General features: G+C 49.2%; 2 protein-coding genes, 1 long non-coding RNA gene and 3 other non-coding genes across 7 annotated transcripts; 1 reads left to right on the top strand and 5 right to left on the bottom strand.

Moving 5' to 3' along the window:
- Nucleotides 1-6680: 6680 nt before the first annotated feature.
- TRNAC-GCA (transfer RNA cysteine (anticodon GCA)) lies at nt 6681-6752 on the bottom strand. The gene has a single exon. It is a non-coding gene; the product is annotated as a tRNA-Cys (tRNA).
- A 1243-nt stretch (nt 6753-7995) lies between these two features.
- On the bottom strand, nt 7996-8067 carry TRNAC-GCA (transfer RNA cysteine (anticodon GCA)). The gene has a single exon. It is a non-coding gene; the product is annotated as a tRNA-Cys (tRNA).
- An 11535-nt stretch (nt 8068-19602) lies between these two features.
- On the bottom strand, nt 19603-19674 carry TRNAC-GCA (transfer RNA cysteine (anticodon GCA)). The gene has a single exon. It is a non-coding gene; the product is annotated as a tRNA-Cys (tRNA).
- Nucleotides 19675-28835: 9161 nt separating this feature from the next.
- On the bottom strand, nt 28836-44705 carry ZNF783 (zinc finger protein 783). The gene is made up of 7 exons (XM_027968919.2): nt 44562-44705; nt 40764-41165; nt 40553-40679; nt 40262-40390; nt 34868-34996; nt 33696-33806; nt 28836-31936 (listed from the first exon to the last, which is right to left on the bottom strand). The coding sequence occupies exons 1-7, from the start codon at nt 44583-44585 to the stop codon at nt 31113-31115; spliced, it is 1746 nt and encodes a 581-aa protein (XP_027824720.1). The 5' UTR covers nt 44586-44705; the 3' UTR covers nt 28836-31112.
- Nucleotides 44706-44973: 268 nt separating this feature from the next.
- On the top strand, nt 44974-51415 carry LOC121819468 (uncharacterized). Its single transcript, XR_006059730.2, has 4 exons — nt 44974-45059; nt 48364-48504; nt 49527-49700; nt 51346-51415. It is a non-coding gene; the product is annotated as an uncharacterized LOC121819468 (long non-coding RNA).
- Nucleotides 51416-52610: 1195 nt separating this feature from the next.
- Nucleotides 52611-68967, bottom strand: ZNF212 (zinc finger protein 212). Of its 2 annotated transcripts, none has more exons than XM_027968918.3 (5): nt 68828-68967; nt 56954-57343; nt 56747-56873; nt 55682-55771; nt 52611-54910 (listed from the first exon to the last, which is right to left on the bottom strand). In XM_027968918.3, the coding sequence occupies exons 1-5, from the start codon at nt 68849-68851 to the stop codon at nt 54099-54101; spliced, it is 1443 nt and encodes a 480-aa protein (XP_027824719.1). In that variant the 5' UTR covers nt 68852-68967; the 3' UTR covers nt 52611-54098. The 2 variants fall into 2 exon arrangements, with proteins under 2 accessions (XP_027824719.1, XP_042104916.1); XM_042248982.2 differs by having other exon boundaries at nt 56747-56828.
- Between the last annotated feature and the right edge of the window lie 1157 nt (nt 68968-70124).

The following is a 70124-nucleotide window of genomic DNA, read 5'->3' as shown; positions in this document are numbered from 1 at the left end:
ATCACTGACTCGATAGACATGAGTTTGAGTGAACTCCAGGAGTTGGTGATGGACAGGGAGGCCTGGCGTGCTGTGATTCATGGGGTCGCAAAGAGTCAGACACAACTGAGTGACTGAACTGAACTGAACTGAATGTCTTCTTTGGAGAAATGTCTATTTGGGTCTTCTGCCCATTTTTTGATTGGGTTTTGTTGTTGTTGTTGTTATTCATGTGTATAAGCTGTGTATTTTGAAAATTAAGCCCTTGTTGCTTGTGTCATTTACAAATATTTTCTCTGGTGGGGCTGATGCTTTTATTATCCCTATTTTACATGCAAGGCCAGAAAAATAAAATAACTTTCCCAAGTTCAAAAAAAAAAAATTGCTAATCTGTGTGTCAGTTTCCTTGGGCCCTTGTAACAAAGTGCCACAAAATAGATGGCTTAAAACAACAAGCATTTACTGTCTCCCAGTTCTGGAGGCTACAAGACTGAAATCCAGCACTGGGCTCCCTCTGCAGACTCTCAGGGAGGCGCCTAACTGGCTTCCTCCTGGCATCTGGTGGTGGCTGGCAATCCTCAGCATTCCTTGGCTTGTAGACACATTACGCCAATCTCGGCCTCCGTGTTCACGTGGCTGCATTCTCCCGTGTATCTCTCCTCTTCTTATAAGGACTCCATCCGACTGGATTAAGGGCCCACTGGAATCCACCATGATCTCGTCTTAACTAACCACATCTTTGACGCCCTTCTGTGAGTAAGGACACATTCTGAGGTTTGGGAGGCTAGGATTCAACACATCTTTTTGGGGAGGGGAACAAAATTGAATCAGAAATCAGAGAACTGAAAGGGTGAAGGGGAAGCCTAAGTATCAGGGAGGGAGGACCCGCAAGAGGCCTCTCCCACTTCCGGTCTATGGACACAGTCAGAGGAGGATGAAGTCTGGTCTCACAAGTCCAGGGAGGATCTCTGTAGATCCAGGACCCCTACCCCTAGGGAAGTGCCAGTGTCCCTGGGGAGACCCGGCAAAGCTGGCCTGTGAGCACCAATCTGCAGGCGGCAGTCCTCTGGGACGGACTGTCACTGCCAGGTGAGACGGACAGAAACCCAGTGGGCAGGAAGGACAACTACTCTTGCCCAGCAGCGGCCCCCAGAGCCCTGGGGGCAGGACCACCCAGGAAGCCAGCTGGCAAAGGACAAGAGAGGTTTACAGAGACCAGATCCCAGAGCAGGACACAGGAAGGCAGACTGGGAGCTTAGAGACTGTCACTGCTTCCGACAGTTCATCTCACCCAACAATGAAAGTGTTGACTCTGTAGAGATCTGGGGCAACGAGAGAGAAGCCAGCCTGCGTCCTAGGGTGTGGTATTGTGCAGAGACCTCTGACCCATATCCGGTCCACGTGTGTCCTGTCTCCAAGTTGTTGTATGCTTGGCCAGGCCACTGGGGACTTTGGGTTTCAGGCGCTCAGCACGAAAACCTCTATTGGTCCTTCCAGCCTTAGGGCAATGCTCCCCAGGTTACGCCCTCTTCCAGGACTGACAGTGCAGAGGTTATGAGCTATGGGAGAAAGGAACCTGTTGCTTCTACTGGGGCAGGGAGGTGAGTTAGCAGTAGAGTAGGTCAGGCCACTCAGCAAACCCATCCTGAAGGGGCACCTAGGGCAGCTCGGGGTGTGGCAGCACAGGCAAAGGTACTAATTGGACCTGGCTACCATGGCAGGGGTTATAGCTCGGGGGTAGAGCATTTGACTGCAGATCAAGAGGTCCCCAGTTCAAATCTGGGTGCCCCCTACTCTTTTAGTCACTTGAAGTGGGAGACTTCCAATTTTCTCTCCTCTTGCTGATTCTTGCTTCTGTAGCAGGTGAAGAGTTAGAGGAGACCCCTCTGACCCTAGCAAGGCAGCTCTGCTCAAATGATGCATTTGTCCCCCTCCTCTGATCCTCCCCAGGTCTGCCATGAGACCCAGTGTGTACGTCTTTCTCCTGGCTGAAGATGAGGACTTTGTCCTCTGAAGGTAGCAAGAGAGAAATCAGAGATCACCGACAGAGGAAGAATGGCTGAACTGCTGGCTGACTTCTCAACAATTGCCAAAGAAGCCAGAAGCTAGGGCAGTAACACAAGCAATATGTTGAGAGGAGACAACAGCCAGCTTAGAATTCTACTCCCAGCCAAACCATTCTTCGCGAACAGACGCAAGCTGTTGGAGAGCGTACGGCCAACAGACGCTCACTAAAGAAAATGCTAAAATACATGCTTTGGAGAAAAGTAAAATGATTCCATATGGGAGCTCTGAGATGCAGAAGGGATGTTGAACAATGAACCTGGTAGATATGTTAGTAGATCTAAAAGTCATTGTCCAGAGAATGTTAATGTTTAATTTATACACTTTTTTTAAAGATGAAATGAAAATACTGGCTAACAATAATATTTCAGGAAAGCACTGATAAGAATTAAGATGGCTTTATGTCATCTGGGAAGAAGATGAAGATACTATCTTTAGAGTTTTAAAGTTTACATGCAGAAATGTCTAGTATATAATTCTAAAAGTTGTAATTTTGCCAAGGAAAAGGAGGTATGGAAATGGAGGGTATATATTGGCAGTCTTGCTAAGCACTCATTAATTCTAATATTTTGGTGATTCTTTTAGATTTCCTATGCAGATGATCATGTCATCTAAGAAATTTGAAATTTCTATTTCTTCTTTCCAATCTTTATTTCACCTCCTTTTCTTTCCTTATTAAAATGACTAGGACCACAGATATCATGTTGAATTAATGTGTTGATGGTGGATATCTTCTTTTATTCTGATTTCAAATGAAAAGTTTTCAATATTTCACCATTAAGTATATGTTGTGGACTATATTTTTTGTAAATGGTCTTTATCACATTAAGGAATTTTACTTCTATTTCTAGTATGCAAAAAATTATTTTATCATGGATCAATGTAGAATTTTTTCAAAACCACCCTTTTTTTGTATCTACTGAGATATTCATATAATTTTTCTCCTTTAGTAACATGGTGAATTACACTTATTGTATTTTATAAAATTACACACAAATTTTCATTCCAGATATTAACCTACCTTGGTCATTTTGATATATTTGTGGATTCAGTTAGACAATAATTAAATTTTTTTGCACAGCACCTATGTTTATGTGTGATATTGACATACATTTTTAAACTGTTCTTGTTGGGTTTTGGTATCAAGTTTGTGCTAGTTTCACAAAACTTTTAGAATATATACATTTTTTCTATGCTTAGAAAGATTTTTATGTAAAAATAAAGTTATTTCTCATTAGTATATGATAAAACTCACCAGTAAAACCCTTATCTGAATTTTGGGGAGGCGGAGTTTCAAATATTTTTAATAAAATAACTATTTAAGACTTAGAGGACTAGTCATCTTTTCTGTTTCTTCCTGTGTCAACTTTGGTAAGTTGTAGTGTTTTTAAAGTACTTGCTAAATTTCCACATAACGTAATCATAAAGTCCTTGTACTCTTAAAACATTGATGGGTGGGTTCAGATTCTAGATCGTAACTGAGTGACCTTGGCAAACAGGTTTAACTCTCTCAGTCTTAGTTTTGTCATATATAAAATGGACATGATAATAGAAATGAGCAAAATAATAGAGCCTAGTTTGTGGAGTTTTGTGAGAATAAATACATTTAGTATTTTTTAAGTGTATAGAATTGTGCCTTTCACATGGTAAGTTCTCTGTACAGGTTTGTTAGATTTAAAATTTTGTACATTAGCTTTCATAATGTTTTATGGTTATTATTTTGAAGTCTAAAGATTGTGCAGCTTTTCTTTCTAATTCCTGCTTTTGGTTAATTTTGTCTGCTGTCTTCTTTTTCTTTTCAGTTTCATCAAAAGTTAATTTTGCTCTTCAAAGGCAAACTTTTGGTTTTGGCAGTCATCTCTGCTGTGTGTTTGTTTTCCATTTCATTGATTTCTTTTCCTGTATTTCCTTTGTTTCTCATAGTATTCTTTCATCCAGTTTTTCCCCTAACTTTTTAGATGGATTCTTTATTTATATTTATTCTTCTTTTCTAGTATATTCCTCAAAGCTGTATTTCTCTAAATGCTGATTTAGTGTCTGTCAGTGGATAAACAGATAAAGAAAATGTGGGGTGTATATATACGCAGTGGATTATTATTCAGCCATTAGAAAGAAGGAAATCCTGCCGTCCGCAATAACATAGATGGAACTGGAGGGCATTGTGCTAAGTGAAATAAGCCAGGCAGGCAAAGGCAAATACTGTATGGTATCATATGTGGAATCTAAAATAAAAACTTGAGGACTCTTTTTCTTGAAGAAAGAAAACAATTCAACTTCATTTTTGAAAAACTTTTGGTGGTGTCACACAGCATAAGGGATCGTGTTTCCCGGACCAGGGATCAAACCTGTGCCCCCTGCATTGGAGCCAGAATCTTAACCACTAGACCACCAGGGAAGTTCCCAGCCATGAGTTCGTGCAGTGACTGTTTTCTTTCAGTTCTCCTGACTCAGGATCCCAGCCCAAAGACAGAGACACTTCTCCCAGTGTCTCTACTCCAGGTGGGGCCAGAATCCTGACGTTCACCTCTCTGGTCCTGAGAGGCTTCCGCAAGTTCCACGAGCATCCCAGTTGCCTCTTTTGGACTTAAAAACACACTCAGGGCCAAAGCAGCCTGTAGTTTGGAGCTTTAACTTCCTGTTTTCCCATCATTTTCAAATCTCCACCTCCCATTGTCTGTCTAAAGTTAGCTCTTTGATTCTTTTAATGAGCTGCTTTTAATAGTTTTCCAGCCTTTTAATTTGTCTTCATAGGAAAGAGTGCTTCAAATTACCTTGTGCGTTAAGGAAAGCTGTGCTGTGCTTAGTCGCTCAGTCATGTCTGCTCTTTGCCATTCCATGGACTGTAGCCCACCAGGCTCCTCTCTCCATGGGATTTCCCAGGCAAGACTACTGGAGTGGGTTGCCATTCCCTCTCCAGGGGATCTTCCTGACCCAGGAACTGAACCCAGGTCTCCTGCTTTGCAGGCTGATTCTTTACTGACTGAGCTATGAGGGAATCTTTTATACTATTTATTCTTTTGTTTTGTTTTACTAAGATTTTTTTTTTCCATTGCTAACATTTTTCTCATTTATTCATTGCCTCAACATATAAGTATTCATTGAACAGCTACTTTGTCTAGATACAATGAAAAACATAAAATGGAAAACAAAGAACACACCATCCCTGCCTTCTTGGAGCTTACAGTCAATCTATTAGAGGCGAAATGACATCACATAGTCATAGCAAGTGACGGGAAGAGACAGTGCTGAGAAACATAATGCACTTAACAATGAGCATAGCTCGGCTTCCGAAACTGAGTTAAGGGGGTTGTAGGAGAGGCACAGCATAAGAGAACTAGAGTTCCTCGTCAGTTCCATAAAGGAGCAAAAAGTTAAACTGGAAATTTCTTAACACTGTCATTATTTGCCAAAGACATGATTGTGAATATAGAAACAGAATCTGATATGCTATTAGAACTAATCAATTAATACCGAGTTTGCCAGGAGCATGGTGAGTAAACAAAAATCCATTCTATTTCTCTATGCTAGTAGTAAAAAAAGAAAACACAATTTTAACGTGGGTCCCTATACCATTTATATGTCTTAAATATTTCATCTGGACTTTTAGGTATATTGTTTTGGCCACCTGATGCAAAGAGCCAACTCTTTGGAAAAGACTCTGATGCTGGAAAAGATTGATGATGAGGGCAAGAGGAGAAAGGAGCAACAGAGGATGAGATGGTTGGATGGCATCCCTGACTCAGTGACATGAGTTTAAGCAAACTCCAGGAGATAGTGAAGGACAGGAAAGCCTGGCATGCTGCAGTCCTTGGGGTTGCAAAGAGTTGGACACCACTTGGCAACTGAACAGCTACTTCTAGGCATTCTCACTAAGGAAATACTGATTGAGAGTTAAAAAATAGAAAGTGTGGGGTCCTCTGGCAGTCCAGTGGTTAAGACTTTGCCTTCCAATGCAGGGGCGTGGGTTCCATCCTGATGGGAGAACTAAGATCCCACATGCCTCATGGTCAAAAAACAAAACATGAAACAAAAACAGTATTGCGACAAATTCAATAAAGACTTTAAAATTGGTCCTCATCAAAGGGAAAAGAAAGAAAGAAAGAAATGTGATAGGAGAAAAAGGAGGGTGAAGTGGTCAAATCTGTTGTGGGAGCAACACCTCAAGAAATTTCCAGGGAGAGGAAAGAGGTTTTGGTTTTACCATGGTTTTCCAATCACCATGGTTTTACAGTCGCCTCTGGAAACTAGGAAGACGTCTAAGCACCCTCCATACTTCTCAAGGGGTAGCAGCAAGAGCAAAGAGCTAGCCTTCTGCCTGGAGGCTACAGCGAGGTGGAGGAGATGAGAACGTGCGGTCTGCACACTTGCCATGAAGGGCAAGAGTCCCCTGGGGGAGGTGGGGGGGGGGGGTCAGCCCCCTGAAGAAGACCTCTTCTTCAGCCTCTTCAGAGAAATATGACCCCCTAATCTACCGTCTGTATGATGGTCAGGGGAGAATACTTGGAGCTGGTCCTAGTGTGAACCCTGAATTTTTGTAACAAGACATAGCACGTCAATTTAATGTTCAAATGTGGGAGGGAAGGGAAGGGGCTGAAATTACAGCCTCTGCTCCAGTAACTGAAAAATGTAATCAAGGCAGGGGGCACCTGGATTTGAACCAGGGACCTCTTGATCTGCAGTCAAATGCTCTACCCCTGAGCTATACCCCCTCTTACGACTAAGCTTGCATTGGCACCTTTCCACCCTTGGCACTGCAGCCAGGCTCTGTGCCTAGCCTTCACTTTGCTGTTTCCACATGTCCCAGGAGGTGGCAAGTCTTCTCCGCTGTAGTCTAGTTCCCCATCTTCCCCCTCCAGCCCTCCTCTTCCTCAAGCCATGATCATGGCGCCACCGTTTACACCTGGAAAGGTCATTTGAGTCTATACCAATGTTTCTACCTCAGCCAGCACATGCACATCAAGACAAGACTGGTTGGTTCCGGGTCTTTAGTGAACCTCAGACTCAGTGCCTCCGCTATACTCTGAGGACTCAAGAAGGGTGCTCATGGTTTCACTCATTCATTCATTCATTCATTCACTCAACAGACACTCATGAAGCGTGTTAGGTACCAGGCTCTATCATCCATGTTGAGGACACAGAGACGAATACATTGTTCCCGTTCTTCAGAGTCTTAATCCAAATAAAAGACGAGCGTATGAACTGAAGTATTTGCAAAGAGTGGCGGAAGCCCAAGCAGAGAGCTGTAGGAGCCGGAAGTGAGAGCTGAGAAGTTAGGAGGGACTTCCGGAGGCAATGGGTGAGGAATTTGCTGGAAGAAGCAGCAGGAGAGGCTTTCCAGACAAAGGAGGAGTGAAAACACAGACACATAACTGGGTCAGGTGTGTCTGGAGCTCAGACAGGCTCGAGGCTGACATCACATGGAGACTATGCTCTTCAGCCCAGGAGACGCTTCGGAGGTCAAGGAGAGTGACTGCTAATGAGAGGGACTCAGCCATCACGACTGTCAGTGGAGGAAGGCTTGTGACACACACACAACCAGTCATAACCCCAGTTAATTAAAACCCTAGATGTCTAATTCTAGAGCCGAGTAGGTACACAGGTTTACCCAGGTAATGTGAAGAACCCCTCTCGTATGTACTAGAACACCATTAAGGTGTACCCCAGGAAACCAGGTGGCATAGTGATAAAGAATCCACCTGCCAGTTCAGGAGACATAAGAGACGTGGGTTCAATCCCTGGGTCGGGAAGATCCCCTGGAAAAGGAAATGGCAACTCACTCCAGTATCCTTGCATGAGAGATTCCATGGACAGAAGAGCCTGGTGGGCTAACAGTCCGTGGAGTGACAACGAGTTGACACAACTGAACATGTGCGTTATGGAGTGCCCCAGGGCTCCCTAATTGACTTTGTATTTATTTATATTTACTACTCATCACAGCAAAAAGTGTTAGCAAGGGGGCACCTGGATTTGAACCAGGGACCTCTTGATCTGCAGTCAAATGCTCTACCACTGAGCTATACCCCCAGACCTGTGTCCAGTGTTAATTACACCTCTTGATCTGGGCACCTGACTTTCTTATAGCCCTGCTCCCAGGAGCAGACAGCTTGCCCCATGACAGCCTGGCTCTCCCTGCCGTCGCTCACTCACTCATCCACCCCTAAACACCTACTCGCCAGCTTCTGTGTGCCAGACACAGCCCTCTCCTCCCATTTCTCTGAATCTGTCTACCACCCCAGTGCCATCTGCCCTGCGATGGGCAGTCAGTGCTTTCTCCACCTAACAGAACTGTGGTCCCCTTATCCTCTCCTGCACTAGCATGCTGAGGAGCAGAGGGGGCCCCGCCCAGGCAGGGGAGCAGGGACAAGAACCTGGCCAGGACTCCACCCCAGAGGACAGCTGACCCCCTCCTTCTCCCTTTACCATGCACTTCATTCTCTCAGCCCCCTTCATCTGCTCAACCTGCAAATATGGTGGAGAAATAAGGTGAGCCAGCTCTGGATTCCCTCTCCAGGAGGAAATTGATTTGTGCAGGGGGTGGAACACTATGAGAACTTGCTGGTAAATTCCCAGCTCATGGAAGATGGTGGGCAACAAGCTTCATAGAGGAGGGCAGGCGGCTCTGCATGAGCAGTGGGAACGGGGAAGCAGCTGGGGAGGAGAGTCCTATCATCCAAAAGGCTGGGTGTTGGTGTGGCAGCGAGCTGGACTCCCTGTCCCTGCCACTGACGGAGAAGCCCAAGCAGGCTTTGAGTCCCCCATCAACTCTTCCCAGGGCCCGGTCCTCTCCCCATGGAAGCATCTCCAGGAGAGTCTGTGAGGTTCATGGGCTTTGGTGGTGGTAGTGGTTTAGTCTCTAAGTCATGTCCGACTCTTGTGACCCCATAGACTGTAGCCCACCAGGCTCCTCCGTCCATGGGATTCTCCAGGCAAGAACACTGGAGTGGGTTGCCATGCCCTCCTCCAGGGGGATCTTCCCGACCCAGGGATCAAACCTGGGTCTCCTGCATTTCAGGCAGTTGGGGAAGTAGCTATTTTGTCCAGAAATACTGAAGAGGGACCTAGTCCCCATGGACTGTTTTGTGGCAAGTTTTCCTGGCACCTGAAGTAACTGCACACCTATTGTGCGCTCTGCATCTCTCAAGGCCACTGGGACCCACCTCCCTCCATTGATATTTCAGATTAAGCTTCCATGTGGGAAGGGGGAGGGGGTGGGAAGAGTGGGGCAAGTGAGGGGAGGGGTGGGAGGTGGCACCAGCTCCAGCACAGCTGACGGAGCTGGAACTGGTCCCTGCCCAGGTGTCTTGGGACCCAACACCTTATATGAGCCCTCTCCCTGGCCAGGTGAGCCCAGGTCAGCCCAGCCTTGGGGGGTGGGCACTTTCCCTGGCAGCACAGCGTGGCAGAGACCTGGCAGGAGGTCACTGGCCGGCTCCTGCTCCACGTCAAACCCCCAGCCTATAGTCTCCACCCCATGATGCTGCCTGCCACTCCAGGCTCCCCCAGGAAGGGGACTTCTTTGACGAGCTCTGCTAGGAAATGGGCCTGAGGGGCTGAAGTAGCAAAGGGCATGCATCCCGGGCTTGGAGGGACAGGCCCAGGGGAGACAGCGCTCCGTAGGCCACCAAGAGGAGATACCCTGAGGGCAGTCTGTGGGAGAGACAAAGCCACAGAGACACTGGGATACGAAGGGGCAGCTCTCCCAAATTGTTCTAGTTAATAAAGCAGAGTCGAAATGTTCAGTACGTTCAGTTACTCAGGAAAGCAGAACATGGGTTCTAAGCTCTGTACGAGTGAAGAGAGTTCTTAGGACTTCCCTGGTCGTCCAGTGGCCAAGATTCCGCACTCCAGTGTAGGGGGCCCAGGTTCGATCCGCAGTCAGGGAATTAGATCCCACATGCTGTAACTAAGACCCAGTGCAGCCAAATAAATAAATAAATGTTTAAAAAGAGAGAGAGTGTTCTCGCTGAGCCACAGTCACAAGAACCGCTCCTCTGACGGGAGAGAGGACAGAGAGGACCAGCTGGAGGGCCCTCCACCCGTTTGTTGCACAAAATGTTCAAAGGATGCTTTATGTTGGGGAAAAACCTGGCGGTTTTTACATCGTTATACCATAAAACAAATATTTTGACTTTTATTTAACAAACTTCATGCAGTATTTCATTATTATATCATATTTTCAACCATTAAAGAAAATTGTCTTCTTTAGGTTGGTGATGTGGCTTTTAGTTAAACAAGAATTTCTCAGATATGATGCTGGAAGCTCAATTGGTTTGTCTTCAAAGTTAAGAACATCTGCTCTTTGAAGGGGTCATCCCTGCTAGCTCAGACAGTAAAGCGTCTGCCTACAATGCGGGAGATCTGGGTTTGATCCCTGGGTTGGGAAGATCCGCTGGAGAAGGAAATGGCACCCTACTCCAGTACTCTTGCCTGGAAAATCCATGGAAGAGGAGCCTAGTAGGCTGCACCCCATGGGGTCACTAAGAGTTGGGCTCGACTGAGCGACTTCACTTTCACTTTTCACTTTCATGCTTTGGAGAAGGAAATGGCAACCCACTTCAGTGTTCTTGCCTGGAGAATCCCAGGGATAGGGGAGCCTGGTGGGCTGCCGTCTATGGGGTCGCACAGAGTTAGACACGACTGAAGTGACTTAGCAGCATCAGCATTTCTTTGTAAGACACCGTTAGGAGAATGAAAAGACAAGTCACAGTCCAGGAGAAAGTATTTGCAAGCCATAGCTGATACAAGCCCAGCACCATAGTATGTTCACAACTCATCATAAGAAAACAAACCACCCAAATGAAAAAATGGATGAAAGATGTGAGCAGATACTTGACTACAGAAGATATATGATGGCAATAAGCACCCAAATGCCATCAGCATCATTAATAGTTAGAGAAATGCACATTAAAACCACATGAGTTACTACTGAGTTGGGCTGAAAAGTTCATTCAGGTTTTTCCGTAATATTGCATGGAAATACCCAAACGAACTTTTTGGCGAACCCAGTACTACATTACATTGGAATGTAAATGAGAAAGATTGACCATAACAAATGTTGGTGAGGATGTGGGGCAACCGGAAGATTCATACACTGCTGTGCAAACACAAAATGGTATAACCACTTTGGAAAACAGTTTGGCAGTTTCTTAAAAAATGAAACATAATCCTAGCATAGGATCTAGCTGTCCCACTCCTAAGTACTTAGCTAAGAGAACTGAAAGCATTTATCCATGTGCTTGTGCACAAATGTCACAGTAATGTTTTCAGTAAAGCCAGAAATTGAAACAACTCAAACATTTATCCATAGGTGAAGGAATAAACAAATTGTGGTGTATGCATGAAATGGAACATTTCTCCTCAGTAACAATGAATGAACTATCAATACATACTACAATAGGCTTGCATCTCAAATAATTACCTTGAGTAAAAGAAACCAGACCAGAAGAGAGAAAGAAAACACAGAGAAAGAGAGAGAGTACAGGTGGCTTGATTCCACTTATATGAAGTTCTAGAAAATTAATTTTCAAAAATCAAATGAATCTGTGGCAAGATCAGTGGTTGCCTGGGGTGTTGACAGTAGTCTAAGGGACTATTAATAGTATTTTAATTCAAAAGCAGAGACATTACTTTGCCGACTAAGGTCCGTCTAGTCAAGGCTATGGTTTTTCCAGTGGTCATGTATGGATGTGAGAGTTGGACTGTGAAGAAGGCTGAGCACCAAAGAATTGATGCTTTTGAACTGTGGTGTTGGGGAAGACTCTTGAGAGTCCCTTGGACTGCAAGGAGATCCAGCAAGTCCATTCTAAAGGAGATCAGCCCTGATTATTCACTGGAAGGACTGATGTTGAAGCTGAAATTCCAATACTTTGGCCACCTGATGTGAAGAATTGGACTCATTGGGAAAGACCCTGATGCTGGGAAAGATTGAAGGCGGGAGGAGAAGGGGACGACAGAGGATGAGATGGCTGGATGGCATCACCGACTTGATGGACATGAGTTTGAGTAAACTCCAGGAGTTGGTGATGGACAGGGAGGTCTGGCGTGCTGCAGTCCATGGGGTTGCAAAGAGTCAGACATGACTAAGTGACTGAACTGAACTGAATAGTATGGAGAGAAGAAGCAGAGGAGAGGCAGGTTCTGGGCTCCGCTTTGGACACAAGTGCCGATTCATCTCCCTCCCCCACCCCTTTCCCCTAATCTCTGCAGCCTCCCCACCCCTTGACCACCATCAGCACTGTCAGCACCAAGCAGAGCATTTGCTTTCATGCCTGGAAGGGGCACTGGCTGCTCCTGTCCACCCATCTTATGGGGAAAACAGAAGAAAGCAGAAGAGATTTAGGTCAACCCTTGGAATCATCTGCCCTTATGGGGTCCACAGCCTCTGGGTGCCTCCCTGCTTCCCGTCTCCCTGAGCCTGTCATTATGGTTTTAATGTACGTTTCTCTAATTACTAATGATGCCAATGGCATTTTTGGGTGCTTACGAGCCTCTCGTGGAGAAGGAAATGTCAACCCACTCCAGTGTTCTTGCCTGGAGAATCCCAGGGATGGCAGAGCCTGGTGGGCTGCCGTCTATGGGGTCGCACAGAGTCGGACACGACTGAAGCGACTTAGCAGCAGCAGCAGCAGCATGAGCCTCCCGGGGAGGTCATACCAGCTCCCTGAGGCCAGCTGAGCAGTGGATATCAGCCTCCCTCTCTTCTGACCATCTCTCAAGCTATTTGCTGGTCTTTGCTACCCCTCACTCCCGGGACACGGTCCCCACCTGCTCATCTCCTTTTGGCTGCCACTGTCTTTCAAGAACTTCTTTTCAAAAGTTCCCGCTTGCCACCGGCACAGCCCACTTTGGACCCCTTTGCTGGGCAAAGACTGGGCGGCCCCCAGAGGCTCCATCTCCAGCCTGGATGCAGCGACCTCTGCTCCCCGCCTCCTGCCTCTCTGGTAGTGCCGGGTAGCCTCTGCATCCAGGCTGGTGGGCCTCCCCCATCCCTGGTTCCCCAGCGCCTTGACCTCAGCTCCTCATTGGCCAGAGGACACAGCCGGGACTGGTCATTCCTAGAAACTGCCCCCCACGTCGTGGCCTCTGCCGGTCCCCACCCTGCTACAGCCTCGTCTCCTCCCCCCACCATCCCCTCGCTCCGCCCCCTGACTGTCTTCTGTTCTCCCAGCTGCTCACCTCTTCCTGGCTTCCGCCCACCTTCCCACCCAATGCTGACGCCAACGTGGGTCACCCACCTCCACCGACTGTGCCCTCAGTCTAATCACTCATCACATCAGTAAAACCCAGGGCTCCTGTCTTCCCTATGTGTTTCTGAATCTCTGCAATAAGTCCCCTCAGTGCAAAACTGAGCCCTCTCCCTACAGAGCCCAATACATACCTGTTGGGTTACCCCCTCACCCGGGGTGGGACCTCAGCCCACAATTCATCAGGCTCCCTGCCTTCCTTCTAGGGGTGAGGCACTCTGGGGCAGTCATTGATAACCCCCTTCTAGGGCCCAGCTCCCCATGAGCCTGCTCTAGAACCAGGGAGCTCTTCCTGTGCTGAGGTCTGCACCCCAGTGTCCAGATCCCATGAGGTGCCTCTGCTCTTGGGAGGCATCCTGCAGGGACTTCACCCTCTGGCCAACACCCTTCCCCAAACCTCCCTCTGCTGACCTTGGGTCGGCTCTATGTCCTCTCAAGCTACCTTGATCATCCCATTTGGGGAAGGACACCCAGGACAGTAGGGAGGATGGAAGGGATGAAGCTATTGTGAGTCCTGGTCTCTGGGGGACCTCAGTTATTGTGTAAAAACAAAAGGGACTCCTAGCAAGGGACCAGGGGCTTCCCAGGGGGCACCAGTGGTAAAGAATCTGCTGGCCAATGCAGGAGACCCAAGATACGCAGGTTCAATCCCTGGGTTGGGAAGATCCCCTGGTGTAGGAACTGGCAACCCACGTCAGTATTCTTGCTTAGAAAGTCCATGGATAGAAGAGCCTGGTGGGCTATATTCCATGGGGTCACAAAGAGTTGGAGCAAGAGAACCAAGTGAGCATATGAGCATACTGTAATAATAATAATAATAAGAAGAAGAACAACAGAACAGCAGCAGGAATCCTAGGGCCCTGGAATCAGAGAGAACTGGGTTGACTCCAGTCCTGAGTTTCAATCCTGGTTTTAACCACTTACTAGCAGTGGGATCATGTATAAGTCATTTCACCTCTATGAGCTTCTAATTCCCTATCTTTAAAGTGAGCAGCAGAGGATGAGATGGCTGGATGGCATCAGATTCAACTGACATGAACTTGGGCAAACTCCAGGAGAGGGTGAGGGACAGGGAGGTCTGGCATGCTGCAGTCCATGGGGTCGCAAGGAGTCGGACACGACTCAGAGACTGAACTCAACAGCAAAATGGGAAAACCAGTAGTACCTGTTCTGGTGCTTGAGTGGATGCTAAATGAAACAGGTCACTTAGAAGTCCCTGTAACAGAGTAAACATTCAACAAACATTAGCTCTCAGGACTATTGCTAAAATGTTACAAAATGGCCAAGTGAAAGTGAAAGTGTGAGTCGCTCAGTCGTGTCTGACTCTTTGTGACCCCATGGACTATACAGTCCATGGAATTCTCCAGGCCAGAATATTGGAGAGGATAGCCTTTCCCTTCTCCACGGGATCTTCCCAACCCAAGGATCAAACCCAGGTCTCCTGCATTGTAGGCAGATTCTTTACCTGAGCCACCAGGGAAGATTCCTTAACAAACTCCCTGTCCATCACAAGTCTCCCTAAAATGGAAAGGAATTTGAAACGACCTAAATATCCAAGCTTTAGGTAACTGCGCAAGTCAGGTGTATCAGAGGATGACATGGAAAACCCCTCCCTGTCTTTCCAGCCTGGCTCCATGACCAAGCTCTTTTGCTGGTCTGCCAGGAATGTTCCACACTCTCCACCCCCAGAATCCGCCAACCAGATCCTTCTGGTCTCAAACAACTGTTGGTTAAGCCAAGGTCACGTGTCACTGTGTCTGTAGAGACCCCCACTCCCCCACTGCCTCCTGCTCTGACTCCCCCGGGGCCTCATGCACACCTCCATCATCACACACGTCTCTGTATTCCTGATGGCTGGACTCGCACTGGGAAGCAAGACTGGGGCCAGGACCACTAGTGTGAATCATGGCAGACAACATCAGCGCAGCCACACTTGTGCCTTCACCTTGGAGGTCTTGGTGATTCGAGGAGGAGCGTCGGAGCTTGTGGTCCTCTCCGTGCGGTGACTGATGGAGCCCGAGGAGGAGAGAGGCGGGTGGTGAAGTGTCCTGGGCGTTTGCAGCCCTGTTCTAGGAAAAAAGGGATGTTCCCAGGGTATCTGGGTGGGAAGGGGTGGGTGACAATGCAGTTTCATTGAGGTGGGGTGTGCTTGCCTCCACCTGGAGAGCCTTCCAGGAGCCCCCCAGATGGCTGCTCTCCCTGCAGGACGCCAGGGTTGCTATCAAACTCCTGGGTTTCATTCCTATTTCAGTCTGCGTGAGGGGAAGCCATCAGAGGTTTGGAGCGGCAGGGGAACGAGATCTCGCTCTGGCCACTGCAGGGAGAATGGATTTGAGGGGAGGACAGTGCAACCCAGGAGATGAGGCTGGAGACAGTTGGTGGGGTGGGGAGCGTTCTGAAGGAGGAACTGCTGGGAGTCACTGACAGGCTGGGTGTGAACCCGGAGGAGGAGAGTCAGGGGCCACGCTAGGCTCTCGGTGGGGCAGCTGGGCAGGTTTGGGCCCGTGTGTTCTACTGCAGTAGGGTTAGGAAGGAGCAGACTGGGGTGAGGGTGGGATAAATTAAGCTAGAGAATCCCATTAGGTAACCCAGGGGAGGTAGGTATTCAAGTCTGGAGGGTAAGGAGTGGTCCAGGCTGGGGACGTAAATCATCGACATAAGTCACCAACGTGTTACAGGAATTTGAAGCCACAGGACTAAGAGGTGAGAAGTCAGGCCAGGACATCGCCCTGGGTGTCCCAACATTTCCAGGCTGGTGGAAGAGGAGAGCTAGACAGGAAGGCAGAGAAATAGCACCCCGTGGGGCAGGATGGAAGCAAAGTGAGGTGTCTGGAAAGCTTAGCCTTCACAAGTTTTAAGGATGGAGTGGTCATCCTTGTAAAAGTGCAAGAGGCTAAGTAGAGAGCAGAGAGAGAGCTGGTCTCTGCTGTCAGCAAAATATTACTCAAATACAGGGCACTGATGACCTTGATGAAGGCCATTTCAAAGGACCAGGTATTAATACAATGAAAACTGGACTGGAGTGGGATATAAGAAAGTGGAGTCAGCGGGTACAGACAAGTCTTCTGAGCCATTTTCTGGGAAATGGGAGCAGAGAAACTGGGCAGGAACTAGAGGGGTCACGGATCAAGAGCTGCTGCTAAGTCGCTTCAGTCGTGTCCGACTCTGTGCGACCCCACAGACGGCAGCCCACCAGGCTCCCCTGTCCCTGGGATTCTCCAGGCAAGAACATTGGAGTGGGTTGCCATTTTCTTCTCCAATGCATGAAAGTGAAGTCGCTCAGTCGTGTTCGACTCTTAGCGACCCCACGGACTGCAGCCCACCAGGCTCCTCCGTCCATGGGATTTTCCAGGCAAGCGTGCTGGGGTGGGGTGTCTTCACCTTCTCCAACAGATCAAGAGAGGCTTTTTCAAAAGTAAGTGCTAGGGCTTCCCCGGTGGCTCAGTGGTAGACAGTCCATCTGCCAATACAAGAGACACGGGTTCGATCCCTGGCCCGGGAAGAACCCACATGCCACGGAACAACTAGGTATGTGCGCCACAACTACTGTGCCTGAACTCTAGAGCCTGGGGGGCTGAATATGCTGAGCCCACACGCGGCAACTACTGCAGCCCACGCGCCCTAGAGACTGCGCTCTGCAAAAAGAGAAGCCGCCGCAGGGGGAAGCCTGAGCACCACGGCTAGAGAGTAGCCCCTGCTCGACACAACTAGAGAGAGCCCACATGGCAGCAAGGACCCAGCACTGCCAACACTAAATATTAAAGAGAAACACCCAAAGCCCAATCAGGACTTCCCTGGTGGCCCAGTGGTTAAAAAGGTGGGTGATATTAAGGCATGTGGTGCGCCTAAGACAACACAACCCTGTAGAGAGGAATTAAACGCTGATGCAGGAGAGAGAAAACGCAGTGGGGTTCTTGAGGAGGCAAGAAGCGAGTTTAATTCACAAGTGATAGATTGACCTTGACAGATGAGAATGAAAACATTTCTTCTTAACAGAGCCGAAGGCAGCTGCTATGAATGCAGACAGACTGGTTGCTTGGAATTAATGGGAGAAAGGTGGAAATAGTTTTCATCTAATTGCATCCATTGTCTGAATAGTTAAGATATTCAGCTACAGTAGGGGAGAGGGAGGGAGTGTTGAGAATTTGAAAAGAGCATAGAAGAGGTGAAGAAGCTGTCTCAGAAAGTGAGAAAGCAAGCATATACAAGACTCCTGCGTGTGTGTGTGTGTGTTTGTGTGTGTGTGTGCTGTGTGCTCTCTCACATCTGATGCTGTGACCCCATGGACTGTAGCCCACCAGGCTCTGTCTGTGGGATTTCCCAGGCAAGAATGGGTTGCCCTTTCCTCCTCCAGGGGATCTTCCCAACCCAGGGACTGAACCTGCCTCTCTTGTGTCTCCTGCTTTGGCAGGCGGATTCTTTACCACTACTGCCACCCTAGCTACATCCAATACTGACTTGAGATTTTGGTCACAGGTGAAGTTTGTCAAGACGGCTGGGTGATTGTCCCCAGCAATGTCCGGCTGCTTGGATGTGGGCATGGAATAAGAGAATACCTGCACTGTGATTTTGCCAGGTAGATTCCATTCAGGGAGAGAGGGCCGGATACGTAAGAGATTTGAAAGAGAGCTGTTGATTCGCTGGGTCAATGGATCCAAGCTGTGTGGGCAAGAGGAGAGAACACGGGGAGGGGAGGCAGGTGATGAAAAGCCATATGGTGCCTTGAAAGAAGGCATGGCAAGGTCAGCAGACAGCGGTGATGGTCCGATACTGTGTTTGAAATCAAGACCTCGAAGGCAGCAGCCTCACTGATGAGCACAAGATACACATCTCAGGTGTCTGCTTTCTGCACCACAGTGGACCCACGCGCTGGTCCATGAGCCCCTTGAGAACAGGGATCCCACCTCACTTTTCTTAAGGATGCTCAACCCTGAGCCTGAATCTGGTACGTCATGTGTGCGTGCTAAGTCACATCAGTCGTGTCTGACTCTTTGCGGCCCTATGGACTGTAGCCTGCCAGGCTGCTCTGTCCATGGGATTCTCCAGGTGAGAATACTGGAGTGAGTTGCCATGCCCTCCTCCGGGACCTTCCAGACACAGGGATCGAACCTACATCTCTTGTGTCTCCTACATTGGCAGGCAGGTTCTTTACCACCAGCACCATCTGGGAAGCTCCAAATCTAGTACATAGTAAGTATTTTAATTTATATTTGTTAAATGAAAGACAGGGAAATAAATACTACATGAGCAGCTGTGCAAAGTGCCCCTAACTCCTCAAGGTGGGAAATGAGCTCCTCTGAGTTTAGGGCCGAAGGAAGGACAGGACTTGGGCCAGGTGGCCGAACCACACGTGAAAAATTCCTGGTACCTCTGTACAAGTTCAGTGTTTTTCTACCAGCTTGGATTCCCCAGAGCCTGGTGCTGACCTGCAGGACCTTCTCCAGGTGCCCACCCTCTCTCTGAACCTTTTCAGCAAGGACTTTGTTTCCAGATTTGCACCCGGGGAAGGCTGGGGGCAAGGCTGTAGTGAGAAGGGAAAGGATGCTGAAGGGACTCTGGAGGTCAGACATGGAGAAGGGGAGAGTGGGGAAGGCCCTGTAGCCAGGTCATGTCTTCAACAGATTTTTCTTTTTATCTTGGGCTGTGCCATGTGGGATCTTTGCTCCCCCACCAGGAATCAAACCTGTGCCCCCTGCATTGGGAGCATGGAGTCTTAACCACTGGGTCACCAGGGAAGTCCCTCAACAGACATCCTTTGAGCCCCTACCGTGTTCCCATCTGTGCCAGGTACTGAGGACCCCTGGCTGATTAAGGAGGTTCATGGTTCAGAGAACTGTGCCCACTGCAGATACAACCGCCGAGGGACAGCATGATCATCGTGGTTTCAGCCCGTCAGGGTTAGTCTCTGCCCGCAAAGCCAAGAGTCCTTTGTGAACTGAGCCGAGATGTGCAGGCTGATGAGAAATTATTTTCTTGCAAACACCTTGTGCACAGCAAGAGGGAGGGGAAAGAGAAGGCAGCGAGAGCCGGGGCCCAGGAGAGGGAGCAGGGCTTGGGTCAGCTCCTCTTGCCATCAGCAGCAGTCTAGCATCTCTCCTTCCTGTCCTGTCTCCTCCAGCCCAGACGATGCAGGACCAGACGTGGTTTTGTCTCAAGTCTCAATCTGTTCACTCCCTCTAGTGGACATCTGTTGAGTCTGTTTACCCAGCATCCATCTCTCTAGCTCTTCATTAATCTCCCCTTTCTCACCTTTTCACCCCAAATACTCTCTCCTGAAAGATGAGCCCTAAGGTGGGTTCTGTGAGTGAAGAAAACAAGGGGGCACCCGGACTTGAACCAGGGACCTCTTGATCTGCAGTCAAATGCTCTACCACTGAGCTATACCCCCAGTCACAACTGTCTAGCTAATATTTCATGTCCAGAATCATATCATGCTAACACTGACAAATCAGTGGCAGAGTTAAATATCAACTGATTAAACAAACTCAGTGGGTAAAGAGTCAGCCTGCAATGAAGGAGATCACGGGAGACCCGGGTTCAATCCCTGGGTCAGGAAGATCCCCTGGAGGAGGAAATGGCAACCCACCCCAGGACTCTTGCCTGGAGAATCCTATGGACGGAGGGATTGGACAATCCCATGGACTGGTGGGCTACAGTCCATGGAGTTGCAAAGAGTTGGACAGGACTGAGGATGAACACGAAAACAAATCTTTAAGAAATTTAGATCAGAGAAGAAACTGACTTTCGGAAATTCAAAAGTTATCAGGACTCTCCGTTCAGCTTTTTTCTTTGCTTCCTTCTCAAATTAGCTTTAATCTCTCAAACAAACCTCTCCAGGCAGCTGAGACTCCCACATCAAACACCTCTAGGTGTATGTCACCACACTTGGGATGCCAGGGAGAAAAGTGTTTAATTCTGAAAAATCCTAGAGCCGGACCCTTATTGCCCTGGCTGGGGTTCTAGTGCAACCAAGGGGAGTTCAGTGATACCACTATTTCAGGAGTGATGTCATGTAAGAATGTATCCGCTCCCACTCAGAATCCATGTCTACAGTACAGGGAATGGGGGGTGACTCCCCTGAAAGAAGTCAAGGGGAGCCAGGACACAGCCCAGGGGGCCAACTCTGCAGCTCTGGGCTCACAGGTCAAGTCTACCGCGTGAAAGAGGAGAGCAGTCTATTGTTTCTGCTGCTGGAGTCAGCAGACGCCCTACACGGCCCAAATTAGTTGCTCTGTGGGCATGCAGGATCATCCTGGATCAGGGATTGAACCCGTGTCTCCTGCATTGGCAGACAGGTTCTTAACCACTGCACCACCAGGGAAGCCCTGTGCCAACTTCTAAGGCCCACCTTAAGAGCAGGGAATAATGACTGCTCTTTTTTCCTGCCGAAGGTAGGCACATTTTTTGTTGTTGTTGTTAAATAAATGAATGAATGGAGATCATTCCAGACCACCAATATCTAATGGCCCCCCAGATCTTGAAACACTATGCCAGATTGTGCCCCCAGGACTACAGGGTACAGCTCTTCCCTTTCTGTAGCTCATGGAAGAAACTTTGACACAGCCAGCCCAGCCACTTGCTCCTGGCTGCCACACTTTTTAAAAACGTTGTAGTTGACTTACAATGTGGAGTTAGTTTCAGGTGTATAACAATCTGATTCAGTTATACATATATAGACACGCATCTTTTCTTTTACAGATTCTTTCCCTTATGGGCTTCCCAGATGGCCTTAGTGGTAAAGAACCCACCTGCCAATGCAGGAGACATTATGAGACCTGGGTTTAATCCCTGGGTCGGGAAGATCCCCTGGAGGAGGGCATGGCAACCCACTCCAGTATTCTTGCCTGGAGAATCCCTTGGACAGGAACCCGGCACTACAGTCCATAGGATGGCAGAGTCAGACACGACTGACAGTTTATTACAAATTAATGGGTATAGTTCCCTGCACTATACAGTAGGTCCTTGTTGGTTATCTATTTTATATATAGGAGTGTGTATGTGTTAATCCTAAACTCCTTATTTACCCCTCCCCCACCCCTTTCCACTTTGGTAACAGTAAGCTTCTTTCCTGTGTCTGTGGGTCTATGTCTATTTTGTAAATAAGTTCATTTGCATCTTTTTAGATTCCTGTGTAAGCAATATCATATGATATTATAATATTTGTCTTTGTCTGGGTTACTTCAGTTAGTATGATAATTGCTAGGTCCATCCCTGTTGCCACGAATGGCATTGTTTCATTCTTTTCATATATATATATATATATACACACAGCACTCACCTGTCAATGGACATTTAGGTTGCTTCCATGTCTTGCCTATTGTAAACAGTGCTGCAATGAACATTGGTGTGTTTTTTGAATTATAATTTTCTCAGGATAAGTGCTCAGGGTTGAGATTACAGGATCATATGACAATTTCATTTTTAGCTTTTTAAGGAACCTCCATACCATTTTTCCATAGTGACTGAACCAGTTTATACCCCTACCAACAGTATAGGAGGACTCCGTTTTCTCCACGCCCTCTCCAACATTTATTGTTTGTAGACTTTTTTGATGGTCATTCTGGTCTCAGTGTGGTGATACCTCACTGTTGTTTTGCTCTGCATTTCTCTAATAATTATTGATGTTGAGCATTTGGAGAAAGGGCTATTTAGGTCATCTGCCCATGTTTTGATTGAGTTATTTTCTTTCTTTTTTTTTTTGATGCTGAGTTGCATGAGCTGTTTGTATATGTTGGAAATTAATCCTTCATTGGTCACATCATTTGTAACTATTTTTTCCTTTTCTGTAGGTTGTGTTTTCGTTTTGTTTATCGTTTCTTTGCTGTGAAAAAAGCTTTTTAAGTTTAATTAGGTCCCATTTGTTTATTTTTTGTTTTTATTTCTATTACTCTGGAAGACAGATCCAGAAGATATGCTGCAATTTATGTCAAAGAGTGTTCCGCCTATGCTTTCCTCTGGGAGTTTTATAGTGTCTGGTCTTACATTTAGGTGCTTAACCCATTTTGAGTTTATTTAATATGGTGTTAGAGAATGTTCTAGTTTCATTCTTTTAGATATAGCTGTCCAATTTTCCCAGCACCACTTATTAAAGAGACTGTCTTTTCTCCATTGTATTTTCTTTCCTCCTCTGTCAAAAATTAATTGACCATAGGTTCGTGGGTTTATTTCTGGGCTTCCTACCCTGCTCCTTTGACCTAGATGTCTGTTTCTGTGCTAGTAGTATACTGTTTTAATTACTGTAGCTTTATAGGATAGTCTGAAGTCAGGAGGTCTGATTCTTCCAGTTTCTTTTTCTTTCTCAAGATAGCTTTGGCTATTCAGGGTCTTTTGCATTTCCATACAAATTTTAAACTATTTTGTTCTAGCTCTGTGAAAAATGCCATTTGCAATTTGATAAGGATTGCATTGAATCTGTAGATTGCCTTGGATAGTACAGGCATTTTAAGAATTTGATTGTTCCAATCTAAGAACATGCTATGTCTTTCTATCTGTTTGTGTTGTCTTCAATTTCCTTTATCAGTGTCCTAAAGTTTTCAGAATATAGGTCCTCTGTCTTCTTAGGTCGGTATATCCCTAGGTATTTTATTCTTTTTGATGTGAAGGTAAATAGGATTGTTTCCTTAATTTCTCTTTTTGATCTTTGCTAGTGTATAGATATCATCAGATTTCTGTGTGTTAATTTTATATCCTGCAACTTTACTGAATTCATTGAGTTCTAGTCATTTACTGTTACTGGCTGCCACACTTAGATCAGGACTCTAACAACCAAGTTCCTACCACGCAGCCAAATCCAGGAGCTCCAAGGGTGCAGCTGATCAAAAGGTGCCAACAGGAAAAGGTCCCTAAGACATATTCCTCAGTGAAGTCAGCAAGCTGCAGAATGATACACAGAGTATGGTATGTGTGCTTTTTAAACCCTGTGTTTTTCTGCACTACCTGCCTGTATGAATATGCATGAGAAAGAAGCCTGAAAGGCTACACACCAGAAGGAAAATAGTAGGGGCCTGGGGGAGAGGGTGGGGGATGGAGGGTGGCAGGCACAGAGAGCCCTTCAGCTTCATCTGCACACATTTTCTTGGTGAGAATGTACTCTTGTGAAAACACATTTGCAGAATCAAAAAAAAAAAAAACCAACCAAACACTTTCAAAGGTTAGAGGCTGGTTAGTGTCTGCTCAGAGGGTTCTCCAGCCTTGGTTCTCCAATGTGGACCTGCCTCTGAATTCCCCAAGGAACATGCTAGAACTTTGTAACCCAGATCTCCTGAGGGAGAATGCAGTCTGCACCTTGCCTAGAGTCCCAGCAGGAGAAGCCGGCCCCTGGAAACATGAGTAAATAAAGCAATCTGCTCACGTACTGTCAGCCCAAGATTTGAGCCAGAGGGTGTGGAAGCAACTCCCACAAGCAGGGCCTGTTCTGGGGGTCAGGTGGCGGAGGGGCAGGCAGGAAGCAGAGCTATCTCCTGATGAATCTGGAAAAGCTTTCAGAGAGGGTGGAATGCAAGAAAGTAATTGCTGAAACCCCAGGGACCTCCTAGATCCCACGGTGGACCCCAGGTGCCCCTTGGACCTCATGCCTCCACCTCCTAGTGCTCACTTGAGCCCCCACTCAGGAGCAAACCCCCAGGCTCCACAGCTCAGCAGAGCTGAGCCGGGGCTGGGGGGCTTCTGCTCCCAGGGCACCTCAACCAGGCCTTGCCTGCTTGGCATCTCCATGGGAACCACCAAACAGCCCAGTTCTTCCACAACTACTGTAGGAACCCAGCCCTGGTGGCTATGGCTGACCGCAGTGCCGGGCCCAGCTGACTCCACGCCCTGCTGTGGAGGAAGTGACACCCCAGTTCCTGCAGTAACAGCACTCACAGAAAGGTCAGAAACCACAGGGGCCACCCTGCCCCAGCAGGAGCCTGAAAATGCTACTTTTACCACCAGATTTATATGCGACCTACTCAATACCCTGGCTGAGTACACCACCTTCTTTCCAGGTCTGAGCTCATGGTGATTTAATTTACCTATTCAAAGGACCAGCTTAAAGGCAAACTTTTCTCCCCAAAGAAAATGTCAGAGTCTAGAAAGCAATGGACAGGTGTCTTGGCATGATTCTTTATGTCCTGAGAGAACAGGGCTCCAGGAGTCCTGTCCCCTGCTTCAGTCAAGGTGGTCCCACTTTGCCTTGAGTCATTTGAATAAAAGATTCCTCTTTTTTAAAAAAGCCTTGAAAACTGCATTGGGCCTTGGATCCAATGCTATTATTTGAAAGATGGAGAAAACGGAGCTCCTTTTGGTTCGTCCTTCATTTAATAAGCACTCATTGTTTGTTACTTACATATGTCAGGCACTGTGTTAAGTGCTGGGGACATTCCAGGAAGACTCAGCGCCTTCTCACAAGGAGCCTGAAGCCGAGGAGAAGACGGAAGAAAGCAGAAACTGGAGCTCAGAGTGAGGACTTGGGAGCAGGTGTGGAGAGATGTGGGGGCAGACACAGGTCAGAGAAGGTCTCAGAGGCAGGCCACTCTCCAGCCCACGATCGCCTTGCCATCAGGACTCTGCTGCATGACACCCTTCTCGACCTCAGGACAGGGTGTCTGGTCTGCCCTCCTCCACGCTCCCAGGACCATCTCAGGCCACGGTGACATTTGTGTGGTAAGTGGCACGCCGCTCCCTGGATCTGCCTTAACAATCGGCCATGTGACTGCAAGCGGCTTATCCCACCCTCTTCTGTCTCTGTTTTTCCAGAAACGCGGACCCCTGATGCCAGGCTGCCCTCTGCAGGCAAAGGTGAGAGCCAGGCCCGCCCTCATCCTGAGACGCAGGCTCCAGGGCCTCCCCACACCATCTCCGCAAGGGTGGGCAGCAAGAGTTGGTGGTGGCACCCTCTATGAGGGAGGAAAGGGAGGAGGTGGGGTCAGCTCTGCAGGCCCGTTTGGTCGGTCACCACACCCTTGTCCCTTTTCGCGTTCTCCCACAGCACAACTGCTCCATCTTGGAGTCTGGTCTCTGCCCAGTGTAAGGTGTAGCCTGGAGGAGGCAGGTTCCGCCTTCACAGGTTAGGGAACAACAGCTGATCTCACAAGTCTGGCCTCCAGGCATGGATCTAAACCACTTTGAAGTTATGTCTACCAGGAGGTGACTCCTCTACCTTCAGAAACAGAAAAATTGTTACCGAAACACAAGCTGATGTGTCCGACTCAGTGAAGCCAAACAATACCAAGATGTTGGAGTTTGGAACAGAGAAAGGTTTTATTGTCCCACAAGGAGACAAGTGGTTCATGCCTTAAAAAGCCCCCACTCCACGAAAGCCCTCAGCAAAGCCCTTTTCTAGGAAAGGGGAGGGAGTAGCTGGGTGAGTTGTTACAAACATCTTGGGGTCAGATCCTTTGTGCTCCGAGGTCAGGTCACACTCAGGTCAACATATATCTGTAAATCTCTAACAAATGTTATCCTCTATTCTGACAAGAAAGGGCTCGGTCCCCAGACGCAGCTTTCACCCTTTCAGGTCCGAGGGCCTGGTTAACAGGCTGGTCTCAGCTGGCTCCCTCAGGGCCAGGTCCCCAGACCATGCCCAGCCATCATTGCTGAGGGAGACTGTGTCCACGGCTCAGCTGGCCCTCAGGTCGCCCAGATGGCAGGGGCATCCTACAAAGACAGCTGCCGCCTTTAGATCACAGAGGTGGGGAAGGGGGTGAGGTTCAGCGCTGCCTCAAGGCCTGGGTCCTGTCAGTGGCCTTGATGAAGGCTCTGGAGCCCTGCTGGACACAGCCCCCAGCCTGTTCCCGGGGTGCCCCCCGCTCACCTGCTTACCTCACTCTTTGCCTGACCACCACTACTCTACCAACAGTTGGCTGAACGGCCCCGCCCACTAACCGTCAGTGGTTCATTTGCTGTTGGTTGCTTGTGGGAGGGGCCCACTGCAGCAGTGGGTGAGCAGGACTCCCCACCAATCGCTGAGCAGGACCACTAATGGGCCCTTCCCCTATAACCGTTGCTTGGCAACAGGACACAGATTAAGGGAACACATAGTAATGGCTGTGCTCTGTTACAAAAATCTTGATAGCCCTTGTCACACTGGCCAGGGATGGGCTCAGTCAAACTGTAACAGAGCAGGATGAGCACGGCCCTTGGCAGTCAGCCATTGCTGGGCCTCATTACTCTGCACCCTGTTACTAGGCAACAGGTCTTGCTCAGCCATTGCGTGGTGCCTCAGTGGGCCCCGCCCACAAGCATCCACCAGTCAGTGAGCCACACCATTAGTTGTCCTGCTCAGCTATTGGTTACCTGCCCACTGGTAACAGTCGGTGAGGGACCACTGGGGAAGTGATTCAGTCAAGGGTCAGCGGTGTGGTGGTCATCAGGTGGAGAGTGAGCTAAGAGGGAGATTCAGGCCTTCTTCTGGAGGCTTTTCAGCTTACCTATCCTTGTTGGGCCAGCAGGTGAGCAGAAGGGCTCAGGGAACAGACTGGGCACTGTCCTGAAGGGCTCCAGAGCCCTTACTAAGGCCATCAGCCTCGTTCAGGCCTTGAGGCAGCGGGAACCTCTCCCCTGTGTGACCTAATAGCAGTGACCATCTGTCTGGTCATAGTCTGTGAGACCTGGTCTCCCTCTTTGGTCCGCCTGAGGAGACTGGGGGCCAGTTGGGTTGAAAGCCTGGCTCCCTCAGGGATGACAGCTGGGCAGGGTGTGGAACCTGCTCCTTCGACTGAGATCTGCCTTCTCTTAGGCAGGACTGGGACCTGGGAGGGTGAAAATTGTACCTTGGGGCTTTGCCCTTTCTTGTCAGGACAGAGAATAGCATTCATCGGTAGAGATTTATAGGAACATCGTTCCCCGACCATGACCAGACCTCAAGAACAAAAGATCTGACGCTGAGTCTGCAACTAGCCACACCCACCCCTCACCTTTCGCTTTTAGAGAGACTTGCTGAAAGCTTTCAGTAACTTTGGGGTTCTTAGGGCAGGAGCTACCCATCTCCTTGTACAAATCCGTAATAAGCCTTTCTCTGTTCCAAACTCTAATGTTTGGTATTGATGGGCCTCACTGTGTGTCCAGCACACAGGCTTGCAAGTTCGGTAAAAAAAACCAGAGGTTGAGACACTAGCCCCAAATCCTCTATGACACAGACCCCCTCTTGCAGCAATAGGAGGGACACCCTGGTGACTTGCATAAAAGAGTGAGCAGGCACCCAAATGCATCCTGATAGGAATCAGAGTTGAGACCTAGAAGAGCTTTCCGGGACCCTCACACAGCTAGAGGCAAAATTGCTGACAGAAGGAAGCCAAGAACCTGGACTGGAGTGGGAATCACCTCCCCAGACAACATCACTGACCTTAGCTTAGGAAGGGGATGCTAATGGAGTCATGATCTCCCTGAGCTCATCAGTTAAAGGAAAAGTGAAAGTGTCAGTTATGTCGGACTCTTCACAACCCCACGGACTGCAGCCCACTAGGGTCCTCTGTCCGTGGGATTCTCTAGGCTAGAATACTGGAGTGGGTTGCCATTTCCTTCTCCAGGGGATCTCCCAGACCTAGGGGTCAAACCTGGGTTTCCCCGCATGGCAGGCAGATTCTTTACCGCCTGAGCCACAGGTAAGCCCTCAGAGGGGTGACAGCTAAAAGACAGATCCTCAGGAAGGGGCCCCTGGAGCATCTCTGGAGTGAGGACAGTCAGTTCATCCGCCCCACATCCCGATCCCGAGCAGGATCCTAGAATGTCAAAGCTGGCGGAAACCTCGGAAATGTGGTTGTCTGCAGGTGAGCAAACGGGCCGAGAAAGAAGGGATTTTTATCCTGTGAGCTCAGACACCCTTCAGCCTCAAGTGCTGTTTACGTCCCCTTTCCTCTACCCAGGCTATGGCTCAGTTGGTAAACAATCTGCCCGCAATGCAGGGGACCCAGGTTCGATCTCTGTCCCCTGCAGAAGGAAATGGCAACCCACTCCAGTATTCTTGCCTAGAGAATCCCATGGACGGAGGACCCTAGTGGGCTACAGTCCATGGAGGTCCTAAAGAGTCAGACACGACTGAGCGACTGACACTACCCAGGCTGAACCTCTCCAATTCCAGGGCAGGGTGTGGGCAGGGTATCCTCTGTGAGGGCCGCCCTCACGGGAGCTGGGCCACCTAGACCATGGGCCCAACACCGTGAGGCCAGGCCAAGGAGTCGCCGCCTCCACTGCGGACGCCTCACGCAGGCCAGCTCTTGGGCTCCCCGATTGGCAGTCTGCTCGAGGCACGTGGGAACACAAGAACTCCAGGAAGGACAGCAAGTAAACCAACTGAGCGCGGCGAAGGGTGCCCGAGGTCTGCAAGCAGGGTCCCGGCCCCCCGACCCCCCAACCAGGGCCAGAGGCAGCTCCCCATTGGCCGGACCAGGAAACCCCGCCCCCCGTGCAATCCCAGAGCCCACCCCCATTGGCCGGCCCTGAGGCTCCGCCCCTGCGGCGTGAGCCCTAATGTGGCTCCCGGGGTCCCGCTGAGCAGTCCACTCTCGTGGGGGGCGGAGACTTCCCACATCGCCGCCGACTCCCAGAGAGCAGGAGCCAGATGACGTGCACTCATTTGAGTCCAGCATATTTACTGAGCAATAAGGCAGCCAAGGTTCCGCCACCGTCACAGTTCTTAAGGGCCTTTAACACCAGAACCCCAACTTCTCCTTTACGAAAGAGGCACCCGAGACCCAGAGCTGAGTCTGGGGGTCAAACCAGGTTCCATCCTTCCAGGTCACGCAGTCTCCATTGATTCATTTTATTTTAAAGAAAGGTCCTTTGAACACCTATTGAGTGTCATGCCAACTCGCAAGGCCTAGCCTGGAGCCTGGCACACTGAGTGCTTTGGAAGAAGGGGAGCACCAACGCATAGCGATCACTCCTTCGGTCTGAGTCTCTGTATTTACATAGGGCATTAAGCATTAGAAAGGCCTAGAAGCTCTGAGCCCTGAGGCATCCCCAAGGAAACACCTGAGACTAACTCTGTAGCTGAGGGTTAAGCTCCCATCAGCTACACTAGCACCACATCCGGTGCAGTTGCTAACAGCCCAGTCCGGACTGTGGGGCCTCTGGCAAGGGCTGGAGGATGCAAGAGCAGGCAGACAGAATCTATGGCAGGCCTGGCTGAGCTGTCATTGACGTGTATACTCTGTCCCAGAAATGAAAGCAGTGTTTCCATCTGCTCCCAACTCTGCTCAGGACTTTAGGAGAGGTAGGGAAGATCAGAGGGGGGCAACACGAAGTGGCACAGCTAGGGACCCAGGCACCTGGAAATAGGCTTGAACACTGGACACTCCACACAGTGCCAGACAAATAAGACAACAATCAGAACAGCTGAGGACCCACGATTGCAGCTTCAAAATCAGCCTAACCAAGGGCTGGTCTCTAGGTAGCACCCAAAGTGGTGTGATTTAAGAGGCACAAGAAGATAGCTGCCATCAGGACGTCTCCTTGAGGCCCGATGCTATTGTCCAAACCACCCATCTGAACCTCTTTGCTTTGGTAAGTTTGTTTCACTGAGGTACTGAAGGCACCTGCGGGATACAGCCCAAAGGGAAAGTCTCATCTCACTCTGCACCCGAAGGACCTTCCACTCACTCCGGAAAATAAAGGTCCTTCTTGAATGATTCTGAGTGGAAAAAGGGCTGGAGATGAAGGGGGCCCTGAAGGTGAAAGGAAGGTCAAAACTAGGCTGCCTATGGTTCTGTTGACTCCAAATCTATTATGACCGTGACTAATCTAAAGTGGAGGATGCACGTGGGTCACCTTTAACCGATAAGGAACATGAGGCTGGTGGTGGCTAAAAGTTTCACCTAGATCTCTTGGCCTAACTCTGCCATGAGCCCCAAGTTCTAGAAGACATTCCATCCTTTAACATGACAAGTCAGGCCTGGCAAACCCACAGTCCACGCTGGGTCACCAGCCTCACTCTGAGTAGGACCTTTCCCTAGGGGAAGGACTTCCTGGGCCCATGGTGCACCTGACCCCCCCACACACTCCCCCAGGTATCAGGTGGGGTCCATGGAGCGTGCGCACCCATGAACACTGAGACCCTGGGGGAAATGTCATCCACTCCAGGCTTTAGTTCCCCCCAGTCTCAGCTGATTACCAGAGTTAATCACGGATGCGAACACCCACTGAGGAAAGAACGGGAAATACTGGGAATCACTCTGGACCAAGCATACACATCTAGGAAGACACCTGGTTTCCAGGGCAGCAGCCGAGGCACCACCATCAGCAAGGATACCCAGCTGGTCTGCACAGTGCCTCTGCCATCCCCACAGAAGGAGGCGGCAGGCTAATTCCTGTCCCTCAGGAGATCTTGGTCCCCTTTACAACCACACACAATACTTAACAAAAACACTTAGAAAAACTATTAAAAAAGAAGTTTCAAAATAATAGTAACAAATTTCAATTTCCAGCACCTCTTCTTCAGGCTTTCTGTCCACTTTGCTGTTTGTCTTGTTGACGGAGAAACCCCACGCCCTCAATGCCCCTATCACCCTGGCTCTCGTGTCCCTCCATGCTACTAATCAAAGGCCCCCACCAAAGTGTGGACTCCCCTAAGCCTTAATGGAGCCGTTATAAGTCAGGAATGTAGCAAAGGCAGCAAAAAGTGACAAGGAACTGAGGCATCTGGTCACCCCTATACACTCTCAACATAAAGGCCACTGCTTCCTATTTGAATAAAGGGCGGGGCGGGGCGGGGGGGGGGGGGGGGGGGGGGGGGGGGCGGGAATCTCTCCTGAGCCATCCGAGAAGGAACCAGCGTCAGGCACGAGTGGAAAAGCTCCGTAGGGGCGGGGAAGAGAAGGTCCTCCCCGGGATGACATTGCAGGCTCGTGTTGGTCAGCCTTCCTCCGAGCGGCTGGGCCGGGGCCGGGGCAGGCTCCCCAAGAGGGTGGGGGGCCCGGGGCAGGGCGGGCCCACCTGGCCCCGGGCGTGCGTCTGCATGTGCATCGCTAGGTGGTGGTTGCGGTTGAAGGCCCGGCCGCACTGAGGACACCGGTAGGGCCGCTCGCCCGTGTGGATGCGCTGGTGGCGGAAGAGGTCGGAGGGCCGGCGGAAGGCCTTGCCGCAGTAGGGGCAGGTGGGCCAGCCCTGGCTGTTGCCCGTGTGCAGGCGCTGGTGCAGCAGCAGGCTCTTCCGCTGCTGGAAGAAGCGCAGGCACTCGCTGCAGTGGTACACCTTGGCTGTCGCCGGCCTCCGCCCCACGAAGGGCCGGCGGCCCTCGCGCTCCTCGGGGAGCCAGCGGATGACCGGACCGGGCACAACCACCTCCCCCGGCTCCAGTGCCGAGTGCGCGTCCCCCCACCCGGTGGGCGAGCCGCCCCGGGCCTCCCGGTGCTCCTCCTCCACGTGGCTTCGCTGGTGAATGGTCAGGTTGATCTTCAGGCGGAAGCTCTGGCCGCAGTCAGGGCAGGGGAAGGCCCGCTCCCGCCGACGCGGGAGGACACGGGGCGGCTGGGCCCCAGCCCCCGTGGGCCGGGGGTCCCCCGCTCGCGCCCGGGGGATGCCCCCCGCATGAAGCCGGCCAGAACCCCCGGTCCTGCTCCTGGGCCCTTTGGGGATTCCACACGCGGCCCGGCTCGGGGACGCCCCGGGGAAGGGCGGCTCTGGCGTCATCTCGTCCTCGGATGGTGCTTCCGTCTTGATGACCACAGCATCACCCCCTGGCAAATGGAGTCTGCGTTGATCTCAGGGCGCGGCACACCCCGCCCCCCAGCGGGCCCCCCCTCCCCGCACCCAAGCCGGGATCCGGACACACCAGCCCGGCCCACACCGCCTTCCCTGAGCCCCTGCTCCAGAGTTCTCACGCCTGGGGCAGGAAAACCACGCTGCAAAACCAGGAGCCCGGGCCAGGGCTCAGACCAGGGGACACAGATGGATGGAAAATGAAGAGGAGACAAAGACAGGCCCATATCCTCAACCCTGAGACATGCTGGCTTCACGGGACCCTCCAAAGTTCTGAAGACTTTAGCTCTGATCTATGACAATGAGCGCTGCGGGCCTCACAGCCCCTAGACTGTAAGAGGCTTCATGCCTGGAGCTGGCGAGTGACTCTGCCGGGTCAGAGCTACTGGCAAATCCACACCAACTGTCCACCGCCTGCCCCACAGTGTGCTCTCAGGTGACAGAAAGCAGGCACGAGGCCCGGCTTCCAGGCTGGGCTTCAGGGTGGGTCCCCCTGACTCTGAAGGCAGCGACTGGTGGTCTCAGCCCCAGCTCGCAGGGGTCGCCATGGCCGGTGGGGGGAGGGGGGCAGGCCCTTGCCTCAGTCCTGCCTGGAGCCCTGTGTTCTCCCACATCCTCCATCTGCTGCTCCTCTGGCTTCCTCTGGAGCCAGCCCCCAACCACACTCTTCTCTGACCGACCCCCACCCCCAGACCAGCATCCGCCAGCCTTACCTGCCAGACCACAGAGTCGGCTCCCCGGTGACAGCGAACCTGGACCCCTGCCTATGAGAACGAATACCTCCACCCTCAACAGGCAACTTCCAAGGTTCAGGACAGGAGTGATTCCATTGTCGCTGAAGCCTGAGCTTAAACCACAAGCTGGGAGACCACTGAGGATGAGAGCTGTTAACTGGTGAGCCCCCAGGGCAGCACCCGACAGCAAGACTGTGGGTTCTCTGCTCATGGCTCACCTAGGAGTCCTCACAGATAACTCATGGCAGAACCTCATTTCTACGTTAGAAACGACCCACTGTTTTTAACTTAGTCCTCCAGCTACAGAATCATTAAGAGTCTAAGAATTATCTAAACTTTGAGGTAAAAAACCTTGTTGCTCTGAATAGGCTGCCACGGTATCCTCGGGCTTAGGAACCAGTGAGGGTCTCAGGCCCTCTTCTCTGAAGAGGCAAACCTGCCAGGTCTCTTCATCTGAGGCCACCCACAACCCCACGGGGGACCCAGATCACGCACGTGCCTCCCCCAAAGCCGGAACCCGGGTGGAATGGGGGCAGGCTGGATCCCTTTCTATTGGGCCAGAATAGGCAATAATCGCTTTACTTTTTCCTGCTTATCAGGGTGTAAGGCCGGTTCACAGAATATGCACAGACTCTCAGCAGGAAGAACTAATTTCAATCACAGGCCTCCATACTCAAACTGTTAAGACGTGAGAGGTGGTCCAGCTGGGCTGTGTCACAGGGCGGCCGTGAGGCGGCCTCTGCCACCTGACTGCCCCCTGGCAGCTCGCGGCTTGTCTGCAAGCAGCACCTTCCCAGCCAGAGCAGACGTCGACGGGGAAGAACCAGACCACAGGTGACCGGGGTCCTCAGAGCCCCAGGAAGTAATATTTGGGGGTGAGGGAGGCACCCTTCAGAGGAAAGCCCTCCCCAGGTCCATCATGCAAGCCCACACCCACTCCCAGAGGGCCCCCAAGGTCTCCCGAGGCTCCGCTGAGGCCATGGGGCCTCCTCCCTTCACTCACCTGGCCCCAAGCTGGGCAGGATGTCCCTGGGAGGGCAGGTTGGTGACTCCCCATCTGAAGAATCTTCCTCCCGTTTAACTGAAGACAGAATGCTGACGCCGGCTGGGGGCCCTGTGAGAGAGAGTCCCGTGAAGGCCTTTCCCAGCCTCCAGCCCCAGAAGGAGACACAGCCATCCCCCAGCAGGCCCAGGATGTGCTCCAGCTCCAGGGCCAGGAAGAGGAAGCACCACGTTCTGTCCCAAGGGTGGTGGCTCCCCACCTCCAGCCCCCCAACCTCTGCCTCAGAGGTGAGAGAGGTGCGGCAAAGGCCATACCCCCAGCTCCCACGTAGGTGGTGCTAACACCTGGCCCCTAAGCTTCAGGAGGCCTCCCTGATGGGCCTCAAAAGGACAGAGGGTTTGGGGAGGCCCCAGAGCCCAGTGCCAGAGCAGGGACAATAAGAAGGTCTAGTCCTCTGACACACTGGCTGGGAAGGACGGACACAGGGAATGGGGGGTTGTCACCCATATTCAGAGGGGCCCATAGCCAGTGGGGAAGCACAGAAGTAAACGGACAGAAAGTGCCCCAGAGACTGAATGGTCAGGCTGGCAGGGAGGGGGATCACCAAGTTAGCAAAAGAGCAGTCTGGAGACAGAAAACAAGGCTCTGGGTTATCTGCTAGGTGCTCTCTGGATTATAAGCCGTTTTTGTGACAGGACGGGCAAGAATGTTCCTCTAAACAAAAGCACAGAACACTGGGAGGGGTGACTGGAGCCACAGAGCCCCCAGAGACCTTCCGAAGGAGGACACTCACTGAGGGCCGCACAGGCTGGCACCGTGCCAGACACACAAGTCGTACTGCTCCACCGACCTGATGGTCCTCCCTCCCTGCAGAGGCCCCACGCCCCCCTCCTGTGCCCTTCTTCACTCTAGCCAAACTGGTGTATCTGGCCCCCAGCATACCTGAGGAACTCACACCGTTGCTCAGGCTGTGCTCTCCTGCCGAAAATACCCTATGTTCCCAGCAAAATCCACCTCTAAGACCCGGCTCGGGGCCGTTTCCTGGGAAGCCTGTCCAGCGCAGAGCAGCCTGGCCGCCCCCAGCCGTCTCTCCCACCCTCGAGCTGCAGCGCCTCTTCTCAGTTCCGCTTGTTGGGCCCCACTGGCACAGCCGCGCAGCGGCCCTCACTCACCAGCGCCCGGTTCCGGCGGGGTCACCCTTGCTTCCCAGTCTCGCTGGTGCTCCAGGGCCTGACCCTCTTTCGGCTCCTCCTGGGCAGGGCTGACCGGGCTGGGGATCTGCTCTGGGCATGGAGGAAGGCCTGGGGAATACAAATCAGTGCCACTAAGGGCGACGCAGAGGTCTCCCAGGACACTGGGGAGCAGCTGACTGCAGTCACCTGGCCATGGGGTATGACAGTGAAGTGAACCTCACTGATTGTCTAGGAACTAGATTCCAGGCTAAAGAGAAAAGAAATGGTACATATAGTATGTTAAGGTATGCGACAGTACCGCGACACACAGGACCAAAGATCTGGCTTTTTTTAGGGAGTCCTGGCTCGAGACAGTTTAACAGCAGTTCCCGAACCCAAGTCCTCCAGCAGGCTGGTGTATAAAGATCCCCTGTGGAGCACCCCCAAGATTCCCCTCAGTTAGTTCTAGGTGGGCCTAGGAAGTATGCATTTTTTAAAAAAGCTTCTGAGTGGAAGAGACATGAATATTTCACAGAATGAAAAATTAAAATGGCCCATAAACAAAACTATACCAGTACCATAGCCAGACAGACACTACAAGAAAGTTACAGACCAATATTCTTTACGAACATTGATGCCAAAACCCTGAACAAGATGCCAGCAACCTGAATTGGACAGCACGATAAAAAGGTTAAATAGCACAACCAAGTGGAAATTTATTCCTGGAATGCAAGGATGGTTCAACATGTGGAACTAGATCAATGGAATATACCACACTGAGAATGACGGGGAGAAAAAAAAATAAACATATGATTATCTCAGTTAATGCAGAAAAAGTGTCTGACAAAATTCAATACCCTTTTATGAAAAAAAATCACTCAAAAAATTAAGAATAGAAAGAAACTACCTCAATATAATAAAAGTCTCAATAAGGCAGAAATTCAAACAATATGCTATGACATAGATGAACCTTGATGATGTTACGCTAAGTGAAATAAGCCAGTCATACAAACACAAATACTTTATGATTCCACTTACATGAAGTACTTACTTAGAGAACTCAAGTTCAAAGGGACAGAAAGGAGAATTGTGGTTGCCAGGGGCTGACAAAGGGGGAGAGTCACTGTTTGATGGAGCAGAATTCCAGTCTGACGAGATGAAAGGGGTAAGAGATGAATGTTGGTGATGGCTGCACAACATGGGAATGTATTTAGTATCACTGAACTGAACTGTATTTAGTATCACTTACAGTCAATATGGTTAATCTGTTTTACGCATTTGATTAAAGTAAGAAAAAAAATAAAGTGCTGATACACAGTACAACACAGATGAACCTTGACCACATTATAAATGAAAGAAGATAGACGTGGAAGATCATGTATTATATGATTCTACTTATAGGAAATGTCCAGAATCAGCCAATCTATAGAATCAGAAAGCAGATTTGTTGTTGCTAGGACTAGGGGGCTTGGAAGGGGTTCAGGTGATAGCTGAAAGATACGGGGCTTGTTTCTGAGGTGACAAAAAATGTGATAAAATGGACTGTGGCTGCACTTATCTATGAATATTCTAGGAACCACTGAAAGTGCAAGGGAAAGGGGGCTTCCCTCATAGCTCAGTTGGTGAAGAATCCACCTGCAATGCAGGAGACCCCAGTTCGATTCCTGTGTCAGGAAGATCCACTGGAGAAGGGATAGGCTACCCACGCTAGTATTCTTGGGCTTCCCTAGTGGCTCAGATGGTAAAGAATCCGCCTGCAATGCTGGAGACCTGGGTTCAATCCCTGGGTTGGGAAGATCCCTTGGAGAAGGGAAAGGCTACCCACTCTAATATTCTGGCCTGGAGAATTCGAGTCAGACGGGACTTTCTCTTTCCCTTTTACTGAACTGTATGCTTTAAATAGGTGAACTGTATAGTCTGTGAATTATTTCTAAAAAAATCTATTTTTTTAAACTACACTGAAATACGGAGAAGGCAATGGCACCCCACTCCAGTTCTCTTGCCTGGAAAATCCCATGGATGGAGGAGCCTGGTGGGTTGCAGTCCATGGGATTGCAAAGAGTCAGACACGACTGAGCGACTTCACTTTCACTTTTCACTTTCATGCATTGGAGAAGGAAATGGCAACCCACTCCAGTGTTCTTGCCTGGAGAATCCCAGGGACAGGGGAGCCTGGTGGGCTGCCATCTATGGGGTTGCACAGAGTCGGACACGACTGAAGCGACTTAGCAGCAGCAGCAGCGCACTGAAATATTCCTTACCTATCACGCAGACTAAAATCCTACGAGTATGACCACATTCCCTAGTGGCAAGGCTGTGGGGAAAGAGGCCCTCTTTCACAACACTGATGGGAATGTAAGTGATACATCTTGTGTGTCTGAATGCCATTGAAGTTACATCAAAATAACCTATAGGTCAACTTGAAGGGGTTCCCAAGAGCCAAGAATGGGACAATGTAAGCATGAAAATAATGGTTGCAAAGGACTGCATGTATAAAACATTCACCTACAAAGTTATAATAATAAAAAAAGGAAGAAAGAAAAGCCCAAGTATTGGCCACCATTGGAGACTTCTAAGGAAGCAACTCTTCATTCCAAAAATTGATGACAAGAAATATTTAAGCAGCTAACCTGCCTTTTCTGTACAGACTATATTTCAAGGTAATTAAAAGAGCTGGTTAGGGAAATTATTCTTTAGAAAAGAATTTCAGCTACTAGGTGCTGATGCCCGCATGCTCAGTCATGTCTGACTCTTTGTGACCCCCTGGAATGTAGTCTATTCAGCTCCTCTGTCCATGGACTTTTCCAGGCAAGAATGCTGAAGTGGGTTGCCATTTCCTCTTTCAGGGGATCTTCCTGACGCAGGGATTGAACTTGCGTCTCTTGTACCTTCTGCATTGGCAGGTGGATTCTTTACCACTGCACCACCTGGGAAGCCCTCAGTTCAGTTCAGTCACTCAGTCGTCTCAGACTCTCTGCGACCCCATGGACTGCAGCAGGCCAGGGCACCTAATAGGGAAGCCCTATTAGGCGCCAAAGTAATGACCAAATTTCACCATTTTACAACCCCTAATTCAGTAATGAATCCAGAAAGTCTTCAATGGCCATTAAACTCCTTAGGTGAAAAGTTGATGGGGAATTTTATAATAGAAAGATAAAGCTGATAATCACAAAAACAAAGGCAACTGAGTGAGACATGAAACTACAAGACTCCTAGTAGGAAACACAGGCAGTAAGCTCCTTGACATCAGTTTTGGCAAAGATTTTTTTGGGATTCAATATAAAAAAAGGGACATCAGACTAAATATAAACAAGGGGAAATACATCAAACTAAAAAGCTTCTACCTAGAAAAGGGACCAACAACAAAATGAAAAGGCAACCTACTGAATGAAAGAAAATATTTGCAAATCATTCACCTGATAAGGGGTTAAGATCCAAAATACATAAAGAACTCACACAATTCAATAGCAAAACAAAAATTCAATTAACATTTGAAGATCTGAGTATCTGAACAGACATTTCCCAAAGAAGATGTACAGATGGGCAGTAGGCACACGAAAAGATGCAAAACATCGCTAACCATCAGGGAAACGCAAATCAAAACCACAATGAGACATCACCTTACATGTCAGAATAGCTATTTTCAAAGACCAGAAATGACAAGGATATGGAGAAAAGGAAAACTCTGTGCTCTGTTGTTGGGGATGTAAAATGTCTCAGCAACAAGGGAAAACAGTATAGGGATTCTTCAAAAAATTAAAAATAGAACTACCATAAGATCCAGCGATGTAGGTATTTTTCCAAAGAAAACAAAAACTAATTCAAAAAGATATCTGCACACCAATGTTCACTGCACACTGCGGCATTCTTTACAATAGCTAAAATATGAAAATAACTTGAGGGTACCGATAGAAGAAGGCTGAGCACCGAAGAATTGATGCTTTTGAACTGTGGTGTTGGAGAAGACTCTTGCGAGTCCCTTGGACTGCAAGGAGATCCAACCAGTCCATTCTGAAGGAGATCAACCCTGGGATTTCTTTGGAAGGAATGATGCTAAAGCTGAAACTCCAGTACTTTGGCTACCTCATGAGAAGAGTTGACTCATTAGAAAAAACTCTGATGCTGGGAGGAATTGGGGGCAGGAGGAGAAGGGGATGACAGAGGATGAGATGGCTGGATGGCATCACGGATTTGATGGACATGAGTCTGAGTGAACTCCAGGAGATGGTGATGGATAGGGAGGCCTGGCGTGCTGCGATTCATGGGGTCACAAAGAGTCGGACACAACTGAGCGACTGAAGTGAACTGAACTGAACCAATAGATGAACGGATAAAGAAAGTGTGGTGTGTATCTATGTGTGTGTGTATGTATGTATGTATATACATATATAAATATAATGGAATATTATTCAGCCATAAAAAAGAATGAAATCCTGTCATTTGCAACAAACTTTAGGGTATTTTGCTAAGTGAAATAAGTCAGACAGAGAAAGCGATCTCACTCATACATGGAATCTATTAAAAACAAACAAAGATGGAGTAGGAAATGGTAACCCATTCCAATATTCTTGCCTGGAAAATTCCATGGACAGAGGAGCTCGGCAAGCTACAGTCCATGGGATCACAAAGAGTCAGCCAGGACCGAGCACATCAGCACGTACCATGAACTAAAATGGTTGTTTCCTTTTGTATTCTTACCAGAAGAGTTTGGGACTTCCAGTTCTTCCATATCCTTGCCAATATGTTTAGTCTTTTAAAATTTTTGACCTTTTTAATAAATGTATAGCAGTAGGAGAAAAAACAAAAAAAAAACAAACAAAGAGGGGCTTCCCTGGTGGTCCAGTGGTCAAGAATCTGCCTGCCAATGCAGGAGACACAGACATACGGGAAGGATCCCTGGTCCAGAAAGATCCCACAGGCCACAGAGCAACTAAGCCCCTGCATCACAACCACTGAGGCAGCACTCTATAGAGTCTGTGAGCTGCAACTACAGAGCCCAGCTGCCCCAACTACTGCACCCATGCTCCCCAGAGCCCGTGCTCCGCGATAAGAGAAACCACCGCATTGGGAAGCCCATCCACGGAAACGAGAGAGCAGCCCCCCTCCTGCTGCAACTGGAGAAAGCCCGCACGCAGGAGCAAAGACCCAGCGAAGCTAAAACTTAACAAATAAATATTTAAACAACAAACAAAGACAAGATCACAGATACAGAGAATAGGTTGGGGGGTGCCAGAGGTGAGGGGCAGGGGGTAGGTAAAACAGGTGACGGCAGCCAGAGCGTGGCCTACCCTGAGATAAGGAGCCTGCGCTCCTTCCTGGCCTCGCAGTGTGGGAAGTGCAGGAGGGCGGGGACACGCATGCACTGTCCCCAGCCCCGGCCACACCCCCACTCACCTGCACCTGGCCTCCTGGGGCATGCTTCCTCTCTCTCGTTCCCTTCCTCCCGGCCCCACGGGCCTTCAGGACAAGGTTCCTCTCCCCTCTCCATCCGGGTGAGGATGTCCGGTTTGGAGATGGCATAATCTGCGTGCAGAGTAGAGAGACAGCTGGGGTCAAGACTGGACACCCGCCACCCAGGTGCCCAGAGACGCAGTGACACCTGGAGGAACAGAAGCCAAAGCTGAGACATAGCCTGCAGGAGGCCCATCTGTGGGCAGGGGCCCCGAGCATCATCTGGAGCCTTACCCAGGGAGACCAGCGTCTCGTAGTTGCCCCTCATCACATGCTTGTACAGCTCCTTCTGCCACTCGTCCAGCTTGCCCCACTCCGGCTCAGAGAAATACACGGCCACGTCATCAAAGGTCACGGGCACCTGGAACCACAGGGTCCGCAGGCTCACCAGCACGCCGACGGGCAGGGGCCGCGGGCTGTCCCACCCCCGGTGCCCAGGGCTTACCCTGGGGGCCTCGCCCTTGCTGCCCGGCGGCAGCCGCAGGATCCAGAAGTTCCTGTTCCTCAGCAGGTTCTCCACGTTCTCCAGCCGCCTCTGCAGCAGCCCATACTCCTGCAGCAGGGTCCCCAGCACGGCCCACTTGCCCTCCAGCTGGTTCCCGAGCTCCACGGCCGTCTTCTCGCAGTCGGCCAGCTTCTTCTCGGCTGTCCCTGTCCGCCCCTCCAGAGTCAGCAGGCGGGTCAGGCAGGAATCCACCTTCTTTTCCAAGGCCTGGATGGCGGCCACCACCGTCCACAGTGTGATCTCCGTGGAGTAGAGGTAGGAATTCTTCTCAGCGGCCGGCTGGGGTGATGGAGAAGGAGTCGAAGGCCTTTCATCCCCTGTTAGTTTGTCCCTCTCTGGAGCCTGTCCAGCAAGAGCAAGGGGAGATATGATCACAATCATCCAGTGAGATGTCTATCTCAAAGAGAAACCTCAGAATGGCACCTTCCCAGGTGAAGCCCCACCTGGGATCCTGAGGACCCAGCAGGAAGTGGAGGAGAGGGAGGAGCAGGGGGGATATCCATCTTCAAGGAGAGGCTAGACCAGGGTGTTAGCAAGTGGGAATCAGGAGGAAAAGCATCTGTCACCTAGCACAGGTGACTTCCCTTCCTGGTCTTGGTCTCCTCCGCTGACACTCAGAAGCTCGGTGGCAGTGGTACTACTCACAAGCTGGCTGAGCTCTGCAAAGCTTGTTATGCATTTCAACTCCAACCCCACATCTGTAAAATGGGGTAATAATAATACCGACATGATGGGATTGTGGGAATTAACGATACTGGTGTAGTAAACACTTAACATGACGATGTCCAATGTGGCAAACGATAAACGTGAGCCCTGTGTTGTCGACAGCGAGGAGGATGTTGAGCTGACGGTGGGTGCAACTCAGGGGTGCAGTGAGTCGCTCACATGGCCTTTCTGCTCCACCCTGTTCATTACATTGTCCTTCAGTGTCTTGGGGGCTTCCCTGATAGTTCAGTTGGTAAAGAATCTGCCTACAATGCAGGAGACCCCGGTTTGATTCCTGGGTCGGGAAGATCCACTGGAGGAGGGCATGGCAACCCACCCCAGTCTTCTTGGGCTTCCCTTGTGGCTCTGCTGTAAAGAATCTGCCCGCAGTGCGGGAGACCTGAGTTTGATCCCTGGGTTGGGAAGATCCCCTGAAGAAAGGAATGGCTACCCACCAACTCAATGGACATGAGTTTGAGTAAGCTCCGGGAGTTGGTGATGGACAGGGAAGCCTGGTGAGCTGCAGTCCATGGGGTCACAAAGAGTCGGACACGATTGAGCAACTGAAGTGAACTCAATGTCTTGGAAAAGGGCTTCTGAAGTACCTCAGCTGACCTCAGGGCCTGATGACCAGGCCTCAGCCCAGTTCATCTCGCTAAAAGCCTTGCTGGATAGAGGGACCACTTCAGCCCTTCACTGTACTCATCCCCATGGTCAGATCACCATCAAGGCCTAACTGTGCATCTTCTAAAAGTATCTCAAGTCCACCCTTTTCTCTCCTACTCTGCCACGACTAGTCCAAGCCCCAGTCACCTTTGCCCGGAACCGCTGCTACTCTGCCCGGTTGGTTTCCCCAGTTCACCCTTCTTCCCTCGCAATCAATTTTCCACAAGCTGAGCAGTAATCTTTTAAATACAGACTAGAGCATTTTAGTCCCCTGACTGATAGCTTCCTGGTGTACCCAGAATAAAATTGAAACGTCTTATCCCAGCCTACCTCCTTGACTTTATATCCTCCTGGGTACTAACTACAGGCCAGCTCCCCTAGCCTCTTGGGATTCTTATGATGTAACTGGCTCTCTCCTCTCCGTTTGCCTGAGCGCTTCCCTCACCCCTCTTTACGCCTGGCTCCCTCTTCTTTGAGACTCCAGCTTAAACACTGCCTCACAGAGACCTTCACCAAGGACACATCTAAACTAGGCCCCCTGCTGGCCCTTCCTGTTACGGCTTGTGTTGTTCCCCATGAGAACATAAGATCCATGAGGACATCAGCTCCATGAAGGTATGTATTATTCACCGCTGTATTCCCAGCTTCTAAAAGAGTGCCTCGTTCACAGCAGATGCTCAGTAAATGCCTACTGAGTGAATGAGTGAGTGACTAAACAATTAAACACAGTCATTCAATAACAATGACTGAACACCTGTCAACAGTCAGTACAATGGGGATGCAGAAAAAAAGTATGCAGTTCTTCCTTGTGCTGGAGAAAAGTTATGTACCTAGACAGTCAAATTAACAGTGTGATACCAGGGGCTAATGAAAGTTGAGAGCAAGTCTATCCTGTTGGGTGAATGTTTGGGGGATCTCAGGTTGCTGCAAGAGAGCAGAAGGAGAGAGGTGGATGAGAAGGGCCAGGAAAAGTGCTGAGAAAGTGGTCCTGGGCTAAGTGGGAGCTGAAGATGACACCTGTAGCCCCAGGGAAAGGCCTTGCTGGGGGCTTCCCCCAGGAAGCAGGGCTGTAAGTCCCAAGAAGGCCCATCCTCTTTTTCGCCCTTGCACTCAGAGAGCCCTTAAACACACACACACACCAAACTCACCAAAGAGGAAAGAAAAAGAAAGTAAAAGTGAAGTCACGTCTGACTCTTTGTGAGGCCATGGACTGTAGCCTACCAGGCTCCCTGACTCAGGGGTTGAACCCAGGTCTCCCGAATCGTAGGCAGACACTTCACCATCCGAGCCACCAGGGAAGTCTTCCTTAAGGAAAGAAAAGTTCCTCCTTAAAAAGTATCCAAAATAATCAGCATCTAGAAAAATCAAGGCTTCAAAAACCTTGTTATGATGTATTAATAATGGTAGATACGAGTTGATGTTGCAGTGGTAAGGAACCTGCCTGCCAACGCAGGAAACCCAAGAGAGGCTGGCGCCGATCCCTGCATAAGGAAGAGCCCCTGGAGAAGGAAATGGCAACCCACTCCAGTATTCTTGCCTGGAGAACCCCATGGACAGAGGAGCCTGGTGGGCTACAGTCCACGGGGTCACAAAGAGTCCGAGACGACTGAGAGACTCAGCAGGCTTGCACGGTGGATTGAGCTCTTCACAAATGTTTTTCTACTATGTCCAAAAAAAAAAAAAAAAAGGCTAAAAGGTTATTTTCTCCAAACTGGACACACTGTATATTATCAGCCAACATTCCAGTATCTGCTAATCTTTCATGAACCACAACGAAAAACAAAAACACCCGCCTACAATCCCTGCAGCAAACAGCACTCAACACCTTCTCTTAGCTGTCAGCGCACGTGTGCACCCGAGAGGGGACCCAGCTCCGGAGCCCCGGTGGGCGTCAGGCTCTGGCCTCGACTCGGTGTGCAACTTTGGGCGCGTCCCGCTCCCCTCCCGCCCAGCCTCAGACCTCGGTCGTCAGAACCGATGGGGCCGGAGTGCCTGTCCACCCCCTCACCCCGCCCCACCCCCCGGCCTGTCTCCGGGCCGCCGGGCCTCCAGGCCTCCAGTGAGACAATGGACGGGAGGAGACCGCCACTCGGTTCCAAGACGAGGGCTTGTCATCAAGTGTGACCGCAAAGTCCGGCCGCTCCCCCGACGTCGGGGCGGCCCACCCGCCGCGCACGGCCTGGCGTTTGGGCCGCCCAAGTCCCGGCCGGGACGAGGGCAGCCGGGCGGCCCGAGCGGGCCGGACGCGCGGGCGCGGGGCGGAGGCGGCGGAGAGGAGGCCGCGCCGCGGGCCGCCGCCCGACCGAGACCCTCGCGGGTCCATGCGGAGGCCCGGCGCGGCTGGGCGTCCGCGCGCGGGGCGCTTACCGGGGCGGGCGCCGCTTCGGCCATGGCTGCCTGCGTCCCTCGCTCCGCGGCTCTCCTCCCGGGGGCCGGCGCGGCGCGGCGGCGGAGGCGGAGCGGAGCCGCCCAGCCTCGGAGCTCCTGCCGGGGCGGCCGCGAGCTGCGTCCGAGCCACGTGCCCCGCCGGCCCTTTAAACAAGAGCTGCGCTCGCGGCCGGGCCAGAGGCCGCGCGCAGCGCCCCCTGCAGCCCGAAGGACCGCACTCCCGCGGCCTTCGGTGTTCACCAGCCCCGGGCGGCCGCGGGGATCCCGCCGGGCGTCGGGGGAGCCGGCTGCCCGCCCTCGCCTGGGCCGCGAGAGTGGACGCCGGGGCCGCACGCGCCGCGGGTCCCACCGGCCGGGCTTCCGTCGGGCGAAGCCGACCCTCGCGCCTGGGGCGGGCGGGGTGCTTGGGGGGGTGGCGGCTGGAATCCAGCCAGTGAGCTAACAAAGGAAACGCGTTGGAAACTTCGAGGTTTTGGGGTAAGACGCTCAGTCATCGCCGGGTGACCTCAACTGTGTATGCACTTGATCTGCCGTTTTAACACCTCTGATGTTTGGGTATACATTTTGCGCGGGGAAAACCAAGGTGGGGTGGGAGGGATCGATAAGTATTTTTAAACTTTTGTTAGTTTTCCGGAATAACGACAACTGCATTTCGTTAAATAAACCAACCCTGCTTCCTTCGTTCCCTCTGGGGATCCAGGGTCTCCTCCGCCTTCCCTGGGGTCCGCCTTCCCAGCAGGTACGCGGCTGGAAGGCCCGCTCTGCCACATCCAGTTGCCACTCGCCTGTCAGCTACCAGCTGGGGGGTCCTCTGGATCGGGAGGACTAAATCCACCACTAACTCAGGCCCTGAGGCGTTTGGAATAAACGACTCAGTCTGGGACCTACTTTCCCCTCATCTGCAACCCACAGAGCCTTACTCTGGAAAACCTCTTAATCACCGAATGTAAACTTAAATGGGCTTCCCAGGTGGCTGTGGTAAAAAATCCGTCTGCAAAACAGGAGTCTCGGGTTCCATCCCTGGGTCCGGAAGATCCCTTGGAGGAGGGCATACCCCACTCCCGTATTCTTGCCCGGAAAAGCCCAAGGACAGAGGAGCCTGGTGGGTTACAGTCCGTGGGGTTGCAGAGCGGAACGTGACTGAGCCTGCGCTCATGTGCGTACACCTAGAGCGAAATACGCTTTACTTCCCTGGTGGACCGGTGGCTAAGACTCCGCCCTTCCAATGCAGAGGGTGTGCGTTCGATCCCTGCTTGGAGAATTAAGGTGCAGGGCAGCCAGAAAATAAAATATGCTGTATACAGTTTAAGCTTCTGCATTTCACAACAATCTCACTCTGTCCGACAATCCTGGAAACTCTTCCGGCTTTGGAAGAGTTAGACATCAGTCTGCAGTTTTGTTTCTTTATGTTTTCTTTCTGTTTTTCTCTTGGGAGGGAGGGAGATGATGATTAGCCCGTATATCTGATCCAAGCAAAAGTGAGGTCAGTTAACATAGTAGGAACGCAAATAAATTGATACCGTCTTCATGTCAGGTTCACCCCTAGAATCTGGGACAAGGTTAGGAAGTATTACTTTAAGGTAACAAAAAATCAAATCTATATATGGCATGGTTCATCCTGGGAATCCTTGTTGAAATAACCTGATCTAAGACAGCTGGCAAACAAAAGAGCGCCCCTCAGGTCTCAGCAGGGGTCAGGCAGTGTATTAAGGATTAAAAATTTCTTATAATTTTATAAGTTGTGATCTCATAAAATTAGAGTTAATGTCCAAGGCAAACAGAAAGAGTCTGGAAAATGGATGGGAGAGGAAGAAGATGTTAGAATTTCACAAGTTTTGCCCCGGGAAGAGTGCTCTCATTTTTGACAGCTGGTCGGAGTTTTTTAGAAAAGAGTTTCCGTAATCAGTAATCAAGTTTTAGTATCCTGATCTCCTGGAGTGCTTATTAAAATACAGATTGCTGGGCACGAGTCTCAGAATTTCCAGGTCTGAGGCTGGAGTGGGTGGGGCAGGGGTACATACAAAATTTTGTTTCTGTTTGCCATGAGATGTTGATTCTGCTGTTGAGTGATCACACTGCCTTGCCCATTAGCTCCCAAAGCTGCCTCCCGTTCCCAGGCTCTGATTTTATAAACATATTAAACAAAAAATACAAAAACGTGATAACATCATGTGGTTTCCTGAGCAGACCAGCCTGGGTGTCAGGCCAGGAGCAGCTCTAATATAAATTAAGATGGGGGTACTCTTTCTGCCCCCCTTGATGCCTATGTCAGAAGCTTTCTCTATCTCCTTTATACTTTAATAAAACTTTATTACACAAAAGCTCTGAGCGATCAAGCCTCGTCTCTGGCCCTGGATTGAATTCTTCTCCTCCAGGGGCCAAGAATCCCGATGTCGTGATTCAACAACCTTTCATCTTGGGGGCTCGTCCGGGATCCTTCAGGACAAGATGGGAGCTAACAATTTCAGCCTCACTCCTTTGAACTGTATCCTGAAAAACTGGGATAGACTTGATCCCCAGGGCTTAAAGAAGGCACACCTGGTCCTCCTATGTGATACTGCATGGCCAAGGTAAGAATGTAAAGAGAACTTTAAAGAATATCATCAAAAGGTGTGAGATTTGTCAGAAAAATAACCCAAAGACTGAAAAGCTAGCAAAATCTGGATTACAACGAAGTGGGAAGTATCCTGGAGAGGACTGGGAAATTGATTTTACTCACATGCCAAAAGCTAATGGATATTCTTGCTTACAAGTTTGGGTAGATACTTTTACTGGATGGATTGAGGCCTTTCTCTGTTGTAGCGAACAGGCTAAGGAGGTTATAAAGATTCTCTTCATCAGTGGAAGGCTTCCCGTGGTGGACATCTCCACTTCAAGGAAAGGACTTTCTCCAAGTCTGTGAATACCTTTGACAACAATTACATGCGATGCCTCTTCTTCATCTGATGACAGCTACCAACCCTAAAATGGACTGGTACAACACTTTGTACTTAAACTATGGACATAATGTGACTTTTAATTTTGATTTTCACTTGTTTTTGCTATTTGCTCCTTGCATCTGTAATTGCATAACTGGATTTGTTTCTAGCCGCATGAAAGCTTTTAAGTTACAAATGGTTGCTCAAACTCCTGCTACTGCTGCACCTTTCTCCAACTACTATTTGGGGCCCCTGGATCAGATATCCTCAATATGAGGATTAGGAGAATATGTTGCCTCGCCAATTTAGGGACAACGCCCCTTCTCAGCTCCGAAGCAGTTATGGAAGGAGAACGATGCCCCTTTTCCCTAGGCAACATAATTCTTCTAAAAGAAAAAGGGGGGAATGAGACAGTCATTTCCTAGGCAGGTTGATAAGAAGTCTAGGGGTCCTCAAGGAGAGAGGGGTCTGGAATTCTCAAGGAGGAAGAAAGGACAAACTTTTTTTTCTTCTCTACATTCCTTAGGATTATATAACAATAATGTATTCTGCCTGAGGACAGTCACTGGATTAAACCTTCTGGCTAATTCTGTTATTTTAAAATGTAAATTATGGGAGTAGGTCTGGTGAGGTCTTTACAACCTCCAGACATTCTCTGGATTCATTGGAGAGTATATAACTTCATTGCTAACACTAACAAGGGGGTACTCTTTCTGTCCCCTTCTGATGCCTATGTCAGAAGCTTTCTCTATCTCCTTTATACTTTAATAAAACTTTATTACACACACACAAAAATAAATTAAGATGATGTGCATCCTTAGTCATTAATCTTTCTCTTGTGGATTTGCTCCTTTCTGGATCAGGTCTCCAGGGCCTGAGTACCTCTGGGTGAGCCGACAACACTGGATTTCCACAGTAAAGGCACAGACCCTGGAGGGACAGGGTGACTCCACTCAGGTGCAGGCCACTCTAGCACAGTCAACCATCGGCCTCTGCGGCAGAAGGTAGGCTTGTCAGAGGTTGAGGGCCACTCAAACAATACCTAGGGTCATGTAGGGTGAGGGAAGTGTCAAGGTACTCTAATGCTAGTGACCCCACCACCGCATCCTGCACCAGGAGATGGGGCAGAGAATTCCCATGCCCCCTACCTTTAGATTGGGAAGTGGACACCCCCTTCTAAAGTGGCAAGAGGGGAGGTATTAGCAGAGGGAGGCCAGAGGGTAACCAAATCCCCTTGCTCCACGAAGCCCTCCCTTGTTGACAGAGCGCTGGGCTCCCTGTTCTGCGAACTCCTGTTAGACCTATTCCCTCAGCGGACGTTCGGTGAGAACCTCCGTGCCAAGCCCCCAAGCTTGGAGCTGTGGAATCTGGATTCGATCGACACCTTGCTTTCAAAAAGCATCACCTCCTGTTGACTCTGCCTCTGTGATCTCGCCCACTGCTCTCTTCCAGCCACAGCTACACCCAATCAGACCTTCATCGGCTCTTGCTGGTCTTACTCAAAACCTCTCACGTATGCCCCATGCGCCCCCCGTCCTCAACGAAAACAAAAGCTCTTATTAGGGTAATTGTCCCAGTTCGCAGCTAGATACAAATCACTCTTTTGCTCAAAACTCTCAGCTCCCCATTACTAACTCAGTAAAATCCAAACTCCCTAGTCTGACCCCAACCTCTCTTTCCAACTACGTCCCCACTACTCCCCTCCTCCCACCCCACCCTCAGCTGAGTCAAATGAGTTGGTGTTTATTGGTACACACCCCATAATATCTAGTTTGGTCATATCACTCCTTTTTAGAATGTACTTCAACTTAAAGGTCCAGCTCAAAAGCATTTCTTCCAGCCCAAAGGCATCTCTCATAATGCCATTCCCAATGTCCCACAGCTGAATGTATCTGTTCTCTGAATTCTTAGATTTTAGCTTCACTTAGGACATATCGTTTTCCATCTTCTATTAGATATTCCTGACAACTTGTAAGCCCAAGAACAAAGTCTCAGATTTATTAACCTTTTATCCTTCCCTCTGCAGACTTTGCACATGGAGGAGACTTGGATATTCATGAGTGAACAAAACCTAAGGCTGTGCAAAGGTACAGTACACGAGGGGAACAGATTTCCACTCCAGGGTTCACAGCAGCAGTTTACAATAGCCAAGACACGGAAGCAACCTAAGTGCCCGTCCACAGATGCATGGAGAAAGAAGGTGTGTACATACATACAACAGGGTACTACTCAGTCATTTAAAAAGTGGCATTCTGCCATTTGTGACAACATGGATGGACTTGATGGGTGTTATGCCAAGTGACATAAGTCAGATACAGAAAGACAAATACTCTATGATATCACTTATATGTGGAATCTTAAAAATACAACAAACCAGTGAATGTAACAGAAACTGACTTACGAAGAACAGTGGTTCTTAGTGATTACCAATAGGGAGAGGGAAGCAGGGAGAAGCAACATAGGAGAAGGGGATTGAGAGGTACAGACTATTCTGCACAAAATAAGCTACAAGGATATATTGTACAGGGCAGGGAATATAGCCAATATTGTTAATAACTATAAATAATCTTTAAAAATTGTGAATCACTATAGTGTGCGCCTATAACTTACATATTACCTATCAACTATACTTCATTCTTTTAGTGTTCTTTTTAAAAAAATAACTTTCCCATCTTTTTTATTTTACTGCTACAGTACATGGTATATTTTTTAGTACTTTATTCATTTGGCTGCACCGTGTCTTAGTTGCGGCATTCAGGATTTTTAGTCTTCGTTGCGGCACGCGAACTTAGTTGCAGCACGTGGGATCTAGTTCCCTGACCAGGAATCAAACCCAGGCCCCTTGCTTTCGGAGCATGGAGTCTTAGCCACTGGACCGCGAGGGATATCGCTATACTTCAATTAAAAAAAATTTTTTAAGGAAACAGATTTTGATAGAATGTACATCACCGACTCGATGGACATGAGTTTGGGTGAACTCCGGGAGTTGGTGATGGACAGGGAGGCCTGGCGTGCTGCAATTCATGGGGTCGCAGAGTCGGACACAACTGAGTGACTGAACTGAAATTCAACCAGGGCTAAGATTGTTGTTTTCTACACTGCCTTAACCCAAGTATTTAAAACAGTGCTTCAATAACAGGTGCTCGACATCTATTTGCTGAACAAAAGAAATGAACGAGGGAAGCTTTCATAGAAGCGGGTCTATAAGCTGAGTCAAAGTGTTAAGTTGCTCAGTCATGTCCTGTGATTCCGTGAGCTATACAGTCCACAGAATTCTCCAGGCCAGAATACTGGAGTGGGGAGCCTTTCCCTTCTCTGGGGGATCTTCTCAACCCAGGGATTGAACCCGGGTCTCCTGCATTGCAGGTGGGTTCTATAGCAGCTGAGCCACAAGGGAATGGTATTGAATAGTTGGCTCACAGAGAAGGGCATTCCCAGGAGAGGCAACACATGAGCTGAATGTGGCCACGGGGACGTGCGGCTTATTGATTAAATGACAGGACTCCCACCGCAGCAGCAGCGAGAATTTAGCATGAAAGGTGAAGAAACCCAGAGCAGGTTAGGTGGTCCAAGTCTTGAGTTCTACACTTAAAAGCTTGCCCTAAGGCTCTGAGGAAAGGCCATATCCAATTTATGTTCCAAGACAACAACTCTGGTAGTAAAAAGGATGTGAAACGGAATAGGAGATCAATTAGGTTATGAATGAAAAGCTAGGTGGACGACAATGAGGCCCTTACCTGCAGGAACAGCAAGGAGAAGATAGTACAGATTAGTTGCTGGCGTTTGGCATTTCATTCTTCACTATGTGTTGATTTCAAGCTAACTTGATCATTCTTGTCCTTCAGGCAGCTGCACCACCTGTTACCTTCTCATCACCCAACAGAGCAGGCTTTCAATGAAGGACAGCTGAAGCAGGCAAGATTTTTTTGTTATCAGTGGCAAACAGGGCATTCTGTGAGCAGAGCATGACCCAGAGATCTTGTGAAAAGGCAGATTCTGATGCAGTGAGGCTCAGAGTCTGCATTTCTACCAGGCTCCCACGGAAGGCCGATGCTGCCGGTGCAGAGGCCACAGGCAACAAGGACTTAGAATCCAACCCAGACACAAGGTCCTTAATCGTGGTCCACCAGAAGCAGCAGAGCCTGTGGTCAAGCGTGTGGGCTCTGAGGCAAGATGGCTCGGTTCACAGCCACCTCTGCTTCACGTCAACTCTGGGGTCTCTCCTCACATCTCACGTGGAAAATGGGGAAATACCCACCACGTAGGGTCTTGTGAGGAGGAAGTTCATTTTGACATGAAGAACTTAAAACAGTGGCTCAGTCACTCGGTCCTGTCCAACTCCTTGCAACCCCACTGACTGCAGCGCGCCAGGCCTCCCTGTCCATCACCAACTCCCGGAGTTTACTCAAACTCATGTCCATTGAGTCGGTGATGCCATCCAACCATCTCATTCTTGCCATCCCCTTCTCCTCCTGCCCTCAGTCTTTCCCAGCATCAGGGTCTTTTCCAGTGAAAACACCGGGCTTCCCCTATTGCTCAATGGGTAAAGTATCTGCAATGTGAGAAATACGGGAGGTGTGGGTTTGACCCTGGGTGCCGCTACTATACTAGTCTGATGGAGTGATACAATCATCTCCCTTCAAGAAGAACCTGACCTTGCTGGAGAAACAGGACCCTATCTATTTTGCTTTTCTCCCCACGATGCAAGGCAAAGGCCAGGCACGTTAAAGCACTCCTGGGATGGGATAAGGGGGTGTCTCTAATGCAAAAGGTCACGGGGAGGAGGCTGGAGAAGGGATTCAGGAGGTGCTCCAGAGGTTTCCTGCACATGGTGAAGCTTGAGCACCTCTCAGGGCCTCGTCCTACGATAACCTCCCTCCCCACCGTGTCTCTACACCAAGATTACCCCTTACCTTACAGAGACCAAGCTCGTTTCTATTTAATCTCCACATCCCTCTCGCTCATCTCATGGGCAACCATAAAGCCTGTACAGAACTTTTCAGTTGTGTGTTCTTAACAAATGATTTGATCCCGTGGACAGAGGAGCCTGGCGGGATACAGCCCATGGGGTTGCCAAGACTCGGACCCGACTGAGCAACGCACACACACATACACACACATTTTTCATTTACTGAAATAGTACTGTGTTACAGAGCTCATTCAATTTCTTACATTTCCCATCAGCACCAAGTACTTAAGATGGACCCACACGGCTATGTGGACACCTAAGCCAACACTCCTGTCTCCCCAAGACTCCTCGTGTACCACGGCACTTCACCTGCCCTCCCTATCGCCCACCTCCCACGACTCAGACACTTGGCCTGTCTGCAGCCCTCGACCACCACAGATACTGGTGAGTATCCCCTGCGTGCCCTCCTCTCTGCTGCCCAGGTTTAAGGAAGGTGCAGGCCAGGCTATGCCACTAGGCCTTCACCCTGGCTGTAGGAGGGAATTCTCGACAAATGGAGAAAGACATCAAACAGGAGCACTTCTTTTTTTTTTGCCAGTAGCAAGTTTTATTCTAGGCCAACTGCAAATCATCAAAGGGGACACTCACACAGGACCCAGGAGCCTGCTCCCACCTCCCCCACACAACAGGGGGCGGGCATCCAACACCCCTAAGGGACACGGTGCTTTTTCTCCATCTTCTCAGGAAGTCAGGCCCAGAACAACTGTGGAGTGTGTGTGATCTGAACAACCTCAACAAACAACTGGTGTAACTTGGACCAACTCAAGGGACCACTGCATGGGAACAAGCTGAACCACCGAAGTGAAAACGGAGCTCTCCACCCCGGGAGGCTGTGGAACCACAGCGGGGACGGACTGGAAGGGCAGGGAGGAGCCGCCCGTGCAGGAGCAGCCATACCCCAGCTCCTTTCCTGGACCCTTCACACCCAGCAGGGGCTCTGGGGGCTCCCTCACCACGCTGTCCCTTGTGGTTGATTAGGCCCCCTGGAGAGCCCAGGACCCCCACGACAGGGTGCTCAGCACTGCGTCCCGGCCTCTGGCTTGACTGAACCTGAGTGGGCTGAGCGAGCCTATGAGTGACTCCCTCCTGGAGGGCAAGCCAGGTCCCTGTTAGGAACAACTTCTACGACTCTGAAAATTTAAAGAGCGCCAGGCTTTCTTCATAAACTAAAATCTAATCCCCCCAACCCTCCCCCAAAAAAGGTTCTTCAGAGCAGGGTAAGCAGTTCCCTTTAATTACCTCCTCCACTTGTCAGGAATCAGACCACGGAAGAGGAGGACCCACGGGGCTGTGCTCCCACATGCCTGCTCACTCCTCTGGTCCGACTCAATCCCTGGGAAGACCCAGAGGCTGGGAGAGGTCACTAGCCCGGCAGGGTCAGACAGCCACCCCCAGCCTGAGACTTTTGGCTCCAACGGGAAAACCAGAGACAGCAGGAGAGGCCTGGCCCAGGCTCCCTGCCTCCCCTGGATTTCAGGACAGCCTCTGGGCTCGGCCTGGCGCCCGGTCACAAAAGCAAACCAAAGAGAGCCCCCTCAGGAAGAAGTCAGTGCCCGACTCTGCAGTGTCTTTTGGGGGACAGTGCCAGCTCCCCCCACCCCCCCTCCACTGGGTGAGGGGCTGGCACCCCTAGAGCAGGCCGCCGGGCCTGGCGGGCTGCAGGGCTGGCCCGCCCCGCTCCCGCTGGTGGATCTTCTGGTGCTGCAGCAGGTGCTGCTTCTGCACAAAGCTCTTCTCGCACTCGGGGCAGCTGTAGGGCCGCTCGCCCGTGTGGATGCGCTGGTGCCGCACCAGGTCCGATGGGTGGCTGAAGTTCTTGCCGCAGTAACCGCAGAGGAGGGAGCCCCGGCTCCTCTTCCAGGGGATGTGGCCGGGCAGGGCGACCAGGCTGTTGGGTGAGAACCGCTCCTGGGCCGGGCGGCCGGCCCGGGCGGCGGCCTGCAGGTGGCAGCGCTGGTGGGTCAGCAGACTCATCCGGCAGCGGAAGCTCGTCGCGCACGCGTCGCACTGGAGCGGCTGCGCCTTCCGGGCCAGCGGCTTAAGCTGGGGCCGGGGCCGGGGGCTCGCCTCTGGCTCCGAGGGCGTCCGCGGGTGTGGGGTCTCGCACTCGGGACATCCGCAGGGCCCAGCGCTGTCCCTTCTCAGCTGCAGGCCTTGCCCACATTCCCGACCCGGCTGCAGCTGCTTGTGACACTTGCGCTTCGGGGTGCAGCCCAGAGTTCTGCCGCTGCCAGGGTCTCTCCCATCCTCGGTGGGCTCCTGCAGACGAGTGTCCCCAGGACCTGACTCCAAGAGGATGGAACTGCCCTGCCCATCCCAGAGCTCAGCCTGCTCCGGGCTCCGGAGAGCCTGCTCGTCGGCAAAGCCCAAGCACTTTCCGGGAAGGTCCGCGGAGCTGTCCTGCGTGTACCGCGTCTCCTGCTTGGCCACGACCTCCTCGGCTGCCGAGAGAAAGAGCCACAAAAGAGAGCACAGTCTAGGTTGTCTCAGAGCTAAACGCGCCTTGGCCAGCTTCAGAAGGGCTCAAATCAGAGTACCCCAGGACCAAGGGAACCGGGACAGTCTAAAAGAGGAGACTGAGCGGCTTGCAAGGCCTGAAAAACTAGACTGTGCTCAGGGAGAGACGTGCTGGCTGGACTCTGAACACGGTGTGCTTACAGGACACTGTCATATTCTCCAAGCTTGTCCACAGATCTGCTTTCAACCTCTGTAGAAAATGGCTAGATAAACACAGGTATAAGCTACTTTAAGTGTTAAGAGTGTTAAAATAATAAATGTGAATAATAAAACAAACACACACCTAAACCTGTACCTTAGAAATCCACACATCCAGCTCCGTTCTTCCTGCAGACTCTCCCCAGATGACCTGGTTCCCGGTGGCTTCTCCTGCCTCTTACCCAGCGAGCCTCACTCCTGCAGCTCTGACCCACCCTGCTCTCAGTCTCCGCCGGGTTCTGACTCCGGTCTATTAGGCACCCCACCCTACGGCACACGGAAAGGCGAGGCGGCCGCGAGTCTTAAGGACTCCCCGCAGTAGTGAAGGAGGTAAGAGCCACGTGTAAGAGGTGACCTGACGACAACCATAAAGGAGTTTAGAACAAACAACGCCGGACAAGGTGACTGCCGATCAGCACGGGGCAGTCTGGTGGTGGTAAAGCTCACAACAGGCTGCCGGGGACGGGACGGGGCTGGAATATTCTGGAGCCACTCACCTGGGTGGACACCACGAGACTCTTCCTCCTCCAAGTCACCCGGCATCTCTGCACCCAACTCCATTTCTCCTTCGGGCTGGCCAAGCACCTCTGGGTTGGAAAGGGCACAGTGTGAGCCCAGAAGACAGGACTGGTCATTTGCCAGGGAACAAGGCAACCGAGGTCAAGGAGCTGACAGTAAAACTTCAGAAGATTCACCGTCACTTTTCCCGAGCAGTTTCGGACAATTCAGAAAGTCATGGCCAATTCGAAGGAGCCACTCGGCTAACGGCTGCCTTCACGTTCCTTCTCAGGCGCTGGGGGCCAGGCCCCAGAGCTCCCTGCTTTCCTCCCCACACCACCCCCACCTCCCACGGTCGGGGGCTCCTTTCCGGGGCTCTAACTTCATCTGGGCCACAGCCCTGCAAGGCAAGGTCAGGACTGCTGTCCCCACTGGGACAGACAAGGCAACAGCCACCAGCACCAGTGACCCAGCCAAGGTCACAGACTCCTCTCTGACCATTTGCCCCTTCCCTCTCCCTCCCTCCGCTCCGGTCACAGCAGCCTTCTGGACAAGCCTCCATGGACCTCGGTTCTAAAGGAGTTTAGAACCAAACAAAATGCGTTTATTATTTTACCTATAAAGACGAACATCTATCAAAGCAGCACTTCTAATCAACACAGCATGAACTTTCAAACCACAGGACTGGCTGTAATTCCAGATAAATGCCAAGAAACACTGGTGAGTCCCTGCTGCCTGCCCATCCCAGGTAACAATGGACTTCTTGTCAAGCCGTCCTAAGTATTAAAAACAGCTTGAGGTATCCTAGCTGTGTTACACTCTAACGCATATGATGACATCTTATCTATTAGTATAAACACTATCAAGAACTGACTACATGAATACAAAACCTTCCCAAGAGTCTTCCTAAACCGAGGGCCTGAGATTCCCATTACTCAACGCGGCGGAGGCCAAGAGAGGACCCACAGCCACGAGAACCCCAGGTGTAGCCTGGGTCACAAGCGCCTCGGTCAGGAAGTGCAGGATGTCTGAGGGCGAGGTCTAGGGAAGAAACCGATACCTACTCAGAGAGGCCAGAGCCTCATAGTTGCTCTTCATCACGCTGGCGTAGAGCTCCTTCTGCCAGTCCTCCAGGTTCTCCCACTCCTGTTCCGAAAAGCAGATGCCGTCATTTTCAAGTGACCTGGACACCTGGAGTCACAAATGTTACACAGTGAGGGCCTCCGATCAAAGATACAAAGGAAAAGCCAGCCCCTGAGAATCGGGCTTACCTTGGGGGCCTCGCCCTTGCTGCCCGGGGGCAGCCGCAGGACCCAGAAGTTCCTGTTCCTCAGCAGGTTCTCCACGTTCTCCAGCCGCCTCTGCAGCAGCCCGTACTCCTGCAGCAGGGTCCCCAGCACGGCCCACTTGCCCTCCAGCTGGTTCCCGAACTCCACGGCCGTCTTCTCGCAGTCGGCCAGCTTCTTCTCGGCTGTTCCCGTCCGCCCCTCCAGAGTCAGCAGGCGGGCGGCCTGGGACTCCACCTTCTTCTCCACAGCCTGGATGGCGGCCACCACAGTCCAGAGCGAGATCTCTGTGGTCTCCAGGTAGGGGCTTTTCTCCAGTGCTTGCAGGGGTGGCGTGGAAGAAGTCAGAGGGCTGGAGCAGTGTTTCCTCCTGTGCTGAAGAACCAGGTGCAGGGTCAGGCGGTCAGCGTCTCTTCCAAACAACAGGTTAGAAACACACAAGGGGTCCAGGAACGCTACAGCACCCCGTTTTTACATTTTTTTTTAGTTTAAAAAGCACGTGCCTTTATATTCTGATACTTCAAATTACACGTATATGCCGTAACAAGAAAAAACTAGCATGTATGTAAAATATCACCATCCAGAAATAGGCTGTTGGGATCTTGGTAGGTTTCCTACAAGGTTCCCCCCGCCCCCCATCTTCTAACTTATTTTATACTTCAACAAAGCTGCCATCGTGTTGTAAGTGTCTTGTTGCCTGCGTTTCACAGCCAGCCTCTTCAGTACGCCTTTCCAGTGTCAGTATTCATGTCTTTAAGCCATTTTTTTTCTATTTGATATTATAGAGTCTGTGTGATACTCTGCTACGATAAATGATGTGATTTCCATCCACTCTCACCTCCACATTCCTGCCAGACTTCACAGTGGATCACGTCAGCCCTGCAGGTGGCTCCCCACAATCAAGACAAAATTCCTTAGCAGCACCTACAAGACTCACCACATCCACCTTTGCACCTTACCAACCAGGAGAGTGAAAACTGAGTCCTTCGGAAACATCTACTTAAATGACCGGACTGAGTCCTCTGGCACTGTCCCGAGGCTTCACGTTTTTAGGGTCTGTCCCTGACAGCGGCTGAAGCTCAGAGCTAATAAAACCAGCACCTGGGAAGTGTTCTGAGCTGTCCTCTTGCCCACACTGTGTTCATGGCAGTCTTAAACCCCAAAGCTTCATATTCTATTATATGGCACACACTTTATTCAAGGCTGCTTCTCTAACTATAATGAGGACATGGAGAACAAGACATTGGAAGGAAATAGCTTTAGAAGAACTGCCAGGGCCTGAGCTTATGGTCTAGAGAAAGAGGGGATGAGATGAGGCCAACCAATGGCACAGAACTGAACACTTAAATTTGGCCGTGACCTACTCCAGGTAACCAACTCAGTTTGTTACTGAGCTATTTAAGCCAAAGGCTTAAATATCCCGCTTAAAAAACATGTAAAGAAGTTTAATGTAAACGAAAAATACAAATGAAACCAAAAAATTCAATTACTGGATAAATTCACTTCCCCACACATTCTGTTCTTAAGTCTCTAGTTTTTCAGCATCTCTTTCCCTTCTGTGGCCCTGCACTGTGTTACTTGCTAGCACTGTTTTCCAAACAGGAAGGTGGGTTGGGATCTGAGCAGAGAAATAACATCCCTCCTCTCCCATGTCCTCAAAGGCTAAGAAGAGCAGGCAAGCCAAGCTTCCTCTTTTCTTTTGTTTAAAATTATCATGACAGAAACAATTTGAATATCCATCAACTGGTGAACGGATAAACAAGCCAACGGCGGTCCACTCGTTCGTTATGGGTTGAATTATGTCCCCCAAAAGGACAGGAGGAAGTCCTAACCCCCCACCTCACAATGTGATCTGACTTGGAGATAGTCTCACCGCCTATCAAGTTAAAATGAGGTCAGGAGGGTGGGCTCTAATCCAGAGTGACTGGCGCCCTAAGAATGGGGGAGAAATGAGGGAAGGCACACAGGAGCAGGCGAACACGCAGCTCTGGAGGCAGAGGAGTTACGCTGCCACCAGCCAAGGGGCGCCACCAGAAACCAGGGGAGAGCAGGGGTCAGACGCTGCCCCACGGCCCTCGCAAAGAGCCAACCCTGCGGGCCCCTGGATTGCAGACTTCTAGCCTCCAGAGCTGAGAGACAATCAATTTGTTGGTTAGGCCACCTAGCTGGCTGGCCTTTGTAACAGCAGGCCTAGGAAAGATACACCTTATATCAGAATGGTTCGTGTTAGTCACTCAGCGTGTCCGACTCTTTGCAACCCCGCGGACTGTAGCCTACCAGGCTTCTCTGTCCATAGCATTCTGCAGGCAAGAATACTGGAGCAGGCTGCCATTTCCTTCTCCACCTTATATCAGAATCCTCCTCAGCAATTAAAAAGGGACAAATTACTGATGCCTGTAACAACATGGATGAATCTCAAAATCACAAACGTGAACGAAACCAGACACAAAATGCTACATACTGCATTCACTTACATGACATTCAGGAGAAGGCAAAACTACAGACACCAAAGAGACCAGCAGTTGCCAGGGGCTGGGACTGCTGCTGCTGCTGCTAAGTCGCTTCAGTCATGTCCGACTCTGTGTGACCCCACAGATGGCAGCCCACCAGGCTCCCCCGTCCCTGGGATTCTCCAGGCAAGAACACTGGAGTGGGTTGCCATTTCCTTCTCCAATGCATGAAAGTGAAAAGTGAAAGTGAAGACGCTCAGTCGTGTCCAACTCTTCGTGACCCCATGGACTGCAGCCTACCAGGCTCCTCCACCCATGGGATTCTCCAGGCAAGAGTACTGGAGTGGAGGAAATTAATTTCTTAGGGGGTACTTTTGGGGATGATGACAATATCCTATAACTTGGTAATATGATGGCTACACATTTTTCAAAACTCACTGAACTACAGTTATGCTTAAGGAGTGAATTTTACTGTATGTAAATTATGTCTCAGTAAATAGGACACAGAGTATCAAGGAAGGAGAAAATGTTAGCTATCATAAAAGATACCATAAACGGAGTCTAGAAACAAACAGGAAGAGAATATTTGTAAACAGGATATGAATCGGGAAGAAAAGATAAATAACCCAAACATAAAACTGCAGACTATAAATAATTTGCAAAAGTGGAAATGTAGGCGGTCAGTAAGCAAATGCAAAGACAACCATATTAGCAGTCAGGAACGCAGATACAACCAAGTGAAATCACTTTTCATCGACCTGGTTGAGAAATATGAAAGAGAGGGGAAGGGAACAACAAGGAGAGCTGACTATGAAGTGGTAAATCTGGTACCTTCGTAACATTCCTGGAACAAACTTTGAGGGAAGAAAATATCCAAAAGGTCCTTAAAAACCCTCTCACCTAGTGACACCACTAAAGGACTCTTCAAAAATAAACATTACTATTCATCGACATACACACGAAGATGACTGATTACTGGCAACATTCTTCGGAAGAGCCAAAACCTGGAAATAATCTCGATGTCTTTTTTTTGTCTGCACCAAGTGGCTTACAGGATAGTTCCCCGATCACGGATTGAACCTGGGCCACAGTAGTGACCAGCTCTCCACGTGGCTCAGTGGGTAAAGAATCTACCTGTCAGTGCAGGAGATGCAAGAAACGCAGGTTCGATTCCTGGGTCGGAAAGATCCCTTGAAATAGGAACTGGCAACTCATTCAAGTATTCTTGCCTGGAGAATTCCATGAACAGAGGAGCCTGGCAGGCTACAGTCCACAGAGTCGCAAAGAGTCCAGACACGACGCAAGTGACGAGGGACACGGTGACGGTGCCAAGTCCTAACCGCTGGACCACAAGGGACTCCCTCTAGATGTCTATTAAGAAGAGGATGGTTACATAAACTGTGGCACAAAGATGGTGTTACACAACTGTTAAAAAGAATGAGTGAGACCTACATGAATGACCTGGAAGAATGCTCATCATACACTGATAGGATAAAAGCCAACTCTGAGGGAAATACATTTATTACGACTTCATTTTCCTAAAGAAGAGACAAGATAAGTGTTTATGTTTCTTTTAGCACACAGGAAGGTGTGGGAAGACATTCACCAAACTACACTAACACAAGTCAGCCTCAGGATGCGAGAGGGATTTTAATCTTTGATTATAAACTATTGCTTGTTTGACTTTTTCACTAAATACATACTTCTCTATAATTTTTTCCTTAGATTTCATACATAAGAATACTCCTGATGGAAACGAGAAATCTTTAAAAAAGTACACTTACACGCACATATTTCTGGATTTTCTGGGACAGTCCTGCTTGCAAATTGTATCTTGCTGTCAGATCATGTATCATACACCGGGCCTGCAGCTATGGTCTGAAACCCACAGTCACTACCCATGAGACACAGTTCCTGCTCTTAGGAAACCTACACGCTGCTTGAGTAAAACACTAAGCAAGACTCTAAAGTGATGCGTGACACAGCTGGCCTAGATGGTATTGAAGGCTGCTTCTAGCGCTGAGACAGGCGACTGAATAGGTAAAAAACATTTACATGATACAGAAAATTATATAAAGTAGTGACAACAAATCTCTGTGTAACCAGCATTCAGGTAAAAAAGCTATTTAATTAAACACATATGTGTACACACACACTGAGAATACCTTGGCGATACCGTGGGTTCAGTTCCAAACCACCACAATAAAGCAGGTATGACAAGTCAAATGAATTTTCTGATTTTCTAGTACATATGAGAAGGTATGTTTACACTATTCTGTAATCTAATGTAATAGTGTTATGTCTAAAAAACAGTATATACCTTAATTAAAAAGTAGGTTATTGATAAAAAATGCTAACCACCATCTGAGCCTCCAGGGAGCTGGAATCTTTCTGCAGTATTAACATCAAAGATCATTGATCACCATAACAAATGTAATAACAATGAAAAAGTTTAAAATATTTTGAGAATCACCAAAACGTGACACAGAGATAGGAGGTGAGCAAATATGTTGGAAAACTGGCAGATGACAGACTTGCTTGACAGAGAGTTGCCAGAAACTTCAACTGCTAAGAAACACCGTCAAGTGCAGTAAAGCAAAGCACAACACGGCAGGGTACGCACGCACGCATATGTGCGATCTGTATATCAGCTTTACAGTCCTTCGTGCAACTCTCTGAAGTAACTACTATCCCAAATTTGTTTTTTTACTATTAACTGCCCTTTTTCATTTTTTTTTTTACCATATTTGTTTCCAAAAAATATATTCTTCTAATTTTCCATGTTTTAGGATTTTACATAAACAAGTTACTCTTCTGCAACTCCAGGAACAACTTGGCATTGCAGGTGGCGTTGATTCATTTTCACTGCCGTATAATATTCTACCACGTGACTTCACCACAATTTACTTTTCCATCCCACTACTGATGTTTCCTCATCTTTGTCACTACAAACAGTACTATGATGAATAGAACTGTGCCTGGCTTCTAGTGGAGATGGGCAAGTTTCCCAAGGGCATAGTGCTAGGAAGGGAATTATTGGCTCATAGGGTGTATACACATCCTGAACGTAAACAGATAATGCCAAATGGTTTCCAAAGTAGTTGTACCAATTTCACTCCCATCAGAAGTCTCTAAGTATTCTGGCTGTTGCACAATATCAGAAACATTTGTTACTGTCAAACTAACATTTGTGTCCCTCTAGCAAACTGGAAGTGATAGTTGCTCAGCTGTGTCTGACTCTTTGCGACCCCATGGACTGTAGCCCCCAGGCTCCTCTGTCGATGGAATTCTCCAGGCAAGAATACTGGAGGGGGAAGCCGTTTCTTTCTCCAGGCGACCTTCAGGACCCAGGGATCGAACCTAGGTCTCTTGCACTGCAGGCAGATTCTTTACCTTCTGAGACACCAGGGAAACCCTTGTGCATGTCCCTCTATAGATCTGAAATGACATCTCTTTATGGTTTTCATCTTCGTATTTGTTATTACTAGCAAGGGACAGGCATCTTTCCTTAATGTTTACTGGCCATTCAAATTTCCCCTTCACTGCTGAAGTCTTTAGTCCATTTATCTTTTGGGTTATCTGACTTCTCTAAGTATTTAAGAGGTTGTCTGATACAATTTGTAGATTCTGTATGCTAATCTATCAGTTATATGTATTACAAATCACTTCCCTTATTCGTGCCTCATTTTAAAATTCTCTTTATTACTGTTCAATATAAAGTTTTAATGTAGGTGAGTTTATCAGTATTAATTCTCTTCTGGTTTGAACTTTCATGTCAGGTGTGCAAAAAACATCTGTACCACACGATACTGTCTTCTAAACACTTGATAGTTTTGACTTTCATATTTACGTATTTATCTCAACCAGAATTGAGACAGTATTGTGTACAGTGCAAGCCTCAACTTTCACATGGGAATTCAACAGATCTAATACTATATACTGAAAAACCCATCATTTACCTGTTACCTCTGTCATAAATCAAGTTTTCATACATGAAATCAGTCTGTCTCTGGCATCTCTCTTCTGTTCTATGGGTCAATTTTCTACTGCTTTACCAAAATTACCATCTTAATGACACAGCTTTTTGATAATTATTGGTACCTGGTACAAGTCCTCCTACTTATTTCACAGGAGTATCGTGATTATTTTTGGCCTGGTCATAGTCTACAAGTTTGAAAGGTTTCACAAAAAAATATCTTTAGAGATTTTGTCTGGCACTGCATCAAATTCATAGATAAATCTGAGAAATGACATCTTTAGAATAAAAATGTTTCAATCCACTCACACTACCTACTCCTTTTCTAACATTTTAAATATCTTTTGCTATTTAAACATATTCCATAGGTATCTGTTCCAATCATCAATTGCTATATTATAAATAATTCTAAAACATAGTGGCTTAAGACAACAACATGTATTTTGCTCACAAATCTGCAACTAGAGGAGGCTTTGTCAAGGACAGTTTGGTCTACCGCACTCCAGGTCAAGTGGAGCACATTATGGGCACGTGCTAGAATCACCTGAAGAATCCCAAGCCACATGGACAGGGATGATCTTGGTGGTAATGGTCATGTTCTGTTCAACAGCTCTGCCTAAGGTCCCAGTCTGCAGTCAGCATCAACCACTAGAACACACTTGCATTTCTAATAGGGCATTTTTGCCTTCTCTCTTTTTTCTTCATTAATCTCTCTAAACACTGAAATTATATATTGATAGCTATGTGGATACAAAATTATTATCTTCATGCTGCACAATATAACTGAAGGAAAGTTACACAGCTCAAAATAGCCTGGAGTTAAAACTCCCCTCTGGGTCCTCCCCACCATCTATGCAAAAAAAAAAGAATTCTCTCACTGGAAGAAAAAAAATGGACATTAAGGTTGATTATGCCCAGCTCCCAGCTGGTCCAGCCTCTGGCCGATAGCCAGAATTCCTTGCCCCAGCTGTTTAAGAGCTAACTACTCCAAACAACCTTGGAAAAGAACAGGCCTTCTCAAGGCAGCAGATTTCCACATATATGCCTATATATACTTACTCTTTTCTTGGGTAAGTGCAGCAGCTCACTGGTCTGACTGCTGCCCCTTCTCCCCTCATTAAAGGTGACCTGTTCCTGTAATATGCTGGTCTCATTCTCTTTCCAAACCTCACCTTCTCTTAACTCCCTTACCCTACAATAACAGCCACCAGAAACATGCGGATGCTAAAATTTAATTAAACTTAATTAAAAACTGAGTTCTTCAGTTCCTCAGCTATTGAGCTACATTGCAAGTGCCTGACAGCCACATGTACCTTGTTCCTACTCTACTGAACAGGGCACAGAATATTTCCATCATCTCAGAAAGCTCTACTGAATGCACTACACCCTTACTAGTTTTTTATTCATAAAATACTAAGGTTATGTTAAAATTTCTACTATGACAGTGAATTTTCCTTGTAGTTCTATCAATTTTTGTTCAATATATTTTGAGGCTATATAATTAGATGCACATAAGATTAGAAACATTCTATCAGTATGGTAATTAAGTCTTTTACCATAATAAAAGCAGTAGTAGCCCTTTATCTCTAGCAATATTAATACAGTTAAGCCAACTTTCCTTTTTAAAAAAATACTGCTTATTATTTTATTTTAGGCTGCGCCGGGTCTTTGTCGCTGTGCATGGGATTTCTCTAGCTGCAGCAAGTGGGGGCTTCTCTTGGTGTGGAGCACTAGCTCCAGGAGCTGCAGCTCAAGGGCTCAATGGCTGTGGCACATGAGCTCAGCTGCTCCACGGCATGTGGGACCTGCCCGGACTGGGGCTGACCCCGTGTCCCCTGCACTGGTAAGTGGATTTTTAACCACTGAACCACCAAGGAAGTCCCCAATTTTCCCATGATCAGTATTAGCCTGGTACATGTTTTCATATCCTTTTATAGTCAACTGTTTCTATAGCTTTATCTTTTAGCTGTATCTCTTATAAACCACTTGCTAAACTTTAACCCAGATGGGGAGATCAATCTCTGCCTCTTAACTAAAACACTTAGTCCATTTCCATTTATTGTAATTGTTGGTCTATTTTTATTTATTTTTACCTTATTGTGCTATTTATCCCATCCCATTTCTTGCCTTCTTTTAGACTGATTTTTTTTCTTATTCTATTATTCCCCCTTTTGAATTTTAACTTATATAGCCAATGTCTAGTCTTTTAGCAACCATCCTAGAAACTGCTTACAAAGACTTCAAACATCTGAATTTTGATCATCTCTTCCTAACGTTGGAGAGGGCAATGACAACCCACTCTAGTACTCTTGCCTGGAAAATTCCATGGACAGAGGAGCCTGGTAGGCTTCAGTCCATGGGGTCTCAAAGAGTCCACTGAGCGACTTCACTTTCACTTTTCACTTTCCTGCACTGGAGAAGGAAATGGCAACCCACTCCAGTGTTCTTGCCTGGAGAATCCCAGGGACGGGGGAGTCTGGTGAGCTGCCGTCCATGGGGTCACACAGAGTCGTCTATGGGGTCACACAGAGTCGGACTGAAGTGACGCAGCAGCAGCAGCAGCAGCAGCAGCTTCCTACTGTTTATATCGATGCTGCCATGCATTTACTCTATCTTTGTTTTTAACCCACAAGAGAGTATTACTCTTTCATTCAGACAATAGTTGTTTAGATTTACCCATTTTAATGGATCATCATATTTTCTTATATTATCACTTTCCACTTAGGATAAGTTTCCTTGTACCTTAAGTACATTCTTTAGAATTCCTTTAATGAGTATACTAGTAACAAATTGTCAGTTCTGTCTGAAAACATTTTACCATTTTTTTAAAAGACACTTTTGAGAAGTATAAATATGGGACTACATAGTTATTTTCTTTTAGCCTTTCCACGATGCTAGTCTACTGCTGGTTGGCTTCCAGAGTTGCCGAGATGAACCTCATCAGTCTTAAGAATGGTTCATTTGAAGCCAATCTTTTTAAAGAACTGTCTCTGCATTGTATTCTGTACCTTCACTATCGTGTGTCTAGGTAGAGATTTCTTTATGTTTATCCTGATTGGGATCTACTGGGCTTCTAAGTATTTGTATTTGCACCAGTCCTATGATATCCTCAGCCATTAACCACTCATCAAACATGGCCTCCAGTGCAAACTGAGTGTGTTTCCTATTGGAATTCCAATAGGTTTTTCTTCTGAAATTGCAACCTCTGAAATCTCTGAATGACTAATTTTTTGTCCATTCATTTTACTGGCTTTTTCTCAGAGTTTTTCATTACTTTTTGCATAGCTTTTATTGGGAATTCATTTTTTCTTAGATTTTATCTATGAGAATTATTTGAAGTCTGAGCTAAGTGTTGAATACTTCAGAGATTTGAGGTCATATGAATTCAGGCAATAAGCCCACTGGAGAGTCAACATGAATTCTCAAGGGGCACCTTGTACCCATCTCTCGGCACCAAGGTTTGTCATGATTTTCTCTGCAATCACTCCCTAGAGGTGGGAGCTTACTTCCAGTTCACCCTTAAGGTTGCCCTTTGAAGTTTCAATGTTATGAGACTGGAGTTGAAGGCGTCTGAGACTTCCCATCTTAGGCTCTGAGTTTTGCCTATTTTCCAATGTCCCTTGAGGTTATAAACACTACCAGTGAATGTTCAGTAAATGTCCTCAAAGTTGGCTTCAGAAATCCTTATTATCTCTGAAGAGCTTGCTCTTTCACTTAGTCTTTGGGCTCTTTCATATGTTCTACTAACTACATTTCAAATATATTTGTTCCCTCACCTCAGGATTTTTCGTTGTTTTCATCAGGGCACCCTTTGGCCATACTGGCCAAACAAGAGTTACAGAATCTTATCTGAAGACGAGAAACGAAATATGCTTGAGAACAATTTAAATATGTTCTGCATTGATAGATCCATAAATTAATTAAAGCATACTTGGGGATTTTGGAGGACAAGACTTCCTTTTAACAAGATCTGTTGAAGACATGTAGGAAACTGCACTGACCAGTTAGGAAGAGGTATTCTGGAAGTTAGTAATGTATCCTCCAGCCCAACTTTAGTATTATAACATGGTCTGAGAAAAAAGGCAAGTCTTTGACTAGATCACCTTAGCTTAAAGGAATCAAATAAGGTAAATATAGTGATATCATGAACATTTGTGTCTTGTTGTCATAATTCATTGAAAACACACACTGTATTAAGTCTCCCAATCCTTCCCCTCAGTTCTTACCAACTTCCCACAAGAATCAAATACAAGGCACCCAGCTCACGGTCAAATTTTCACAACAGGATCTCCATAGCCCTCTCACATGATTCTGAAAGTGTCTTTAGATCAAGAAATGCTGCCCTGAAGACCAACTGAACTCCACCTGCCCTTTCTACAGCAAATCCTCTCATATCATCAAAGTAACCAACACTTCGTAATAATAAAGACTGTCAGAGCTGCCAAGAACCTTGTGTGATGCAAACTCAGTCGCTTCAGTCCTGTTCTAGTCTTTGTGACCTTATAGACTACAGCCCGCCAATATCCTCTGTCCATGGGATTCTCCAGGCAGAACACTGGAGTGGGTTGCCAAGGCCTCCTCCAGGGGATCTTCCCGACCCAGAGATAGAACCTGGGTCTTCTGCATTGCAGGCGGATTCTTTACTGTCTGAGCCACCATATCATCTAGTAACTAGCCAAACACTCAATTTACAGCTAAGGAAACAGAAGCTTACAGTGAACACAGTTACCTAAAATCACTAGACTGGATAGCTGAAAGCTGAGTTACGGGCTAAAACCCGGTTTCCCGACTCCGTGCCCAAGCTTCACGTCTTGCCATTCCCTGAATGGGAACATGTGGGAGAGGAGACGGAAAGATCGACAGCTTCCCAGACAAAAAGCCAGCAACTTACACAGTGAGGGTAACGCCTGCCCCCCAGGGAGAGAAAGCCCTGCCTTAACTTCAACCAGCGCGGCTGCAAACCAGTGCAGAGTCTGCAGCAGGAGAGAGCACGGCAAAAGGAACGAGGGCTGCCCCATCAGGCCGAGAACGAGCTGGTCACAGAGAAGCAGAGTCCTGGGGTCCCGGAACACGGGGTAAGTTCGCTGGCAATGACAGGGACTCAGGGTTTCCCATCCGCGCCTCCTCACCAGCCAAGAAACGGGCTCTCTTAGGGCGCGACGAAAACAGGTCGGGACGGTAGCAAATCCAAGAACATGAAACAAGCCTCGGCGAAGTTTCTCAGGAAGACGCCGGGGATACGGCCGACGCGGAGGGAACCTTCCGCGAGAGGGCAGGGCGCTGGGGTCCTCGGGGGAAGGTCAGCGTGGACCCGCGCCAGCCGCTGACTACCGACGCCCAGCCCCGCCGGGGCCGCACCTCGAAGCCCAGCCCCCGGCCAGGGGCTCCCCCACCCCCAACGCGCCCCCGGGCCCGCACGAGAAGGAATCTTACCCGAGCAGGTGCCAGCTCCGCCATGGCTGCCACCTGGGGCCCGTCTAATACGCCTCGGGTTGCGTGCGGGGTTTCCTGGGGGGCCCGCCAGCACCTCCCGGCAGCCGCCCCCAGCGCCGTGTTGATGCAAGGTGCATTGTGGGAGTCCGGCCCTCCCGGGCCAAGACGGGCACCACCCGCCGATCCTCGCCGCGCGGGGTTTCCCCTGGCGCCTCCGTGCGGCAGGAGGGTGAACAACACCTCGGCCTTCAGCCCGAGAGGGACGGACGACAAGGACTTTCCAAGTCAAGGGCAGGTTGCAAATTTAAGACGAACCTCCTATAAGCACAGCTTCATTAATAAACCCTAAACAAGCAATTGTCTAAGTTTTTATCGTGATACGTTTACCACTCCTTATCAAACACTTAGTTCCATTTAAATTCATCTCTCAGTGGTTTGGAGGGCTTCCCTCGTGGCTCAGACGGTCAAGAATCTGCCTGCAATGCAGGAGACCCAAGTTTGATCTCTGGGTAGGGAAGATCCCCTGGAGAAGGGAACGACAACTCACTCCAGTATTTCTGCCTGGAGAATTCCATGGACAGAGGAGCCTGTTGGGATCGCAAAGAGTTGGACACGACTGAGCGACTAACAGGAACACAACGCGTAGACCTCTGTTTCTCCAGCACTCTGGTAGGTGCTTTGACGGATTGAAAAAATGTATAAAGCTCACGGGGGAGAATGAAAGAAGTGAAAGTGGAAGACGCTCAGTCGTGTCCAACTCTTTGCGACCCCATGGGCTATACAGTCCATGGAATTCTCCAGGCCAGAATACTGGAGTGGGTGGGTAGCCTTTCCCTTCTCCAGGGGATCTTCCCAACCCAGGGATCAAACCCAGGTCTCCCACATGGCAGGTGGATTCTTTACCAGCTGGCCACAAGGGAAACCCATGGCAGAAGAATAGATACATGCATACCTATGGCTGAGTCCCTTTACTGTCCACCTGAAACTATCACAGTATTATTATTGGCTATGAAAGTGAAAGTGAAGTCTCTCAGTTGTGTCCAGCTCTTTGCGACCCCATAGGCTGTAGCCTACCAGATTCCTCTGTCCATGGGATTTTCCAGGCACGAATACTGGAGTGGGTTGCCATTTCCTTCTCCAGGAGATCTTCTGACCCAGAGATTGAACCCGGGTCTCCCACATTGCAGGCAGACGCTTTACCACCTGAGTCACCAGGGAAGTCCATATTGTAGTATATATATTGTTGGCTATACTCCAATATAAAGTAAAATTTTTTTAAAAATGTAATACTCAGACA

This window comes from Ovis aries, chromosome 4, assembly GCF_016772045.2.
Source record: "Ovis aries strain OAR_USU_Benz2616 breed Rambouillet chromosome 4, ARS-UI_Ramb_v3.0, whole genome shotgun sequence".
NCBI lineage: Eukaryota > Metazoa > Chordata > Mammalia > Artiodactyla > Bovidae > Ovis > Ovis aries.
This window is presented reverse-complemented; position numbering and strand designations above follow the sequence as displayed.

Bases quoted from the DNA above. Each gene is read 5' to 3' on its own strand.
- ZNF783 (XM_027968919.2), bottom strand. From the start codon at position 44,585: ATGGCCGAAGCGGCGCCCGCCCCG. The intron at 33,807-34,867 runs GTGAGTGAGGGC...TCTCTCTCACAG, and splicing joins CCCGCCGGAACCGGGCGCTG to GGCCCCCAGCCGGCGTCAGC. The intron at 31,937-33,695 runs GTGAGTGAAGGG...TCCATTTGCCAG, and splicing joins CCTGCCCAGCTTGGGGCCAG to GGGGTGATGCTGTGGTCATC.
- ZNF212 (XM_027968918.3), bottom strand. From the start codon at position 68,851: ATGGCGGAGCTGGCACCTGCTCGG. The intron at 56,874-56,953 runs GTAAGCCCGATT...TTGTGACTCCAG, and splicing joins GCAAGGGCGAGGCCCCCAAG to GTGTCCAGGTCACTTGAAAA. The intron at 54,911-55,681 runs GTGAGTGGCTCC...TTCTCTCGGCAG, and splicing joins GTCTCGTGGTGTCCACCCAG to CCGAGGAGGTCGTGGCCAAG.